This window comes from Dendronephthya gigantea, unplaced genomic scaffold (assembly GCF_004324835.1).
Source record: "Dendronephthya gigantea isolate DGI-Jeju-01 unplaced genomic scaffold, DenGig_1.0 000143F, whole genome shotgun sequence".
In the NCBI taxonomy this organism is placed as follows: Eukaryota; Metazoa; Cnidaria; class Anthozoa; order Malacalcyonacea; family Nephtheidae; genus Dendronephthya; species Dendronephthya gigantea.
The window spans coordinates 264,813-336,901 of NW_021163153.1; the positions used below are offsets into that span (position 1 = coordinate 264,813).

Here is a 72,089-nt window from a genome sequence, read left to right on the forward strand (position 1 = left end):
AGCTTTTGACTCTGTCGATCATGGATTAATCTTGGCAAAACTCAGGCATTTTGGTGTACATTCAAAAATGCTAAATTCAGTGGTTTACTGACTACTTAACTGGTCGGACCCAAAGAGTCGTCGTTGATGGTGTTGCTTCAGGTTGGTCCTCAGTAACATCTGGTGTACCGCAAGGTAGCATACTCGGTCCAATGTTGTTTGTATTAATCATTAATGATTTACCCGACATCATTCCTGAAAAATCAGAATCTGCCCTATACGCTGACGATACAAAAACATTCAGGAAAATTACTTGTGAAGATGATGCTCGCCAATTACAACAAACTTTAACAAACCTAGCCACCTGGAGCAATACCAACAATATGAAGTTCAACGAGTTAAAATGCAAAGTGTTGACTGTGTCGCGAAAGAAACAACCGGTGGATTTCCCATATCAACTGGGCACAACCACTCTTTCTCATGTTGAGAAAGAGAAAGATCTCGGAGTTACAATGACTTGGAATCTTTCATGGGATTCTCATATCTATGAGATTACAGCTAAAGCGAACAAACTGCTCGGTTTATTGAAGAGGACATGCCCTTTCTTAACTTACGTCAGTGTTCGCCGTACTCTGTACCTTTCCTTAGTGAAATCAAATCTAACTTATGCCTGTGAAGTTTGGTCACCATATGTTTGCTCACAGAGGATAAAGATAGAGCGAGTGCAGAGGCGAGCCACTAGATGGATATTGAAAGCTAGGAAGGGTGACACCAGCTACAATGAACGTCTCAACGATCTGAACTTACTACCTTTGTGTTATGATAGAGAGATAAAAGATCTAATCCTCTTCTACAAGGCTCTTTATGGTCTTTCTGATGTCAATGTTCATGAGTATGTCTCGTTTGTTACCCATAACCACTCTCGTCTATGTCGTAATCCCAACCTGTTGCTTAAGATTCCACTGTGCAAAACCACAACATACCAGAACTCGTATTTCAACAGGATCGTGAAATTATGGAATAGCGTTTGTAAAGATGCCCCACCAAATACATTCTCCAGTGTCAAAACATTTAAATACTACCTCTGTAATCATTATTCTATGTTAGTATCGACTGTATTCGACGTAAACTTGTTATGTACCTGGTCCATGTCACGTGTCTGTCCTTGTCATAGGAGTTAATTGTCTCGTTGTGTAAACTTGTTATTATAGGCCGTATTCTGTGACCCCAAAAGTCTCATAGATAACAAGTTTCGCTGCCGTCGGCCAGGCACTAATTTTAATTTGCATAAACTTATAGATTTTTACACGCTGAATAAGAATTCACTTGTTGTCACGCGTACAAACCTGCAGTTCTCTTGTATTTTGCGATCAAACAACAAGCTACACACGTAAAAATCACCATGTTGATGCAAGTTGTTAAAAACAGGATGGAGCAATGTTGTGCTGCACCCTGTGAACAGTATTGTTAACAATGTTGTTGAAGCTTGTTGAACTATCAATGCTGTTGCAACTTGTTACAACAACATTGCATCAACACTGATGATTCAACAAGCCTTCAACAACATTGTTAACAATACTGTTCCCAGGGTGCAGCACAACATTGTTCACTCCTGATGCGACAACCTGACCAATTTTTGGCCGTGTAGATTCTGCACTCCTTCGAAACTTAAATTCCGCCATTTTTGTTTGGGATACTTCATGTAATATGTCATTTAGTACCCAAATTGTTCAATTATATTTAAATTTTACATGAAGTAACAGCGTTGCGATAATACTTGCCAGTGAAGTTCACTGATACTTGCAGACCTTAAAAAGATGTCGGTAAATTGTTTAATTCATTTTGATGGTGAGAACGGCCCTCTTACACACTTCACAGAAGTTTCGTATAATACGTTTCTTGAATGCAGAAAAATTTGGCTTACACTTGACGGAAATCAGAAGGATATTGCTGAAAGAACAACGTACCACAGTTGCCAAAGAAGAATGCCAAAATTTTGTTTATCACAGAGAGTGCTATTCCAAGTTTACAAACAAAACTATTATAAAACGAGCGCAAATTCGGTGCGAAAAAGCGCGGTTACTGTCACTAACTAATACTCTTCCACTTAATATTGATGAAGACGTAACGGAAACTTCAAGAAAAGTACTGAGATCGACAGTCAACACAACAACTAGTTCGGTAAAATCAAAGCACGTTCTTCCTCCTATTTGTATTATTTGCAAAAAAGAAAAGTCGTTTGTCACTGAAACGGTACGTAAAATATTTTTATTTAAATTTTAAACATTTTTATTAAAACATAGCAAAAACCCTCGCAAAAATCAGACAAAATGCTCTTTCAAAATGTGCTTATAAGAAGTCTGAAACACCTTTCCTCGTGTGGATAAAGCACCATGGTAAGAGTTGGTCAAATTGTTTCAGTAACGTGGAGCTCCTGACTAATTTTGAAGGTGATTTTCAGTGGTCCGCTTTTTATAGCTTTTAAAGCTTTTTATATTTCATTGCTATTAGAACACTCGCAAACGAAAGCTTGACAAGTTGGTAAGCGCGGAAACAATAGACGGAGGGAAACTGAGAGCAGCTACAAAAAAATCGGACGAAAGTATTCTTTTACATATTGCAGAAAAGGACTGTGTCGCATTGGAGGTAAAATACCACAAGAGATGCTATGAACGATACACAAACTTTCTAAGACATACAGATAAGACAGACGATGCCGAGGAAACTGGTATCAGTAACAAATGCGCATGCAAATACGAAAGTTCCTTTGACATCTTCTGTGAAGACTTTGTAAAAAAAGAAATCATTAACAATGGGAACATCTACTTCATGAACAAAATTAAAGAAGAATTCGTCAAAACTGTTGCGCAGGTTGAGGATACTGATGCATCCCACTATAGAACATACCTTTTGAAAAAAAGACTGCAAGTAAAGTTTCCTGAACTAGTCTTCTATCTTCCAAAAATGCGCAGAAAAAGTGAGATTGTGTATGCCGAAAGTTTGAGTCAAGGTGCTGTAGCAGAAGCTTACTTAGATGACGAAAATCAAACTTTGGAAACTGAGATGGACATTGAAGACGAAGACTTGCATGACGAAATCAAGAACCAGTGTGATAAGACAGCGACGTTGACAGAGATTTATAACGTTGCCCTTACATTAAGAAACATTCTACGTTGCAGCACACAGAAGTGGTATAAAAACTGGCCTCCACTCGCATCTGACATTACCGTTGAAAGTATCGCGAAATTAGTATCGCCTCTTCTATTTAATTTCATGACATGGCTCCTTGGGTTTTCCGATATTCCAGAAGTGTCAGAATATGTTGAAGTAGACGAAAAGAACGCCGCAAAAGTTTTTACTATTTGCCAAGATCTGATCTACGTTAGCAGCAAGGGAAAAACCCAAACACCCAAATCTCTGGCATTGGCGATGGCTGTTAGGCAAATTTCTGGTTGTTCGAGTCTAATCAACATTTTGAATGGTCTTGGACATTGCGTGTCCCGGTCTTCTACAATGGCCTACGATTCTGCTCTTGCACAATCAACTATGAACACGTCTGACATCATCCCAAAGGAATTTGTTGCAAACAAATACGTAAACCTTGTTTATGATAATATCGATTTTGGCGAAGAAATCACAAAGCAAACACATGTTACAAATGGCATCATCACACAGAAGTTGGCCGTTTAGAGTGAAGATAGGTTACAGCATCAGCATGCAGTCGAGATCAAGAAAACCCAACGAACGGTAAAGATACACACCAGTGAAATAGCACCATACAATCTTGGAGTAAAAGTGACGCCAACGTTCCGTGAAAGCGCTGAAGATATCAACGAACGTTCATATGAGACAGCCCAGAAGCTTGACTTGGCTTATGTTTTAACAAAAATGGTTTGCGCTAATGATGAAACACCAATGCCCGGATGGACTGGTTTCAACACTATGCTTCACGACGAAATACCCGATGTATCAAGAGTGGGTTACCTGCCAGTTATTGACGCAACGCCAACCGAATATTCCACAATTAATGAAATCCTGAAGCGAAGCATGGATATTGCAGAAACGTTACACCTGACATATGCCGTCTTGGTTTTTGATGAAGCAGTGTATTCAAAAGTCCAGCATATTAGATGGAAAGAACCCGCCTACTATGACAAGTTTGTTGTGCGTCTTGGCGAATTTCATACTATCATGTCTTTTCTTTCTGGTGTTTCAAAGATTTTTGAAGATGGAGGACTTAAGGTAATTCGTTTTTATACAGTTCAAAATCATTCCACTTTCTATCATGGTCTATTTTCACAACTAGTATTTCGTTTCCGTTTGCAAAAGGTAACAAGCTCAGTGTAAATTGTACAAAAATTTCAATTGCCTAATGAACGCCTGAATGCTAATAAAAATATTCTTTTCATACAGGATATATTTATCGAGTCTGGAGTTGTTACTGAAGGATCTGTCAAGGGTGTTCTTTCAGGGAAGCATTACAATAGATCCGTGTTTTGCCACAAGATTGTACATGCACAGCAAAAAATCAATTTCTTAATTTAAGAAAAAAAAACTTATATTAAGATTTTTTTTCTTATTTTGAGAAAAAAAATCTTGGGAGAATGGTAAGAAATATTTTCTAATGAAATTTCTTAAGATATTTTTTCTTTAGAATTTTTTTCTTAAATCTAGAAAAATGTTCTTAAGAAATACTTGGGAAGAAATTTTTTCTTTAGATCTCCCAAGAAAATTTTTTTTGAGAAACTTTTTCTTAAAATTTTTTCTCACTTTGAGGAAAAAACAAGAATTTTTTTTTTTTTAAATACTGTCAATTTGAACTTTGTCATGTTGAAAATCCACTCAGGTGATTATTGCGTAATATTTTCAGTAATCACCTTAGTAATTATACCAATTAAAGGTATTTTGGGCGCAGGTGGTTTTTCCTATAATTGAATACATACTTGTTGTCGTCACTTTGCAACAATTCTTAGTAGTTTCTATATCAACATAAAAATACTTAGTTTCACCTGCCTGAGCTGCATATTTCTCAATCAGAAATGTCTTGTAATTTTGAAGCCATGGATACATTTTCCATTTCATTCTTGTTAATTTTCCTGCAAAGTCTTGGAAAAGGTAACGCAAAGGATGCCGTAAATTTTTGCTTTAGAGAAGAGAGGCAAGGTATGTTCTAACGTGGAAACGTGTCCTAGGGGTAATATACATATATTCATGTTAGCATGCAGACCGTAAAAACAATCAATTTCAAAAGGAACTAATAGTAAATTATACTCTCAATGCTCGCTCCACCGAACAATACCTTGGCTGAAAGATGGATTCAGTATGGGGATAAAATAATTTTCTGACACAACCCTAGGCGGCTTTGTTTAAGCAATTATTTTGGTTGCCTATAAAGCGTTCGCGAAATTGATATAGCTACTCCCCTATCCCATACTCAGAAAGAGATACATCGTCATCGATGTGGTGTCGATAAAAGTCAAATATAGATATCATGGGAAAGCTAAGGTTCCCCCAGACCCTTCATCAGACCCCTCATCTTTTAACAGACCACTCATCTTTTATTGAACGCACGTTATTTTACCTTCGTTCGTTATTATAGTTTCTAAACCGAACAGCAACACAAAAATTTCGAATTACAAATTGTTACTAATTCCAGTAAGAATGCCTTAATTAAAATGGTTGAACTGACAACAGAGGAGCGAGTATTTACGGTAACAAATTAAACGTTAACCCAAAGAGTAACCGTGTCCTCCGGCAGGAGACAAACCCTTAATCGATAATTTTAGAACCAACCGCTTACCCCCATAAGCTACACAGAATGTTTCTTTAATTACCTTGAAAAATTTAGTGGTTATTTTTTTGGCGCAACTGAATATTTCGCAGAGGCGCACGTTCGATGCAGGTTTTGTAGCTATTACTTGTTTAATTAAATCTGTCGAAATTGTTATGTGCATGTAGTTTTGCGTATAGGGATTAAAGTTTTGGGCCTTCTCCTACTGATGTCCCACCCTGTTTTCGGCCACCGTAAACCATAATAGCTACTTTAGCAGTGAATCTACGTTTGATATTTTGGCATTTTAAAGCACATGCATTTTTATTCACTCCTAAAATGTCTTAAATCGAGGTATTGTAATTATGACGATGACCCAACTTTGGCAAATTAATATCCTTTATTAAAATTTGAATTTTGCATGTCTTATATAGAATACTTTAATTGTGACTTGTATTCATATATTTAGGCTACCGTCTCAACGTGAGCTTACTGGACCGCCTTCATTCACCGTCTGAACCTGATTGCGTTCATCATTGCCTTAATCACAGATGCTGTCGTTCTGTAAATTATAAAAAATGTACAACCTGCAACAACGACCTGACCAAAAACTGTGAACTGCTACACATCATGAGAACAGAAAATTTCGAGTATCTTGAAAAAAACGAAAGCTACGACCATTATACCATGCTAGAACCAATTCGTGTAAGTCGATTGCCAGTCATTCCAAGGAATCCAATGCCTTTTTTAACTTTATAAGTTCATATCTTGCTAGCACCAAAATGCTCTAACTAAGAATACAATAACCAAACAAACACCTAAGAAACCCATAGCACAGGAACAGCACTGCTCTATAAGCAAATATGTATGGAAATTGGGGACGAAAATCTTAAGAAATGTCTATCAGACCGAGCTAGGGAAGGTTTACTTTAAAAATATTATTTAGAAATGAATTACCTTTGGCGTTGTTACATTCTTTAATACAATATTACTTCAAAAACGGAATCCAGCTGTCCCTCTACTATAAATTTTTTTTCCTCTTTCATGCAGCCAAGAATTTGCGACTGTCTTAATTGTGAAGACGATTTGTGTTTAAAAGAAAACTGTTCCTGTAAAACTGACCATAATGGGGATAGATTTTGTTCCACCGCTGGTAAGCAAATATTCTATCGAAATACATTTAAGTGTTCAGTTGCTTTCTTGGTACACCACGCATATTCATCAAAGCAAAGCTCTTAAGGGGCTTCCATAATTTCCTTGCACATAGCTTTCCTCACACAGAGATGGGATTGGTGAGCAGAAACGAATAACTTTTGAAAAGAAATTGTACGAGTGACTAATGGATTATATATGATAGATAGATAAATGGATCGATAGAAAAAGCATTTTATGCAACAATAACCACCGACGATAGATATCGCCCATAAATGGCGATATATGAGAACAAGACCTGAGCAGCAATACTTATATATCAGCCGATATAAATTAAGACATTATTTCCCCCATATTTTTCCCACCCAGATTTTCTGTATCGGAGAAGAAAAGTTTTTAGTGGCTTTGTTAAGATGTGCCAAATCAGGGCGTTTCTAATACATTGCTGTAGAACATGCATGTGTGATATACTTTAGGATTGAGAAGGGCGAAAGTTTTCAAATTGAACAACAAAATGAACGCGTTTGTAAGAATGTGTAGTAAAATTATATTTTTCAATACTTTAGATAAAAGCTCCAATTTAGCTTTCTTAAACACATGCTGGTTTAACACAATACTTCCTTCCTATCATATTTTATGAGGTAATTTTTTTATCTTTTTTTGTAATTGCTTGCTGAAGACAGCATAAAAATTAATGCCAAAAATTCAAAAGAGATTGTGTTTTTACTTTTCACGCTACCTACATGGACTACATGTACTATATGAATCGACAACATTCATATTTTAGTTTCTATGCTTAGCAATTTTAAATCATTCCTGTATGGCCCCTGTATATGCAGACAAAACGATTTAACTTGTTTTAAAATTGAAAACCCAACCACCCACCCCCCGAAAAAAATATCATCGTTCCTGATTGTGCCAATGACAAATTTTGTTTTGCAACAGCAATTGTTTATTAGGATCTGCTGCCTGTGGGGTGCCTTTCTTGCTCGCTTCAATCTCGCTTGCTGGGACAGCGCCAAAGAATTGCGAAAGCCACTCACTTCCGTTTTTGAGTCCCGAAAACTGCATGATAACATGTATAACGCACGACGTAATGATTTAACGGCTAATAAAACTTTAAATCAACAACCAATAGAGCAGAAAACGCGGAAAATCGTTAAAAATTATACTATAAATGTCTCGCATTTTGTGTTTTGTAATATATCCGGCAATCGTTATAATTTATTACAGGTTGAAACGATTTTAAGTTGTTTTTATAGGTCCATGCACGAACCCCACGCCATTGGGAATGCAAAGCGGTAAAATACCTGATTCAGCAGTCACAGCATCATCGTTTTTTGACAGTCGCTTCAAACCCTACTTTGCAAGATTAAATAAGACGGGTCCTTCTAATTGTTCTTGGACATCAACATATGGAGAAAAAGAGGGCTCGTGGCTTCAAGTTGATCTCAGAGTAATGAGGACTGTCGCTGGATTGACAATTCAGGGGTCGTGCACTGGCCGAAGTTGGACAAAGACCTACTCGGTAACATACAGCAATGATAGTAGAAAATGGACTGATTATGAAGAGTCAGGGATAGCGAAGGTAAGCAAACAGAATATACTGACATTTGATCCCTACCTCGAGAATATCTTTATGGGGATTTGTGCTTGTTTATCACTGGTTACACAGCTAGGGCTTACTCCAAAAATAAAGTATCATGTTCAATTCCCACATAAATAACCCCTAAAGAAATGCAAAAATTTCCTAAGGTTAGGGATTCATCCACGACGGTGGAACAAAGCGGTGGTGCCAAACCATGCGAAAGGCTAGTTGATAGGAAACCGTTGATTCATTTTTTTAGGTTTTTCAAGGAAACAACGATTCAACAACAACTGTTACCCACACATTCCAAACTCATATCAAAGCTCAGTACATCCGTGTAATGCCAAAACATTGGTACAACTATCCTGCGATGAGGCTCGAGTTGTTCGGTTGCTACTGATCATGAAAATAAATAACCTGCATGTAGTGTTTGAATCATTGTTTTGAATTTTCGCCGAGAGGAGTACCTCAAATCTAGAATAATATTAAAAATGCAGTATTATTTAATATGCTTATTTTACTTGAATTATATTGATATTGCCTGCTTTTAAAGTTTACGTAGTCGTATATAATTTGAATTTGAATGAGGGTAATGTAAATTTTAGGCAATAAAACTTTTACATCGTTAAAACATTGCTGAAACTTAAGTGTCCTTAAAACACTCGGAAATATGGTGAGATGGCTGTGCATGCATAGTCCAATGTATCCTTAATCCCTAAGTGCAAGTTGCATCGTCCGCGCTACAAACTGCAGCAAAACTCGGCACAGCACATTGTATTATTATGCATAAGAATGAAATCATTAACATGAAGTTTTAACTTCAATGCAGTGCATGGAATAGGCATGCATTTTGTATGAAATGCATAAATTTAAATTGAACAATTAGGATAACGTGAATATATAAAATTATGTCAACACCATATATAATATTGAAAGATGTTTTTGCAATGAGTCGTTGCTGTTGCCCTCAAACATTAAGCGTGTAACGTCTGCGCCTTCAACTGATGTGTACTTTTGGATTGATGGGAAAATACTGTTCTAAATAACGTTTCAAACGATCGTATATATGCGTGTGGAAGTTGCGCCAAGTTTAACTTATAATCCTAACCTCATTGGACTATTGTTTGTCATATGGCAATAGTTCGTTTGATTTGTATGCACATCTACGCTAATTCCTGTTGTAGCAACTGACTTTGGCAAATTGTAACATTAATAGCGTCGGTGAGAGGATCATAATTTATACTAGTTAAATCTTTGTATTTATATCATGGTGAAATTTTTTATAAGAGCAAGGAAGCAAATAATCCCGAGTATGTTGGGACTGTGCAGCACAATGATGCACGCTATTTGTAAGGCCGTATAATTCTGTAAAACATAGACGTATACACAGGATTTGCAATAAAACAGTTTAGTTTATGCCACATCTATGTGGGTCAACCACTTCTGGGGGGGGTGAATAGGTGTCTGCAAATCCGTTTATCCGCAAAAAAATGTTTGCCAAATCCGCAAATCCGAAAATATTTTGGTTAGAATCCGGATCCACTGAAAAATTTTCGATCCATACACATGACTCAAAGAGGCAATTAAGTAGTTCGACTGTTATGTATTTTTTTGTTTATCATATGATAGGTGAGGTGATATAAGTTTTATCACCCGATGTGATCATTAATTGTCACAAGTGAGCCGACGCAGCGAACGACCGCGCGCCGCAATCTTGAATTTCTGTAACGGGACAGAAAGTGATATCAGTGACAAAAAATCACACAGTATCCCTATCTGACCCATCTAAACAAAATCCATAATCCGTAGAAAATAACGTAAATCCATAATCCGATACCACACGTCTGCTAAATCCGCAATCCGTTATATTTTCAGGATCCGAAAATCCGGCAAAATAGCGCGGTTAATCCAAAATCCGAGCAAGTTATTGGTCTGAATCCGTCGATCCGTAAACCTATTCACCCCCCCCCCCACTTCTCACACAGTGCCCTAAAATAATAATAAATTTTCTGTAAATCTGAATAAAATCGACTGCTTTATTCTAATTATAGTCCAGCGATGCATAAATAAGCTATGTATAATACGTTTTCGTAATTTTAAAGTTTAAACGAAAAAATGGCTAAAAAACCTGTTATTATTAAATAACCAAATTCTACGTTTGAATGATTGAACACAGTTGAATATGAGGGCCGAATCCGCGGCTAACTTCACAGTGGTTTGTGTTTGTGCACAATATTATTTGTGACAGTAAATACAATATTGTCGATATACCAATATCCAGTCGTGCTGCGTAGTAATTGTCGATTCGACGAACCACTATTTCTCCGATTTTTTTGCACATCCTACCCCAAAAATTACTCGAAATTATAACAGAATGATAATATGTAAAATTCAGAAATTTAAAAGACAACACAGAAGAAAAAAAGCCAAAAAAATGCGGAATTTTAAAAGTATAATTATGCTTGCTATGCATGGGTGAGTAATTTCATGAGCGTCGCGCGAGGTCAGCGAGATCAGTTCTGGGTGCCTATGGTAATTTGAGATAACAAAACAACCTATCATTTTGACTCTTGTTTTGACTTATAATACAAAATCAGCTATAACTATCTGCTGGTTTGAATGAGATTAATGTTGAAATGAGTCTAATGAGAAATGAGTTATTAGTCAATGCACTGTTATTTTCAGGGTTTTATTTTAACTCTAAAAGTGGTGTTAAAGAATCGGTTCAAAATAAGAAACTTTTTGGAGTTGAAAGTAACTCCTTTTTAAGAGGTAAAATGTAAAACCAAATACGGAGTTGAATTAACACCGCTTTTGGAGTTAAATCAATAACTCCATTTTTGGAGTTTAACACATTTAACACCGTTTTAGGTGTTAGGCCGGTTTTCTACTATATAGGTAAATTACTTCGATCGAAGGAAATTTTTCGCTTGATTTTCTTTTCAATTGTGATCTTTCAAGTAAATCTGCTTCGGTTTAATTTCACAATTGAAAAGAGAATTCAGCGAAATACTCCGTTCCATCGAAGATTTCCACCTCCACCTATATATAGTGAAAAACCATCTTAATAATACCGAATCAACAAACAATGCAGCACAAATATTTGTTATGAGTCAAAAAATTTTGCTGCATTTTCCTAACCACAGTTTTGTAACTGCGGATAAAGATTTTGCCTCATTTGCATAAAATTTACCTTCGAATTTCTCGGCTACATTTTACATTAAGGCCAACATAACTCTTAGATATATCTCTCTTAGAAGGTTAGATTTATCTATTCCAGGGACCGCGGACCGTTCGTATTGCTGGGGCTCGGAACCGCGCGCCTGCTAGGAGAGTCCGGGAAAATTTTGAATTATAGGTCTCTGAAATCGCCGCAAATGCCTCTCAATTTAAGGATTGATGGAAAATAATAGATAGTATGTAAAGTTTCCAGCATGTTTGGCGCTCATAACAAACATTAAACAATATAACCATGCTTTGGTTATGATGTCAAATATTTTGAAATGGAAAACCACGCTGTTTTAATGGTCAAATGCTTGTCCTATGTAAAGTTTCCAGCATGTTTGGCGTTCATAACAAACATTAAACAATATAACCATGCTTCAGTTATGATGTCAAATATTTTGACATCGATAACCACGCTGTTTTAATGGTCAAATGCTTGTCCTATGCAAAGTTTCCAGCATGTTTGGCGTTCATAACAAACATTAAACAATATAACCATGCTTTGGTTATGATGTCAAATTTTTTGAAATGCATGGATAACCACGCTGTTTTAATGGTCAAATGCTTGTCCTATATGTAAAGTTTCCAGCATGTTTGGCGTTCATAACAAACATTAAACAATATAAACATGCTTTGGTTATGATGTCAAGTTTTTTGAAATGGCCGGATAACCACGCTGTTTTAATTGTCAAATGCTTGCCCTATGTAAAGTTTCCAGCATGTTTGGCGCTCATATACAAACAATAAACAATATAACCATGCTTTGGTTATGATGTCAAATATTTTGAAATGGATAACCACGCTGTTTTAACGGTCAAATGCTTGTCCAATGTAAAGTTTCCAGCATGTTTGGCGCTCATATACAAACATTAAACAATATAACCATGCTTTGGTTATGATGTCAATTATTTTGAAATGGATAACCACGCTGTTTTAATGGTCAAATGCTTGCCCTATGTAAAGTTTCCAGCATTTTGGCGCTTGTTTTGCTTGTAAATTTGAGCGAACTAAAAAATATTCGAAAAAAAGAAAAATTATTGTTGGGGCGAGCCACTCTGCTCCGCGGTCCCTGTATTCGTTTGATAAGTACTATACATCATTCGTGTCCGTGTTGTATCAGAGATAAAAACACTCGCCTTCGGCTTGGGTTTGTATATCTACTGATACAACACGGCCGTTCATGTTATATATGGTACTTATTAAGCAGTTATTTAGGAGGGCATTTATGGCATTATGAAATTCGGGGATCAAAATAGAAATGTGATGCATGGAATAAGCAGGTCTTCACCAACGTTCAATTTATTAACTGATATACAAGTTCGGACGGATTTTAAACACAGCTATCACGTCAGGATTCAAGATCAAAGTTGTAAATATTCATATAAACCAATTTCAAATGTTCACAAAAAGTTCATGGAAACTGTCAAAAAATATCGGAATCAGTCGCTAACGTTCAAAAGCGACTTACTGTGGTGACTGCATTGCCCTACCTTTCTTGTACATATGAACCCTTGAAGTACTATTGTATTATAATACTGGATAATTATTGAAGAATACTTCTAACCAGACCAATGCAAATAAAGTTCATACAGACAATGAAAAGTTCACAAATCTGTAATATATAATAACTCTTATTATAATATAACATTTATAGTACGCGCGTGCTGATTGGTCAAGAAGCGTGTTTCTATAACTGTATAGAAACACGGGAATTTTCCCGCCGAACTTGACAAGCGAAGCGATGTAATGAGAATTTGTAATTGAATCGAATCATAATATTTGTACAAAATCTTTTTATTCAGTTATATTATAAAAGAAATAGAAAACATTTTTTCCTGTGTTTCTATACAGTTATAGAAACACTTGTGGGAGTTTGAAAGAACTCGAAATAACGTCGAAAAACTCGCCCTACGGGCTCGTTTTCCCACTGATTATTTCTCGTTCTCCCAAACTCCCACGCGTGTTTCTATAACTGTATAGAAACACGGAAAATGTTTTCTATTTCTTAAAGGGTGGTTTGCAACACCGTACCAGTAACGTACTAACCAACTGAAAATAACAACGTAAATTCGTGAACCATAAGTTCGAAAAATCCAGCTGACTTGAGCTGACTCGTAACTCATTGACTCACAACTCATAGACTCATTTGACTCACAAAACAGACGTTCTCGGTTTGAATATACTATTTAAATAATCTTTTCAAGCCCAAATACTTGCAGAGATATTTAAGTTTTGCTTCTCCCGAAAATATCTTCCGTACACGAGTCACATGGCGTCAAATGAGAAGGTGTTCATAAAAAATGTTTGGAATGGGTTTTAAACAAGATTAAAATTTCGAACGTTTGAATGATGGAAATGAGTCATATGGTGTTTTGGTATATCGTGTTGAATGTGGTGCGTACTGAACGGTAGTGATTTATTTACAAAGATTTCATAGCAAATCTATCGTTTCTTTACTGTATGAATATTGAAACAGGTATGTTTGTCCTTATATATAATAACGATTTAATAGAAGTATACAGTTGTTTCGCTGTTTAGAACGTCTCGTAGTGTTGATCTTGCCGTTATGTGCTTTCGCCAAAGCGTTTTATAGTGTTAATACAAGTGTTAGTCGCTCAGTCAGAAACGACTTCCGTTGTTGGTGTTTGACTATTTGGTTCCATATCATGGAATTTTAATTTATCAGCAATGATCTAATCTCCATCCCTGCTGTACTAAAGTGTTAGCTATCAGCCATGGCTTCACTTCTTTACTTGTACACTGAATACGTATCGAAAGCCCGTTCAATCAATCGAGGGAATTAGGTAATTCCCTCATGTTTGCTGCATTAATATATTGTCAAATTTTAGCTCTACGCAACTCAAAAGAGAAATTAAAAACACAGAAACTGAGCGTTTGGAACTGCATGAAGTGAAGTGCGTGCAAAATTTATAAGTTACAACCTCGTACAAGGTTGAATAAGTTAAAGTTATTTTACATCATATTTTAAAGTAAATTTGTGTTTGTTGCATCACCTCTGTTAACACAAATGATTAAAAGGTTCCTCAATTTTGTATTTTGAGGATTTATCTAGTTGTGAACTCTGGTTCTGTTCATGCCACAGTTAGGCGCACAATATTAATATTACTTGATATATATATATATATATATATATATATATATATATATATATATATATATATATATATATATATATATGAGTAGAGTGCTCGATATACCAAAGTATAGAGCTAGTATAAAGATAAAATAAAATAAACTTGGTTTACTTCATAAGCTTTTTGACAAACAACTGAGAGAAATTGAAAATATCAATACATATATATATATTATATATATATATAATATTATATAATATATATATATATATATATATATATATATATATATATTTATTCATTTACATAATTCTTAAAAAATTGGCATCGCTACTCTGAGTTTCATGCCACAGAGGCAATCATCAGGCGACTAAATTTCAGTTCGTTACAAGTTTGATGACGTGCGACTTTCTTGTTTGCGCGTGCGTTTGAAATTTCAGTCATTTACGTTTATATCGAACGATGACATTACTATTATCCAGCATGCACGAAAATCTCTGCTGTTTAAGGAAGATATGCCCTGGGTAAAACGGAACGCCGATTCCATGTTCGATGTCACTATGGGAAGTTTCGATGGGGCGGAGATTTGTGAATTAGTCGGCCTGTTCATTCTCAATACGCTAACACAAGAGTTGGGGAGTGATAATGTTGGACTTTACCGCGATGATGGTTTGGCGCTAATTCCAGGCACTAATGGACGAGATGCTGATGTTGCAAGAAAGAATTTATTCGATGTTTTTGACAAAATCGGTCTAAAGATCACAGCGCAGGTTAACCACCAGATCGTCAATTTCTTAGACATCACCCTTAATTTGAACAACGGCAAATTCACACCATACAGAAAACCAAACAATGACCCTCAGTATATTAACAGCCAATCAAACCACCCACCGTCTATCATTAAGCAAATTCCTAAATCCATCAACCAACGTGTATCCTCCTTATCCTCCGATCAGCAATCCTTTGACGCTTGTAAACATGTCTACGAAAGTGCACTTAAAGAAAGCCACTTTAATGCTGAATTAAAATATTCCCCCAGTAATCCCGAAATCACCTCAATCCCTTCACGTAAAAGAACACGGCGGAGAAACGTAATCTGGTTCAATCCTCCGTTTAGTAAATCCGTGAAAACAAATGTTGCCAGAGATTTCCTGCGACTCATTGACAAGCATTTCCCAATTTCTAGCCCTCTGCACAAGCTGTTCAACCGAAACACAGTCAAGGTTAGCTACAGTTGCATGCCAAACGTGAAAAACATCATATCACGACACAACAACAAGATCTTGAACCAAGCTGCTGAGGAGCAACTACCCCGTTATTGTAACTGCAGAAATACCTCACAATGTCCACTTGACCAAAAGTGCCTATCTAAGAACGTGGTTTATTCAGCCGAAATTGAATTAAATAGCGAAGATGAGACCAAGCAATACCTCGGGATGACCGCGAATTCGTTTAAATCAAGATTCAGCAACCATAAAAAGTCCTTTAACCACGCCAGGTACGAGAAGGAAACTGAACTTTCAAAGTATATTTGGAATTTAAAAAGAAATAATAAGAAGTTTACACTTTCCTGGTCCATCGCAAAACGCGCGCCAGCATACTCGCCGGGTGCTAAACGATGCAACCTCTGTATTGCAGAAAAACTGTGTCTTTTGCAGGGTGACGCAAACAAACTCCTGAACAAAAGATCAGAGATCTTCGCCAAGTGCCGCCACCGAGAAAAATTCTGGGCAGGAAATTTCAAACGCACGCGCAAACAAGAAAGTCGCACGTCATCAAACTTGTAACGAACTGAAATTTAGTCGCCTGATGATTGCCTCTGTGGCATGAAACTCAGAGTAGCGATGCCAATTTTTTAAGAATTATGTAAATGAATAAATATATATTGCTCTATTTGCTTGCAGTATTGAGCACTCTTTTATCTCATACGAAGAATTTCTTAATAATTGTTTATATATATATATATATATATATATATATATATATATATATATATATATATATATATATATAATAACGTATTAAGTAACGGATATATATATATATTGATATATATATATATATATATATTATATTATATATAAATATTATATATATATAATATTATATATAATATATATATTATATAATATATTATATATATTATTATATCAATATATATATATATATATTTAAGAATTATGTAAATGAATTAATATATATATTGCTCTATTTGCTTGCAGTATTCAGCACTCTTTTATCTCATACGAAGAATTTCTATATATATATTATATATATATATATATATATATATATATATATATATATATATATATATATATATATATATATATATATATATATATATATATATATATATATATAGCTATATATATATATATATACATATATATATATATATATATGTATAAATATATATATATATATACATATATATATATATATATATATATATACTGTCGTTGTCGAAAAGGTTGTCCTGAGCAAGTATATGTATATATCGATCACGTGACATTATTATGCATCAACACGCGTGGAATTGTACAAGCGTGTTAATTGCGAGTTCGAGTATAGCAAGGTGAACGATTAGAAAATGCCAAGACCATATTCGGATGATTTAAGGTGGAGAATGGTTTATCAACGGCTGTTCTACGAAAGAATCCTCGACGAAATTGCAGCACAGCTATTTGTTTGTTCAAAAACCGTCTATCGTACTCTCAGCACCTTTTGGAACACGGGTGATGTGAAGCCTTGCCGTATGGGTCGCCCAACAGCGAGCGTATCTTTATTCCCACACGAAGAATATATTATCATGGACTGTTTACTGCGAACGCCGCAAATACAGTTGAATGAGATAGCAAGCTATATCATTAATGCTACTGGCTCTGCATTTGGCCCGGAGACACTGTGCCGAGCTATCTATAGGCTTGGAATAACATGCACTCAAAAAGGTACGAACATTATGACATATTTAAGTTGGAATATATACTTAATACCGGACGCTGGAAATCATATAACTATATTAATAAGACGCAAGCCATTCACCTTTTCCAATTTATTACAAGATTCTACTGTAGTTGTTCTTTATCACTCTTCAAGCCACATTTTGGACTTGATGAGTCATGGACTTTCTTGCGAACTGTTTGTTAAAGAATCCCGAAGAAAGATTTGAAACACGCTCATTTAATTATCCATTTTCTGATGAACATTTGATGGGGAAATCCCGCGATCCGTTCTCGTTATGGGTGAGATTTGATTATAATTAATGCAAATTCGCTGTTCTAACATATGTCTCAAGGGACGACTGAATTTGTGATCATGTTTTGATCTATTAATATCAGTTTAAACAAAACTTGTTGATGCACAAAGATGCAACTGCTAAAACTAGTAATATGCATATTTTTAACAGATAACCACCCAACACATCATGTACAAGAATTGTAGAACGAGTGTACGACAGTCCTGATTGAATCCTATTGAAGAGGTTTACATATAGCTTGCTATCTCATTCACTGTATTTGCGGCGTTCTCAGTAAACAGTCCATGATAATATATTCTTCGTGGTGGGAATAAAGATACGCTCGCTGTTGGGCGACCCATACGGCAAGGCTTCACATCACCGTGTTCCAAAAGGTGCTGAGAGTACGATAGACGGTTTTGAACAAACAATAGCTGTGCTGCAATTTCGTCGATGATTCTTCGTGAACAGTCGTTGATAAACCATTCTCCACCTTAAATCATCCGAATATGGTCTTGCTATTTTCTAATCGTTCACCTTGCTATACTCGAGCTCGAAATTAGCACGCTTGTACAATCCCTCGCGTGTTGATGCATAATAAGTCACGTGATCGATATATACATATACTTGCTCAGGACAACCTTTTCGACAACGACAGTAATATATATATATATATATATATATATATAATATTATATATAATATATATATATATATATATATATATAATATATATATATATATATATATATATATATATATATATATATATATATATATCTATATATATATATATCTATATATATATCTATATATTATTTAATATATATGTATATATATATATATATATATATATATATATATATATATATATATATATACATATATATATATATATATATATATATATATATATATATAAATATATATATATTTATATATACAAATGCGAAAAGTTTTTGATGTTTTACTCATTTTTTGAATGGGACGATGCTGGACCCGCGCTGTTGACTTTTGAAAACGTTTGAAAATGACGAATTTGTATATATATATATATATAATTATATATATATATATATATATATATATATATATATATATATATATATATATATATACATATATATATAGCGTTATCATACTATTCATATGAAGCCCATAGCTATCAACTGTCTAACCGCGAGGGTAAAAATTAGGTACAGCCGAGCAATTTCTAGATTGGGGCTGGTGAAATGGCTTGAAACTTGTGGGAGAAAGGAGCCTGTGATATGTTCCCCAGGAAGATCTGAACATCGTCATTTGAACTCAATTATATACTGCTCTATATCAAATGCTAAGGCCATGTTGCGAAAAAAGTTTGTAACATTATTAATTCCATATTAATTTTAAATCTCCATGTAACACAGGAAAAATATTATTAGCGCTTTAAGCTCGAGGTATTCACGATTTGCACTTGTAAAATTGATATTTAAAAAATGATTTCCTTATACTTAACGGCCATAAACTAGCAAATGTATCGCTAGATGGGAGAAGTGGCCATATATATATTTGTTGGTATACCTTTAATTGTAGTGCAATATTCTGCCTTTCTTTTGATTTAGAAATGGAATGTTGAGGTGATGATATACTAAGATATTGGCGATAGGTTTGTAAACATGTCTGTTAAACATCGTGAGAGACTTGAGAAACTAAAGCAAAATTCATTGAATGATTCCAAGAGCAAGGTGAGAATTACTGTCACGGTTGTAATAGTTAAGTTAAAGCTAAATAGATTAATACTAGTTTTTATATTCTAAACTTTTGCGAGACTGGTATTGATGTTTTGGCATCGATATTCATTATTTTTGTGATTGAAATGAAAACAGGGATGTACATTAGAAAGAACCAAATTGATTATCCATATAATTAAAAAACAACAAATGCTCGTAGTAACATTACACGTATAGCTAATAGTCAAGGCCCTGAATATGAGTTGGTATGCATTTCATTTAGAACAGGTAAACTGAACTGTTTTAGGGTGAGTTGACAATGGCGGTCAATATATATATGATAACGCTGCCCGAACCATAATGCAGGCAAAATTGACCACACCCAAAAACCGCACATTCACTATAGTGTTATCTGCATGCCAACCAAAAAAAGCTTTGACTAATTTAAGCTTCTTATATGGTTCGGAGGTGCTTTTAGGGGTGGTCATTGGTAAATACAAAATCACTAGCAAGCTAGCAGTAATACTTAACAAGTAAAGGACCATGCAATACTCATGCACAAGTGTTACATTGTGACTTACAACTTCAAATAAACAGCAGTGGGCTTAAACTGCCTTTTTCCTCAAATCTTCAAAATGCGGTGCTATTGTGTCATGCCGAAGAAGGGGCAATTTTGTTTTAGACCAATCAGCGAGTTTGTTTACATTTTCAGTAACCCAATCAAAATGCATTGATTTTGACTACTTCCGGTAAGAAGGTACATTTACATGCTGAGGTACATTATATTAAAATTTAGGCTTTGCCTGAAAAATGTGAACAAATATACCAATAAGTTTAAAACAAAATTCAACTTTTTTGTCATCCCGTGTCGGTTGTTATAAATTCCGCATAATTATTCTTCAATCAAAGGCCTTTCAACAAACATGACCTTTATAAAGGACTTGAAATTAAAAATATGAAATATGACAAATACAACATTTAACCCCCAGTAAAATTATTGATTATTTAGTAAAAAATCACTTTGCAGCTAAGGCTGAATAGCGTGAATTTTACAACATTGCGGGAACCAATAAAAACATGTGAATTACATTAGGTTAAGAATTTTATATTACGATTTTCCTAGCTAATATGCAAATACACCCTTTATGCATGCTTCATCGGTACATGTCATTTATGTTTTAGTATAATAAAGATATCCGTTACCGTATCTGTAATATATGATTCCTTTTTTCGAAAAATTATACAGGCATGTGCAAGTACGTTTCGGTTGTCAAGGTTTAGGTGAACATTTTCACATGACGAGATGGATCGAAATGCTATTGGCTAGCTTAAGACACGTGCTAAAATGTAATTGCCTAAAAAAAATAAGACAAGAGACTACTGAATTTGTTAAAATTATCTGTGAGGTCATTCCGTGCGTCTGTCCTCTTATAAATCATAGCTATCGACCAATGAAATTGCTTGGATTCTTAACGTTATTATATAAAAATGTATCTCTATCTGATATTACACGATAACCATATTATATGATTCCTTTATTAAACTTTGAACTAAAGCTAAAAATTTATAAAACTACCTTGGATATTTTAAACTCTCACCTCCTTAATGAAGTAAACAATTTAGGATACTGAGTAGTCATGTGTGTTTTTCCCATAGGCTATATCACCAGTCAAGCATTTTTCCAGGGATCAATCATTTTTGCTCGGGAGAGGTTCTGGGGGCACGTTTGTTTATCTTGGTCTTATGGAAGATGGGAGTGAAGTGGCTATTAAAACAATGTTACTACAACCACCCCCAGAAACAGCAGAGAATGAGAAAAACATTCTATCTTTAATTCAGACAAAGAATTCCCGATTTGTTGTAAACTACCGACACTATTTTCGAGACGAGACTTTCGTATATCTGGTTACTGATCTTTGCGAGGAAACGCTGAAAGACCATGTTCTTTCCCGAAGTATAGACGACCTTAAAAAAAAAGGTCGACGTATGATTAAGGAGATCTTAACTGGTCTGCAATTTCTTCACGATCAAGGAATTTTGCACAGAGACCTCAAACCATCAAACGTCTTGGTCGACATTGGGGGTCATATGAGATTGGCAGACTTTGGAATAAGTCGTGTTTTGAAGGCAGACGAAACTACAGTTTATACTAATGCAAAAGGAACTCCAGGATGGATGCCTGCGGAAATAATTGAAGCAATAGGTCAAAAAGTAGAATCTCGTTATAAGAAAAAGTCTGATATTCAAGTTACTGGAATGATTGCATTTTTCATTCTTACAAAAGGTGATCATCCATTTGGTCCCACTCATGATCGCATGGGAAACATTGTGAAAGGAAAACCTGTAAATTTAAAAGTTCTTAATGATAAAAGTGCTCGAAAGTTTGTTAAGAAGTTAATCTGCCATAAAATTAAAAAAAACCGTATGCCTGTGAAGCATTACAGTATTCTTATCTTAACGAAGCAAAAGATGATGACGATGATGAAGATGATGATGACGATGATGATAATGATGATGTTTTCATTTTCGAAATATAAACATGCGTAACTTATCTATTGAAGATTATTTCTTAAATCTTCTGGTGGAAGAACATAATTAGAGCAAGAATATTGACAAGATTATTGACAAGAAAGAGGAAGAGATCTTGATTAGGGAGCTGGCAACTGTGCTTTTCACCAGTTAGTGACAACTGTGCTTATCACAGGAAATTTATATTTATCCTATTAAAATATTGTAGCCAGAATTCAATTAGTTGCACAAGTGCATGGGTAGGTAATGAATGCTCCAGACCAGATTTGATCAGTATAGGTGCGGCATCCGACTAAGAGCGATCACCAAAGAAAGAAGATAGTGGCTGTGACAGCGTTGCTTAGAAGTACATACATACATAATAATATACCGAGTACAGCAATGTAATGTCAATGGGGAGCTATCTAATTATAAAATTATCACCTGTGGAGTTCCCAGGGTTCTAGACTGGGACCACTACTATTCTTACTATTTATTAATGATTTGCCTGAATGTCTAAAATGAACCACTCCAGCTATGTATGCGGATGATACTCAAATCTTTTCATCCTCTTTTGATGCAAATGAACTTATTATAAAATTAAAATCGGATCTTGCCCATGAATGTAGCTGGCTTAAAGAAAACAAGTTGCAGATGCATCCATCCAAAGGAAAAATGATGTTTATTGGTTCCCCATATAACATTCATAATTTGATGTGTGATGTACCCGTTATGGCTAATGCAAAACCCATATCACGAACTACTACACAAATGTGTTTGGGGAATAAATTAGATGAAAATCTTAACTGGGGTAGTCACATTGAAATGATATGTAAAAAGGTGAGTGCAGGGATTGGCGTTATGAGACGCATAAGACCCTTTGTTGCTAGACATACCCTAGAATCTGTTTTTTTAAAAGCAGCCTGACTTCGATTACTGATCCCCTCTGTGGGATACTTGTGGTAAGCTGCTCAGAGACAAGTTGCAAAAATTTCAGTTTCGTGCAGCGAGGGTCTTAACAGATGCAAAATATCATACTTCATCAATCGATCTTCTTAGTAATCTTTCTTGGGACACACTTGAAACTAGATGGTCTTGTGCCAAGTCAGTATTGATGTACGAGATACTTAATGAACACACTGCGCCTGCTCTTCGAGAGTCTTTTGTGAGCAGAGAAATAGATCAAACTAATTATCACCTCCGAAACTCTGCAACAAACCTAAGTCTCCCTAGGCCGAATCGAGAGTCCCTTGAAAAAATTCAAATATAGCGGCGCTATGCTTTAATTGGAATCGGCTCCCAGACGAAGCAAAATCAGCCGAGTCGCTTCGTTTGTTTAAATCAGTTAACGTTGTTGTTGGACACTGAAACGCATCCTACTTATTCATATAATCTATCTATGTGTGAAACTGTCTGTGTGTAATTGTCCTGTTTTGCAGTCTTATTAACTGATTTTAATACTTAAACACGCCCCTCATGGAAACCAGCCTAGAGTTAATGGGACTAGCGTGTCTCTTGGTTTTAAATAAAGTTTTACCTACATGCCTACCTACCTACACAAATATGTCATTAAAATATTTGTGTGCATGAAAGCCAAGCTTCAAATATGTATGGAAATTGAAGGACGCTAACGTCAGGATTAAATTTTATGACATGGAAAATAATTATAATTATAATAATAATTAATTGACTTCAAGTTCATTGTTATTGAGAAGAAATATGGCTTTAAATCATTTTAGTTCAAATTGGTGTTTTACAAACTATAAAATGCCATGCACGAACTATAAAATGCCACGCCATTGGGAATGCAAAGTACCATATTCAGCAGTCACAGCATCATCGCTTTTTGACAGTCGCTTTGAACCCTACTTTGCAAGATAAGAGTAAGACGGGTCCTTCTAATTGACCGTGAAGAAAAAGGTGGCGGCATGTACATTTTACCAGAATGCATTGCGGGCATTGACTGAAAAAAGAGGGCAAGAATAACTCCTAATGACTTGAAGTTTCAACACAGCGAACAAAATAACTTCTGTTTTATGCCTGTCCTTTAAAAGACGTCAGTTCGTTTTTTTAAACGATTTCCGACCGCAATGCATTCTAGGAAAATGTACATTCGCCATCTCTTTTGTTATGGTCAATTGTTCTTGGACAAAAACATCAACAGTTGGGCTTACTCCAAAAATAAAGTATAATGTTCAATTCCCATCTAAATTAACCCCTAAAGAAATGCAAAAGTTTGCTAAGGTTAGGGATTCATCCACGATGGTGGAACAAAGCGGTGGTGGCGCCAAACCATGCGCAAGGCTAGTTGATAGAAAACCGTTGATTTATTTCTTTAGATTTTTCAAGGAAACAATGATCCAACAACAACTGTTACCCACGCATTTCAAACTCATATCAAATTTCAGTACATCTATGATGAGGCTCGAGTTGTTAGCTTGCCACTGATCATGAGAATAAATAACCTGCATGTAGTGTTTGAATCATTGTTTTGAATCTTTGCTGAGTAGAGTACCTGAAATTTAGAATAAAAGCAGTATTACTTAATGTGCTTGTTTTGCTTGAATTATATCGATATTGCGGCCTACTTTAAAAGTTTACGTAGTCGTATATAATTTGAACATGAATGAGGGTAATGTAAATTTCAAGTAATGAAACTTTTACATCGTTGAAACATTACATTGTTGAAACTTAAGTGTCCTTAAAACACTCGGAAATATGATAGGATGGACTGTGCATGCATGCATGTCTGTTGCGTTTTCAGATCTGGTGATTGAAACAGCTCAGCGGCTATTCATTTCACTGATTTTCCTCTGAGCAAAAGGATTAAGGTAGTGGAGCTCTTGAAAGACCGTGTAAGTATGTTTTTATTTTCCACGCACAGGGCGATCTCATCGCTAAAAAAGGGAACCATCAAAATAGGATATTGTCGGAATTTTACTGATTTAACACTGATCCTAACAAAAACATTCGTATCATATTCAAACCTATCTATAGAAGGTGATTTCATTTATTGCGTATATATATGAATCTGCATTGAATTGATAAAATTAATTATATATATATAGGGCCCTTGCAGAATATATATGTATAATTATATAAAAAATTGCTAATGATTGTATGGTTTGGGTTTAATCTTTTAAGATACTATAATATATTTTACAATTGCAGACAGACAGTCGGCATCTACTGTTACTATATACACCCCATACAAGCTCGCTCTCGTGAACAAAGCAAAAGAAGTATAAAAGCAAAATAAAGTATAAAAACAACGAGATGGAATTTGACCTCACTCATGTAATGATACTATACTGCCTGGTCTTGTCCTCGGCAATTAACGCCATGGTTCATCGACCATATTTTCCGCGAAAAGAAAATACAGGTATGCAGTGCATGAAGTAAAAAAAACGTCGTTTTCACTTGTGTCTTAAGAATATAAGCGTAACGAACTATCAAAAGGCAAAATAATGAAACGTGTGCAATGAAACATGAAACACAAGCATCGACATTTAAGCATATAAGCTAACACAAGACTTCCAACCATAATTCAAAACGAGACAAAAGAAACTTCAGATGATTTATATTTCATGCTCGGTCTTTTTTGTCCATCTATATTTTATCTCTAATGCTTTTGTTATATTATAGTTAAAACTAGGCACAACAAACTAGTTATTTAGTGGTTAGCCGATTGAATCAAGTTTTAATTCGTTGGTGCACATTTATGTATAGTGATTATGAATTGCGCGTGTATAAGCTACTTACAATACATAAAGGGTTCTTCAATCGCATTGCATGAATGTGCATTTACAAAGGCGGGGTACAACAATGAAGTTTCTTTTCAAAAACCTACCGATCTTTTTCCAACAGCTGTTGATGCAGTGGTGGGTATCAGTGCATGCCTGACCTGACCAATATAAAATATTATATGTAAATTGTCAATTGTCTGGATATTTTGTTCTTTACTCAGCTTTAGATGCGGTACTTCAAACCTTCTTCAGAATTTTGGGGTTGATTTTGTATATTTTTAAATGTTAGCATGCTATCAAAATAAATGTTAGCATAATATCCTATGTTATGACTGATCCGTCCCTCCCTCCCTAACTGCGTCCCTACCTCCCTCACTCCCTCTCTCCCTCGTAGTTGTCACTTTGAGGGGAATTTCTTTGAATCGTGAAGATCTTGATTGCTGGGAATCTATGTAAAAGTCGTGTATATTTACATATCGCAATTAACGCGTTTCTATACTGTGCGTGCGTACATATGAAATGCTGACGACGGCATATGGTGTGCGCGATGCAAATTACCCGACTGCATACACCCTCATGCAGTCGTTCAAGCATTAAATTATATACAGCGAACGTGAAACACTACGGCAAAGCTGAATTTGCTGCTTCTCTAAATACATCAGAAAATAGCCTATTGCTTTCTTACATTATACTGCTGAACAGCACAAGTTTTATGTAGAACGTTTGTATAATTTAGCGAAATTGCCGCACACCTAAAGATAGTGAAGTTAGAATAGAAACTTTGTTAGCGGTTTGGCGTTTGCCGTAAACGTCAAACTAAAGGTCTCTAATGTCGGGTATTTGATATCAATGATATTAAAAACACTGCCGATTTTTCGAATCTCTACTTTTTTACCTGAATATCAGATCTCATGCTGTGCATCGAGTATTTTCCCCCACTCTAAGAGTCGGAAATGTGGGAAAAAGGATCTTAAATTACTGTTTAGTGGCCCAGCCAGCCTGCTGTTTCCATGTGTCGTGAACATGTGAAGGTAGTTGATGCATGCGAGTCAGAGTCAGAAATGTGAATATATAAAAATAATCATGTGCAGTCAATAATGATCGATTTGAATGCAGAATAAGAGACAAATTTCCATCGGCACTATTTCCCATCAGTGAATAATGAAGAAGCCTTGTTCACGACAATTACGATTAAATGGAAACCAGGCTTTAGTCTCGCCATGTAATTTTAACTACTTATTACCATCGTTAATTTCTTAAAAAATTCCCCGAATTAATTAATTTCTTAATAAATTATCCGAGTGGCTTCGCCACTAGCACAAACATTCTATACAACGGCCGGTTTCGGTGATATAAGTGTACATTGAGAGCAAGTTTGTATCCACGACAAGCTAATAAAATTATACATAATACACTTTGCATATATGTTTTGCAAGTTTGCATATGTTTATTAGCCTCTTTACTACACGATTTGCTGAGCAGATGCTGCCAGATAGCTTTCGTGTCCGGCAGGCTATGAGTCTTATAAATTCATTATAAGTTTGTATTCATGAAATTTAAAGGTAAATCGCCAGTAAAAGTGAAATTGGCATGTCCAGTTAGGCTGGCATTTACAGGTCATGCAGTTGACATTCGCGAAGTTAAGGCTGGCGCACACTAGAGCTATGTCAGGCATCTTATAATTCTTAGCACAATAATTTACGACAGAGTGCACTCACATTCGTTTGTGTTTCTATATTTTTTAGTAAACGCGAGGCAAATCGCTGCACAAAAATGCAATGGTCTTCCTGATCTATGCGAGCTACGTATCGATCAAGTAACATTTGCAGGCTGTCACAATGCTGGATCCGGATTTGATGGGCGTCTCCATTGGTGGAGCGGCGGAGCGGCACCTTCGTGTTTCTTCCGTAACCATGGCAAAAGTTTCTCGGAGCAGTTGGAGTATGGTATACGTTACTTTGACATCGAAACCTGTTTTGGTGAAACAGAAGCTTTAAATTGCCACTGTGGCAAGAACGTCTGTGCCTACGCAGGCTCCATCGAAAAAGGTCTTAAACAAATCGACAGTTGGATGCAATCTCATCCAAGTGAGGTTGCAATAATCCACTTCAACAGCAATGTGCAAAAAGGTTATGAGAAGAATATTTCGCAAAGCATTGAAAGCACACTGATGAAACTGTGGCCGCCAAATAATTCGGGAAAGCTGGCAATGAGTGGCTACTACATGACCCATGGAAACTGGCCAAAACTCAAGGACGCGATACGACCAAACGAAAGAATTTTAATTTTCGTGGCTTATGAACTATACCAATACATGTCTTTACAACATAAATGGCTTGTGTTGAGCTTCGGGCAGATTGTGTCAACCCGGGATACGAATCCAGTGATCTCGAGCTGTTCAGGCATAACCGAACAAGCCAAAGAGAAATGTGGCATCCCTGGCTCGTTTTATACATTCATTGAAGTTTCGGCTTTCGGGAGTTATGGCAAATGTATTTGGGACATGGCGGAGACGTGTTCTTCCTGGTTGGGTGAAGCAGCATTTGAATGCTACAATTTGAGAGAAAGGCGGGATTTGACGGTGAATTTCTTGCTTGTGGATTGGGTTGATTACTTCGCAGGCGGGGAATCTGTCATCAACAAGGCGAAATTCATGAACCAGAAGAACATCCAAATGTACCTGGGCAAAAGCATCTTTTTTCCAGAACTGTCAGGTTGTGCATATCATTCTAGTTCGCATTCAAACTACTGCTGGAAGTATTGTGCCAAGTATGGATGGTGTTGGATAAATGTAAAATGCGGTGAGGATCCCGATGTTTGCAAGAAACAAGACTACCCGTGTTACTCCAGCTGCGGATACTGACTATAAAACATTTACTAATATTTTTGTTTGCATGTGCTCCATTGCATGGTTGATATTATAGGAAGTCGTAGGTCATTTTATTGTTTAAATCTAGTTAGCATTATAGCGTTAGTAAATAAGCTCATTAACCATTTGAAGCGTAATGTAATTAGTCTAGTGATCGTATGTATGTAGCCTGAGAAGATCCTGAAAAATATTTCAGCACCATCTTTTCATATAGGCATTAATAAATGGCATAAAATATGTTCTGTGGAGTGCAGTTAATCAAGGGCGCCAGAACCACAGGGACAGCTCACAGCAGGGGCAGCTGGCGCCAACATTGCCCTTTACTTACAAAAGTAAGCAGGGGCAGCCCTGTGTCAATATTTGCTACTATGTAAGTGATGTAACAGTACCGTACACTCATTGTTTAATTATGAAGCCACTCTTAAAATAAAAAATAACCGGGAATGCAGGTTCGCAGGTATTTGTTAAATTGCGTTTCCTCTTCGTCTGGTTTCAAAGGTAAAATGAATGTGTCTTTTTCTAAGGCCTAAGGGCGTGTTCATGTGCGAAAAAGTTTCGGACTTGTTTTGTCCTGTTCATATGACGAAACTTCATCCCGCATTTCCCCGTATATATACCGGGTAAAGTTTTCAGCTGTGACGTTACTATTCCTGGTTGGCCAAAGTTGGCGACAACTTAGGAATTCGACGAGGATGTTTGACTGTGCCAGTCGTATAAAAGACTAGTTAACTTTTAGTTGTAGTTAAAGACAAAATTAGCCAATCAGAGGACTGTATTCAGTCTGAATTAACTAGGATTTAACAATGCAAAATGTAGTTAATTAAAGAGTTTTATACAACCGACCCCGGACAAAATAAATTGTGCTGTAGTGGGCCTAATCAGCTGTAGTGGCAGTAGTGTTGAATAGTATTCAGATCAATCCGTGAATGAGTCAATTTGGTAGAGAATGACAAAAATGAAGGGTAATTACAACATAATATTATGAAAAATACTATACTTTCTCACTTTTACTATAAAGGCGGAAACACACCAGACGCGATCCGCCAACGCCAAACGATTTTTATGCGTTTTCTGTTTTCAAAACGGCTACCAGCTTTGGCAATGTTACTGTGATATTTTTGGCAATTACTGAATGATAGTACATTTTTACTGGTCTGGTACAATTTTTCTTTCAGAATTGAATTTTATATATAATATTTGCTTCTGAAAATAGAAAAAACGCAACACGTTAGCGTACCTTGATATTGCCTGCCAACAGAATTCAGTATCGAACGTCTTACATGAAGTATCTCGCTTGATATACAATATGGCTGGCGAGGAAGTTCTGCTTATATCAGAACATGTCAGATATAAGAAAAATAATGGGAAACTTATGTTGCTTTCTGATAAAATAATGTGGACAGCGGACGGAGCGGATAAACCACGGCTGTGCTACGTTTATTCCGACATCAAAGGTAGGAAATGCACCAGTCTCTGCCACTATTAACGATGCCGGATGCAGCATTTACCAGGGTGCATTCGGTGTATATCACACGCCGAAGATACGCCAAAGCAATCTTAACATTACGCCAACTTCCCACCCTGGGCCATACTTACGACAATTACCCACTCCAGGACGTTACGCCGATCGCAGACTCCCCGGGCCTTTCGACTCGTGAGTCAAAAAATGCTACACGTTTAGAGGACCATTTTTAAGAAGTTAAATGCCTTTGTTGTCGTTAAAATACTTAAATGCATGCAGTTGAAGTCGGTGTGTATGTGGACCTTTGAATTACAAAGTTTTGTGTTTATCCGGTATTTATGCGCCGACAAGTTAAAAACAGTGTACGCCACTACGCCAAGGAAAGTTGATATTACGCCAGTACGCCAAGGATACCCTAACTCTACGCCGAACGGCCGAAGATATTCCGATTTGTCTACACCGAATGCACCCTAAAGCATTTAACAAATTGCTTTGATGATATTAATACTAGTTTTCAATTGATATTCATCATTATGCCCTTCTTATAAATCTAAGGATCAGTTCAAGGTGCAAATTTGTACAACGTTTTAAATACATGCATTATTTTTAAACACATATTGTGTATTATGAACAAGTGAAGGTTGGTGTGTAATTATAGGAACCCCATTGTATAAGGAATTTAAGGTCTATAGATGGACTATAGTGATCATTTAATACTTAGCTAGTACTAGTGTAGACTCTGAATGGAGAAAGGAGATACCTAGAGAAATACGCATTGTATAAATATCCTGGGCACCAGAACCATGGGAGCAATCATGACAGCTGCCCCCACTGTCCTTTGCTTACAGGAATGAGCAGGGGCAGCCCTGTGTCCTTTGCCACCATGTAATAGTATCATTCATTTGCCATTTTAATAACGATCGATGCCTACTCTTTGCATTAAAACTATATGGTAATACTATTGAAAATGTATTCGCCCCTAGCTGGATTTGCAAGTCAATTTGCATGCATGTTACCTCTTCATGTGGTTGCTAAGGTGATCGATTATAGATGTACCTTTTTCTAAAGCTCTGACTCTGTTATCCTACAGTGCTTTCGGCACCCCAACCCCCCCCCCCCTTCGCACCCATCAATATGTACTTGTTTTCATAGGCTGTGTTAGAGAAATAAATATTTTGTTTATCAGATAAGAATTTACACTCAATTGATAATATAATATAAAGTAAATAACTACTTTTGGGAAGTGTGTGAATCAACTATATGTATTTTAAAGTGAATAGCAAAGTAATTTTACTTCTGGCCACTAAAACCAAGGAAGGCTGCCCAATGATATCTATTACTGGCAACCTGCTTTCAATAACCAGTCCATATAGATTGATAATTTCTTACATTTTTGTTTGAAAATATCTCCTTCAGGCACATTTAGAAATAGTGGGTGGCCCATCAAATCCCCTCACAAGTTCAATTCACTTTGAATGCATTTGCTATTATTGGTTTACATACCATAGCAATATGGTATGTACCTAAACATGTTTGAATCTATTTGCGCCAAGTAATTATTTCAAAAAGATTATGCTTCTTGTATTTTCCATACAAATTTAAACCTAAAGTTGCAGCTAGCTAATTAGATTTATATCTAGCTAGATATAAATCTAATTAACATCTTATTACCGGTACTTGTATATAAATATTTAATCCCACACCAGTGTCAATGTCATGAAATCTCACAAATGTCAATGTTATGCTCGAAATCTTTCCATTGATTTAAAGAAACAACTTTACATTCTTAATTGATAAGTGATAACACAATTTCTTTGCTACATGCATTCAATGATTGTGACTGTGTGAGAGTGAATGAGCTTTTTGAATACAGGCATTAGGAGAAATGCAGGTGAAATCAAAATATGAAAAAACAAAAAATAAAAACAAATTAGAACACTATTACCTTGCTAAAATCTAAAGAGATGCCTGGACACAAGCTTACGAATATCGAATATCGACCAAGGTTTTCTAATTTCGTAACGGGACAGGTAGAATATAGTTTTGTATAACACCTTTCACCATCTAAAACAATGCGGTAGGTTCTGGCGTTTCTTCACTATGTTGCATGAGAGTCCTACAAGCTTAATGTTCCGAATAACAATCGACAGCGCCGCGACAATAAATTTGATTAATCGTAATACTTTCGACCGCATGAAAGACATTTATCATTTATAGACCTGGAGTGAGAGTGGTTTGGCGAAATATTTCCCGAAGTGATGATGTTCCCCTCGGGTGAATCTGCCTAGCGGAGGGACTTGCATAGTACGAAAATTTGTTGTCCGTAAACGTAAACGTGCGCTAAAAGCATCATAATTACTATAAATATCATTAGTTGCGTGGCTTCCACGATTAATATCGTTGGTGGCTTCTAGCGAGTAGCGACGAATATGAAGAAGGCGCTAGAGAAAAGAAAGGCAGAATATAGTATCTACCGGTAAATCCATGATAAATTAAATAAACCAAAATGTGGGATTTTAATCGAAACACAAAAACGGATTTCGTTGCCATAATTTTCCCCATGACCTCCACTTGTGTATGTAGCTACTTATAAATGCTTTGTACGTATTTACGTAGTGCAGAGAATCAGCCCTGAAGGCAGCTCAAAAATGCAGCTTCAAACAGTGCTTCACGATGGTAACTCGTACAGTTTCCATTTTGTCAATAATGCCTATCCTGGCGCTGAACGTCGAGATCGTGATGACGTGAAGGACCTTTTAGCTCAATTAATACCTGCTCATAGGAAAAAAGCGAACAAAGATTTGGAGGAGAAGAATAAGTATGTTTCTGTTGGTGCATCTATATTTGTTGGCGAATGCAACTCTGCCTCTTTGAAGAATCAAATTGCATGTTTTGTTCTCTTTTTAGACTATTGCAAAATAATCCTGATCTCTACCAGCTATATAAAGATCTTGTTGTTGGTGACATTATTACAGCTGCAGAATTTTGGGCAAACAGAGCAAATGAACAGGTAAAGAATTCTTTTATTTATGTAGTTTTATTTTTGTTGTCGTAACGAAAGTGTCATACCATAATATGCACAAATTTATAGCATGATATAGCTAATAGAATAAGTTAGTTGCCATACAGTTAGGATGCCCATGCGCATTCAAAAATATCGGGTTACTGTGTTAAATTTTATTCTCCTTTTTCCCAATTTTCTCCCCCGATTCCAGGGCACACTTCGATGTCCCCATGTATACCCATTTCCCTAATGTAGAAATTAAAATGATCTCCCTGCCCACAAATTCGAGAACCACTTATAACTGTACACCAATTATAACTACCTAATTCTTAGACATCTAGCAATGAAACAGGGTCTGGTGATGTTCAAACTATCGGTCTGTCGTCTGGATTTCTGGTAAGGATTAATTCTTAATTTCTATCTATGTGAAGTGATTGAAGGTGTACATGTAAAGGGATTTTACGTTACCATTTTGGCTCTTTCTCCTCAATTTCACTTTATCAAAACCCTTTATAGTTCAAAATTTGAGGTTAGCTATAATTTTGCCGTGTCAGTGTAGTATACATACACACTTTACCTATGTTTCAATATATTTTTTTTTAGTCAGAGGTAAAACCAGAGAGTAGTGGTTGCAATGAACTGAGATATAACTTGGACGCTGATACTATTGCGGCAATATTTAAAACATACCCGGCAGGTACGATACAAAAATGTATGTCTTATTGTCGGCTACGGAATTTTTATTACGGTCGGTCTAAAAAGGAGTCTAACATTGTCCATTAGTTTAAAATGAAATTCCTCCTTGTTGGTCTGTCAAATTTAGGCACGATTAAGTGAGGACAGTGTTGACAAGTTACCAAGTTAATGAAGGCGTCTGTATATAGTCTCCCAACCTCGTACCCACGATTTTTCTCCAAGTCCCTTCGCCCATAATTTTTATTTCATTGCATTCCATTAGTAAACATGCTCAGTGATCTCTTATTAGTTTTCTACTGCAAAAAAAAAGGGGGGGGGGGAATTCGGTAACACAGTCAGATTTTGACTACTTCGGATAAAAAGGTACATTAGCCAGTTTTACCGCAAAGTACATTATGCGCAAACCGCGGTCTCACGTTAGCGGTTTGACGTCGCCGTTGTTGCAAATTTGACATTTGTCAGCAGTCCTTTACCTATACATTATGTTAGAACGATTAAAAATTGGAATCCAGTAAACAGTTGCCCTGTGAAATTGCTTCTTGCAATTTCTAATACTTCAATTTTTTTAAAATCAAATTTTGTTTACACCTGTAAAAGTTAAAAAGAACTTCCATTTTAATAACCGTCTATCGATCTACGATATCGTAGTACCTAGAGAATTACGAGCAGTCTTTATACGTGAAACGAGACACTATTGCAATGACAAAACGCTGAGGTAAACGAGCTATATGCATGAAAATACACCTCCAGCGGTTAAAAGAAACGGCAAAATTTCAACGTCAAGTCGCGGCTTACGGTTAGCAATTAAAGAAAAAACGTCAAACTAAAACTCTCTATTATTTGCCATTTTACATGAAGTATACGTATTAAAAATTGAGGCATTCTGATTGGCTTTTCCTGAAAAATGTAAATAGATATATCGACTAGTTTAAAACGAAATTCCACCTTCCATGCTACTGTGGAGTGTGGATCCGATCAAAAGAAAAGTTACAAATGTAGCTACAACAAGCTGTGCAACCCCGCTAAGAGGCCAAGTTTGTTTATCTGCCCTAACCGGTGGATATTTTGTTTTAGTTAAGAAGAAACACTTAGAAAACGTTCCTGACCAGGTGATAGTCTTTACATGGTATTTATGTAAATTATTAGTCAGCTGTAGGTATTTGGTATGTGGTTTATTTCCACTAAACCTTCATTGGTATTTTCCTAAATGCTGTGCGAGCTAATCCCTAAAACCAAACTATTTTCCTGTTATTCACATAACTGAAGTGAAAAAAACCTATCATAGCTATACACTAATCGCAATATCATCCGGATCCAAACTGCTTTATAGTGATTCACTATCAATTCTTTGCCTGCAGATGAGCGAGAAGGAATTTTGGACCAAGTTTTTTCAGTCTCATTTCTTTCATCGTGATCGTCAAAAGACTTCGTCGGATCTGTTTTTGGAATGTGCAAATAAGGATGAACAAGGTATGTACAGTAATGTAGGGAATAAAAGGAGCTGCCGCAAACCTTCTGTTACATTTTTGGTTCCTGGGTACGCAAGGGCGAGGAAACCTATCAATATAATCAGCTAGGTAACGTATACGGCGGTAAAGATAAGATTGAACGGTATATTTTCTGTGTTTGGTTATTATAACATACTGTATTTCATTTATTCAATTTTATCAATTAATTCTACTGCAAATTCTACCTATTATAGTGATTAATTAGCCGGGGGGTTTTTTTCAACAAAGTAATTTCAACCAACTAGTTATATATCCTAATTTTTGTCTACTTGTTTAGAATTTCTGGAACAAAAGCTTTCAAATTTCTATGATCGTTTGTTGGATATTTCAGAGTCATCTCCTCTTTCTGACCAGGTTTGTTTTGAAACGAACAACAAATGTTTTTGGCAATCTTTAGGTAAAATACTGTGTTTACGCCTTGACAGCATTGTTGGCACCACGTTGAAAGTTCAAAGAAATTTACGTTTATACGTACCGTATACATCGGGAAAACATTCTCGTTTTCGAGAATTCCTGGATACCACAAAGAGAATGTAACTCTTTATATTTTCGCCAGACATAAACAAAATCTATTCTTTCTAGGTATAAAGAATATACAATACACCACCACTTGACTTAAAGTAGTATCCTTATCGCAAATCTTTCCAACAAATGATGAGTATTTTATATTCTAGGGCTATGGTCATAAACAACAGTCTTCTGACTCTTCCGATCAGAAAAGCAAAAACGACAACCTGTTTCGTCGGTTCAATCATCAGAGCTCTATGGTACTCAAGTCATACGCGGACACTCCGTAAGTAACATACATGATAATTGTCTTGGCAAACATGTTACTGATGCATATCTAGGACCTGTGAAGGAGAACCATTCATAGCACGCATTGTAGAGAGGATAGACAGATTATCTCAACTGTATAAATATATTTATCCCGGTCATGCATGGCGTTAAAACAACCGAATCGTAGGCGAATGTCAGACAAAGACCACACTTAAAATTAGACAGCACGGCATAACTTTAGATTCTGAATTAAGTTATAACTTTCTTCCTTGGACAATTGTTCATATATATAAAATTGAAATTGTGTTATTGTCGCTATTAAAGTGATAGGCTAAATGGAAAGCAAAAATTGTTTTCGTGTCATATTTTACATGAAAATTTCTTAAGCACAGTTTCCAATATTCCAAAACGGGCTTTTAAGTGTTTTTGAGTAATTAATCGCGATACTGTTAAAAGTATTAAAACAAGGTAAATTGTGAGGATTGATAATACATGCCATAGGTATTTTCATGAATTCATGGATTAAACTAGAAGCTGCGCAACTCGATGAATCGTCTCGTTATGCAGTTCATCCTTTACCAATAGCTGGACACTTCATTATACAGAAAATTTTTAAAATGGCATTCATGCCGACATGCTAATCGCACGTTTGCAACCTTTGCCTAGTTACCAGTGTCAACTCGTGTAAACTCACGCACGCGCATAACTTACGAAAACGTCCATCGTCCATGACATTCACATGGCAGCTTTACAAACATTTAATAGTTCCCAGGTTGTGAATGAAAAGTCGACGAACAGCAAGGATGAACCACCGATAAAAGTGGTAATGTGTCCCGCTATTTTATTTTTCATTTCTGTGCCGGGTAGAGATGTATGAATGAAACAATTTAAAACAAGCCCTTCGTATTATTTTTTCAGGTCATGGGGCATGTTTAGACAGTTTTCTAATTAAAAACAAGCTTTTAAGTAAGGGTTAGAGTAATAATATAGATTACTCTTAGGTCTTTCCCTAATTGAAGATATATTAAGAAACCTTATCAGCCCCGTTTACACTTCACTCAAATTATCGGCACGCCAAACCTAAAATGGGTACTCGTGCCCGACCTTTTTAAGCGTACCCATTTTAACCGTACCCTGCCAATAAATGAATGTAGTGTAAACGCGGCATAAGATATTGACCTTATGGCATAGGCATAAGAAAATGGCGTTTTAGTAAAATTCCTCTAAATTGTATTAACGACATATAAGACTAAAATAGATAGTCAAATTTAGACAGCTAGCATTTTATGCGTAATAACCTGCTTGCCAATTAAATTTAAACAGTAGAGGTTCTAGTTCGACCCAAGGTTGTAACATGTAATTGACAATTGAATTATTTTATCAGGCTCGACTTCGAGATATGGTAAGATATGAGGATTTGGAGGAGGAAACTACGAACGAATCAGTAGTTTTGAAAATAAAAGACAAAAATCAGTTTTGTCAGGGAATTGCAGTGGAAACAACCCAGGTACTACGTTATTGTGTGAAATCTCAACTTTTCTCATCTATGCAGACATGCATTTGGCTGACTATTAGTACGATACTTTATTATAACATGTTAAAATTAATACACTAAAAGAGGAGCTATTAAACAAAAATCGGTTTCTGAGTTTAAGTAATCGAGAACTTTCTATTGGACTCAGCTCAATGGTCTCTGGAAGACTCCCAATTGTACTCAGAAAGCACAAAATATAAAACATCGTTAATTGCTGTTCGTTGTTCGTTGTAAATAGTGTTGTAAGGATTTATGATTGAATCGAATTAATAAAAGTTAAGATCTTTTTTTAAGTTATTTATAAAAAAATAGCTTTTGTACTGCAGTGTCATGCAATATTTATACTGTCCGGGAAATGTGTCAACTCATTATCTAGGCACCTCACAAGGTAAATTCGTATACCAATGGTACGGATAATCTCACATCTTATGCCGAAAGATGTTCTATGGACATCAGATCATGGCAACCAGAGCTTGTCAAGGTACAGACGAATATACGGTATTTAATTCTTACAATAAAAGCAGCTTTAGATATTTATCGTGTATATAGTTTTTCTTGTATAATTACGTTCATTACATGCAGAACCAATTTGTTCTGTGTTAGCGGGTAGCATACACGTAAACGATTTTTGTAATAAACAAACGCCTTTCTATCTTTTGATCATTGGGGATAAATATACATTATTTTTAAAATAGTGTTTTCATCGATCAGCTTAGCAATATAGACCTAATTCGTTATACTATGTTATGTAACCTGGTCATGCCTAGTCTATGCTACCTATTTTGCGCTCTTTTGGTATGTAACATGTTAGTAGGTAGGCTATGTATGACAATAATAATAATAATAATGGATGTTATGCCAACGTTTTCTAAACTTAGACTCTCAGCAGCGATTGTGCTTGCGAAGTTCTTACCGAATTCTCACCTGGTGGCCTGTTCATGAGAGATACGATGTCCGAAATTAACGGTATGTTAATTATTAATTGCCAATTCATCGTTTGTTCGTGTTTTTTTTTGGCATTGCGTGCAGTCGTAATATTTTTCATTCAAGTGATTTGATTATATTTGTTCCTCGCTTCATTAACTGATTAAAGAAAACTTGGATTTTTTAAAACATTTGGTCAGGGAGCTTTTCGGAAGGGAATATATTTATGAGATAATATTTCCCGAGATGAAACGAGATGAGATTTATTTAAATCAATCTCTTCTTATTTCTGCTCTTTTCCTGAAGAATTATAAGCTATTTGTATAATGTTTATGTGAAACAACTCAATTTATCATTAAATTGTGCATTTTTGTTTAGGCCATGGTCTTCAAACGTTGCAAAGAGAATTACGGCAACATTATAATGCAATTACCGAGTTACTTCGGCACTTTTGGTCTTGTTTTCCCGTCACTTCAATATTCTTAGAAGAAAAGGTGAATTCATTTTGACATTAGTTTTATAGGTGCTGTTACAAAAAACAATAGAGAGCTTTAGCAGTTACTATACGAGCATAAGACTACGAGTACAAACAAGATTCGTCATCCTTGCGTGTTGTTTGCTTACGGCATCAAGCCGCCACATACGTATTATCAGAAGTGTAACTAGGTATTATTTTTGTGTCCTCAAGTTTTCCCCAAATGTAGCTACAGGTCATGCAGGCACACGGCACAATGCTTGCTGTGCATGGGCTGATTGCTGCATGCCTGTGAATTTTGTACTCTTTCTACCGTTTTCGTAGTAATTTGTTGGCTTTTAACTCATATAAATTAATAAATTTATTTTTAAACAAAACGCCCGGTTCTGGCGTTAACTCCGGCGCACGTGGCAGTCTTTAATATAGAGCTTCTGAACGTAAACAACACAGTTCATATTCGCATTTAGATGCCTTGCGAACCTATAAATGTTCGATCGCGAAATTCAGAAGCACACCGTACTTTAAAAAGTATAGAAGTTCAATTGTTCAAAAATGTAAATAAACCGCATGATACATTCGCTTTGTCTTACACTTTGCCTTTGGAATTCGCGCTTATATAGTTATATTAAATCTTCAATCCTGTGCAAACTACGACGTGTCAACGCGCCCATACACGGCCATCATCTTGTTAAACGAGATAGCAGCGATATTATTAAAAAAGGACCGAGTCTACATGTATTAAATATATTCTTACCCCAATTCAATTTAAACTTAATCGAACGGGATGAAAACAACGGTTTATTTGTTCCTCTTGGAGGAATTGTCGTATCATACGAGCGAAATCGAATCGCGCATCGGAAAATTAGCCAAAGCTGTACACCACAACTCTTGCGAGAAAAGACTGGGACGTAGATAAATACGGTTACATACACTTTTCAAATACTAGAATGTTTCGCACCATTTCAGACTTGCGACGACAAAAAATAAAAATAGGTACGCAATGCGTACACGTGGGTAGCCTCGGAAACATTTGCAAATAATTGGCTGCGATGAAGCTATGGTTTGGCGAAAAAATTCAAGTTTGATTCAATGTCAAATTACAGGCTGCTATAGTGACGAGTCAATATAAACTAATGCTTATAATTTTACTTTCTAATGCCATATGTTAGCCAGTCGAATTCAAGAAATCGATTTTTTTGCAGAATATATTCAAATTTTTTTTTGTATTAATTTAAATACATTTTTAACGACAGAATAATAACATAAATAAAAGCATATTTACAAAAGATAGGAAATGCATGGTTTTTAAAAATAGAATAGGTGGACAGAACAAAAAAGAGAGTAAGGTTCCAAAGTGGTGGTACAAATCGTCTGATAAGATATATATAAAGCTTAGTTTGGAAGGAGAGCAAGGTTTTTAGACGTTTTCAAAGTATTTCTTTATGATGTCCCTTGATTATTTATTAGCTAGCATAGCATTCAATTTGACAGCCTTAAACAGCATTGTGCATCAGCTCATAGCTAGATGTTCCACAGATGACTCGCTAAATCAAATGACACCAGAAAAGCTTATCAATCAATTTTGATAGCAGACATTGATGAACTGGACATTGTTTATGACATTATCCAGAAGAAAATCATTGAACTATCCTAAAAGTTATGTTTATAGGAACACAGTTACATAAAATAAACTGAAACAAAAAAAAGTATAAAGTTCTGTTAAATTATGTTAAAGCTTCCTAGTGACAATTGATGCTTGTTATTTGACAAAATAGTATATATTTCATATAATTTAATTAAAGAATCTTATATGACTTTGAACTTATATATATATATATATATATATATATATATATATATATATATATATATATATATATATATATATATATATATATATTGTTCGCTACACTCTGTGTTTCACGTTTCTTCTGAAACGATCATCAGGCGATTCGCCTGATGATCGTTTCAGAAGAAACGTGAAACACAGAGTGTAGGGAACAATATATTCAAAATTTTGTAATATTTCATTGATTTTATTTTATTTTAATCGCTCTATTAAATTTTGATATCGAGCACTCTTTCTTCTTGGATACTTTACTTAATTGTATATATATATATATATATATATATATATAATATATATATATATTATATATATATATATATATATATATATATATTATTTTATATTATATTATATATTATATATTATATATTATTGAATATGTTATCAGTAGTTTACATACACATATGTTTCTACAATATACACATTGTCTGTGAGTTTAAACTCACTTGAGTAAAATTTTTAAATTAATTATATGTCTAAACGTGGAATTTTGGGAATGGGACTTGTTGCAATGACTATATCGGTCTTTGATTACTATTTCTCTATACAACCTGATTTATCAAGTCCCTTGCATTTTAAATATTCTGCTTCGACATGCTGTTTGTGCAGTTAAGCATAATTCCTTTGCTCAATTTTAGTGTTTACAGGAAGCATAATTTAGCACTTAATGTTTTGATCTTTTTGAAGCAAATGGAATATAAGTATTTCAGTACAAGTCATTAAATTTATACAAATTATTAAATATGCAGGGTGTATCAATATCCGCTCTGTTTTACAATACAAAAGCCATTTTAAATTTCCACAGGCCTAAAATCTATTATGGTTTAACCCAAACGTTTTTAAATTTAATTATTTGAAATTAATCAACAAATGAAATGGGCGATATAAGCAAGTTTTAATACTTATTCTGTGTTACCTTTGGAAATCATATACAATTATATATGGATAATAAATAGCATGCCAAAAATACTTACGAACAATAAATATGCTCCCCCATGCCAAAAGTACTTCGAAATCAATAAATATGTTCCCCAATTCCAGAAGTCGTGCAATTGCAACTGTTAGTGGCACTGGTTAGTGGTGTGCATCCATGTTAGTTCGTTTCGGTCATCCGACAATCACCGAAGATGTCGACAAACAGTGATAGTTCATAATCGTGATCTGTTCACTTTTCGAAGATGTGGACATTTAGACGGACGCGGACACTTTTCAGCTATAACATAGTGGTTAGCCGCGCATGCGCAGCGGCTACCCACAAAAACAAAACAAAAAAAGACAAAAACCGGTCGCTGGCGCCGGAGTAATGAATTTTTATCTCTATAGCTAAATACTAAAACAGTGAAATAGGTGACACGGCAGACAGCGTAATCACGCAACATTACGCAATAAACACTTGCCGAGATGGTAGATGCAAGATGCCTGCCTTGGGACATTTTTATTTCTGAGATGGACATCTGTCCATCTTCGATCTATGCCCCTACGATCCACTACGTAGAATTTTCGTCAGATGGCGTAGGCAAAAGCAAATGACGAATCTTATACTCGTAGACAAACTCACTGCTATATAAAGGTGCCTAATGATAGCGAGTTGCGTAGGAAGCACGATAATTGGGGGGGGGGGGGCACATATTCATATATTCATGTTAACAGACTTGTAAAGATAATCGATTTAAAAAAAATGATCGTGCACAACATGAATAAAAGAATATGTGCCCCAATAATCATGCTTCCTACGCCACTGATATAATGCCAACCATAACAGAGTGCACGATGTTAACTAAGCACCCTGTTAGTGTATGATGCTAATATTACGTTTGCTATATAAATAATCATGCGTGACTTCATTATTAAGTGTAGGGGGAGAGCGCGAATTTACGCGATGATAATTTTCCTTTGCTTCTAATAACGATTTTAGACTTTTGTATTGAGATTTTGTATTGAGATGTGATTTTGTATTTGTATTTATTTTTAATTGTATTTGTAAACACGTAGCCTATTAGTAAACATTGATTTTTATAGGGGCGTGTATTATTTTTACCATTTAAGATAGTGGCTGCTTTTCATAGAATTAGTATTTTTGGTTTTGACATTTCCGGTCATTTGTCATTACTTTTTGATTTTTAATTGACATTTTCCGACTTATTTAAACCACCGAATGTTCCTGGGCAATTATCATTTATAACAATATTATTTATAACATTATTCCGCGAAATTTTGTTGCCTTTCATCTCTAGTGTTTTCCAACTATCGTTAGTTAATATTTTTTTTACTTTTCTTCTAGCTAGAACGTATGACCAAATGCTTAGAGAAATATCGAGACATAAAACTTCGTAATTTTATTTCAACTCTGGAAAACCCAACGGTATGATATATTTATATTTGTTTTTTTAACTTGTATTCAGATTAACAGATTTCTCGGACATAGTAGACATCTCGGTTCAGTAGGCTTATGTCGTAGTACGAAACACGGCTTTTGTTATTCGAGGTAAGCCCTCGGGGCCTAAACCGAAAAAAAAGATTAAAAACCAAAAATAAAATGAAAAACCATTTTTACAAGAACGACTCGAGGAACTGGGGCCGGTTGTGCGAAAGCTGGATAGCGTTGTAAACATACCTGTAAATTGGAGCTTAGAGATGTTAAAAAAAAACCTCAATGTAAGAATACGATGGCTTAATACCAGGTTATATGCTGAACTACGATCAAATTTCGAATGTCGGTTGATAGTGCTATCCAGCTTTCGTACAAACGGACCCTACTCATTACAGCGAAAAATAGAGCGGATCGACACAAGGCCAGCTAGTTAAAATGCAAGAGCAAGCATGAGCATTTGACTTGTTTTCCAGTTCGATTCTCTTTCCATATTCACCCAAATCATTTTATGCATGGTCAATCATTATAATTTGTCATTTCCAAAAGGAATAATTCTTACGCTCCAAAATCTCATTTTGCAGTATGGAGAACATCTCATGAAAATGATTGATATTGCCGTCACAAAATATCAGACTTTGCAAGAAAAGAAAACAAAAGTGAAATTAAAATGACCTTACTGATGTACACGAAGAGAATATTCAATTTTGATCCGTGGATCAAACCCGTGGATAGAAGAGTGATGCATTGCCATTTAAAGTTTTCGCCTTCGTGGTGATATAGTTAACACATGGTTTAACTACGTGGTAGTACAGTTTAACGTGGTGATAGGTTTAACGTTGTGATACAGTTAACACACGTGGTACACTATGTAGCTAACATCAAGAACCTGTTCATTAATTTTTGTAGTGGTGAATGTATGAATTTTTGCATTAAAATATAAAAATGATACTCATAATTCTTGTTGTTCAATAAATCTATTCGAGAAATAGAACTGAAGTAAGGATTGTGGACGCTTTCCTTAAAGCAATTGCAACCAGTGGTACCATATATTTAACCAAACCTGCTGAAATCTTGTTAGACTGCAAGGAGTATTTCGTTAAGAATATAGCGTTGAAACTGCCCTAGGCCGATGCAATCTTGATATACTTGAATGCAGAGTTCTCTGAACACTCTAGAATACCAGTAATCTGTCTGTGCTGAAATACCACTGGGCCGGTCTGGTCTGTCCGTTTTTACATTATGGAGGATAGCACGCTGTGTATAAAACAGGGTGTATAACTAGGGATCCAAGGATGGTGCAAAGTTTTCGTGCCCTCCAGATACCTAGGCAACCATATTTCGCCAATTCGCACACCTGACAAAACGCCGGCCGTCCATCGCGTCCATAACAGAATACCCGGGTGTAGTTTTTCAATCTTCGGGCAATGTTAGCACCTTCGCCGAACCTTCGTCCGGCTCGGTTATTATTACGGTGTTATTGTTTTTGTTCAACTGAGTTATTTAGTCGGTTTTTGATATTTTAACTATTATATTAATTTTTCAAAAATAATAAAGGTTATTGGTGGTCGGGGAATTAATCGGTCATTTTGAGTGCACAATACACATCGTATTTTAAAGGCAAACGGATAATTAAAGGGATACGGCCATAAAAATTATGTCTTCTTTAAAAGAACGTCATGATTATTTACAAAATTCGTTTACGCGGATATTTGTTAACTTTATTACTTCTCACGATATTTTCGAATGAAATAATCTTCCATCCGCCATTTTGCATGGTTATGCAAATTCTTGCTCTGATACGCGTTGCGTGATAAGCTGGGTGAAAATTCTTTTTGTAGCTTCAAATTAATGATCCGGCGAAGTGATAGTTCTATTGTAATAGAATCGCACGTATCTCAAGTTATAACGTTTGAAATCTAAGAGTTCCAAATTAAACCATGAACATGCAAAAAGTGATGCAATTGTTTTATTTTAAGCCTCAACTCTGCTTTTGCGTCATGCACGTAATTGGATCTGATTATAAAACAAAATGGTGGATATATCTCGATAGCCGATGATTTTGATCACCAATATCTTGCAAAGTAAGGAAGATAAACAAATTCTGTAAAAAGGCTCTATAAGAAGTACAACTTTTCGTTTTAACACAACCGAAATAACGCCAACCCAAGCAGATAGAAAAGAGCACATAGAAATATTGCGAGACAGAAATTTTCAAAAATGTTTAATATTTGCTGTACGTTGGAACGACACCGCAGAAATCGCTAAGGCGTGTAAGGACAAAGCTTAGTGTGTACGCTGGATTTGACCCAATAGATATTATTCCAACCTGGCATATTATTTTTGTATATCCCATGTCATTTGGGCTGAACAAATATATATGGCATATGCGTATAATTATATGAAAATATGTTTCCATTTAAGAAACAGAAAACATTTTCCGTGTTTCTATACAGTTATAGAGACACGCGTGGGAGTTTGGATGATTCAATTACAAATTCTCATTACATCGCTTCGCTTGTCAAGTTCGCCGGGAAAATTCCCGTGTCTCTATACATGTTATAGAAACACGCTTCTCGACCAATCAGCAATATGTTATAGAAACACGCTTCTCGACCAATCAGCACGCGCGTACTATAAATGTTATATTATAAATAACGATATCAATATTATTATGAAGGCTGTTTTTGAAAGGCTTCTAAATTTTTATTATTTAATTAATAGGTCTGTGCATATACTAAAATATGTGGAAACTAAGTTCTTTATTCTCTTAATTACACGGTGCAATTTTTCTTGCAACTTGCAATGCAATTCTACCTCTAAGACTCTCTATAAATAATAAAAATTCTCTTAATTACACGGTGCAATTTTTCTTGCAACTTGCAATGCAATTGTACCTCTAAGAGTCTTGCAGAAGAAACGTGCATGAAAAGTAGAAAAGCATCTCTCAAAAGTAGAATTGGATTGCAAGTTGCAAAGAAAATTGCACCGTGCAACACGGCCTTTAGTTCTAAGGCCTGTTTCAGACGTCCAACTTTTCGTGGGCGGAATCGAATGCAAATGAATTTAAACAAAGCTTCAAATCATTAACATTATAGGCTCGGCACATGAAAAGTTTGACGTCTGAAACAGGCCTAAGATTTATTCATTAAGCCTTTTCAAATAATATGACCTATAACAAGGATTTAGACTTTTACGCGCGTGTATGTATTGGATAATACACCGTTGCGAGTAAATTATGCCAAAAACAGTATCTCACAAATCGTGTCAAAAACTTAAAACAGTATCTCATTTTTCAGATATTCTTTTTGCACTGGAATTACGTAAAATCCATATTTTCGAGCGAGCCGTGTAATGTCTGTTTATTATATGGACTAAAATCTTAGTGACAACAATACACACAAAGACGACAAAAAAGACGCCGCGAAAGACCGTTGTAAAAGCGAACATTAAATTAGAATAAATTTTACTTATCTAAAGATGTCTTTTAAGTGTTTTAATTTGTATTCCCAACGTTATCTTCGTGTTATACATTTGCATTTTCACAACAGCAACGATGAAAATGGCGGGAAAATTTTTTAAACTTGCGTTATGTCACCCCCAAATGAGACATTCGGAATTGTTATATAGGTGTTGTGTATTTTAAATGTGATTGGTTCATTCGTAGTCACATGACTTTAAATGAATGTTTCCCGCCAGGGAAACAAGTGAAAAATTGTTGCCCGCATATTGTCATAACAAAGTTTTTTGAAAAGAAATTGTCGTGTAACATGTATGTTTTTGTTTTCCCTCGAGTCTCAATGTTTCCCTCGACGAACATTCAGACTCTTGGGAAAACAAAACTTACTATTTCCCTCGGGAGCATACATTAAGTGAATAATATCCGCACCGCACCCCGAATGTAGTGGCGTATAACATTGACCTTGGTCTGAATGATATGATATCATGCTCAGCCTCATCCAATAATTATTGTATTCTTCATCACGGCCGGAACAAACTCTGTCAATATGTGGATTATTTTATAGAAAACGTAGTGATTTTTATTTCCAGTAGTATTTCTATTGTTGTGACCTTTCAATATTTCTAACGTTAAGGTAGCTATCAATTTTAAACCGGTGTGACGGTAAAGCATTTTTGAGGAATATATATAATGAAGGAAATTGAAGTAACTACGGCCCTGTCTGCTTTACCCTGGATCTTTCGCACCAGACGAATTTTGCAAAACATGCATGCCGTGACTGTTTGGATGTATAATAGCTAAATATATAGCTATAAGGGATATTTAAGATATGCACTAGCAGAAACCTGAGTGCTCACATATAATTAACAAATAAACGCAAACGACACTTCTCCGAATGCGCAATGAAGAATGGACAAAAAGTTGTAATTGCAGGCGGAAGGATTATTTAGTGCAGTTGATGACTTGGTCCGCGGAAAACATGCATTATATAAGGACGATAAATAGCTCATTCGTTGTACTGCATGGTTGTAAAATTTAAGCTATATGTTTCTCATACGACCCCGATTATGCCGACGATATAACATTCATGTGCGTATATAACGACATAAAAGGGATCGTGTAACACTGATAATGATGATGTTATAAGAGCGAAGTTACTGTCTCGGGCAAGGGATCTTGCAGGTGTAAGTCGAGTCAGCCGCGCAACTTCCGTATTTTTTGCAACGAAGGTACAATTAAAATAATAAAATTTATAGACATTGAATATTAACAATCAACTTCCTTCTGGCTTGTAATAAGAAATTAAAATCATAGTTCCGTATATACCGTTACTAAAATGATTGAACTTTCCTCAACAATCTTCAGCTTGCAGGGCTAAGATACAGAATATTTAGTGAAGTGATTCTTCATCTTCAGTCGCAAATAATTATGTGATGCTATAAACGCGTTCGTCTGCAGCTGGTTAAAGCATTAAGGTATACGTAGCAACGGGTATTTACAAGTTTCATTCAAAAATATGAATTGATGAATATTTTCAAAAATAGTATAAATGATGTCTTGATCTCTGTGATTATTTTTCATCACAAAAATTATAAATAAGCAAACGACATCTTCATGTATTGAAATTAACAGAGCCGAAGATTCGAGCCTTCTTATTTTTTTCGGCCGTGATGGGAAAATTATCGTCTCATGTTTACAGTTCTTTAAATACTAACGACTAAATTAGTGCTGTGCTTGTTTTGTTCATGTTTGTATTCGTCAAGTCACGAAAGAACTACTTCCTACATAACTGATTGAATTCAAAATTAAACTGCCAGTAGGGGAGCATGCAATGCGAATGATTTGAGCAAAAATTATCCAATTCATAAATTAGTAGGAATTATCGACTTCTTCATCATGAGTCGCCGAACTGATGAATTTTCTAGATTCGTCATAATGACGCCATGAAAATAAAGAAATTTTAAACAATTTTTAATGGTTTCCGGCTTGGATGGTGTGATTCAAAGAAAGGCCTATAGCTTCACCAATCTGAATCCTACGTGATACATGCATGTTATTTTACAGCAAAATTGGCATTTAGCTGAAGCATTAATAATTACAATTTCAGTTGACGGTTAATTTGATCATGAGCTATAGGGTTTTCGATTTTGGTTTTGGCTGTTTTCGCTGTTTACTTTCGTGTTTGCAGCAAATAATACATATGTCATTAACTTAAACAAGAAAAAGAAGTGAAAGCGAACGATCAAAAAGACATTGTCCTTTTTACTTTTGTAAATCCAATTATGGAAATTTAGAATTAATGTAAAGCTTCTCAAATTTCTTGAATGGCGAATAATTTTTTGTTTATCAATTCACAATCTGGAAACTCTTGAGCGTTTACGATTTAAACAAGAACGGAATTCGGTCATGAAGTTCCTGGTCCACTGAATAGTACGATCATATTAATATTTACAATCTTTTAAATATTCAAGTCGCTGTGTCCTTCAGATCACGTTTGAGAAAAAGCTTAAGATCATAACAAATTAACTCAGTGACAAAAGCACCTGCTATGTAATTAAAGCACTAATATATAAATGCCTGGCGCAATCGAAGCCAGTACATGCAGTTGACTCATTGGAACACATTCAGGCGTAACACGTCGCATTTATATTTCTGCTGCAAAATGTTAATTTTAAATGCGTTGTTTGTGGTAATTTTGCAAACGGTGAACGCACAACCTGCGATAGATGGCAAACCTTGTGCATTGAGGAATTTTAAGCGCATAAGTGAAGGTAGGAAGTGAAATATTTTGTAATTTGCCTAAATATTTTGCTTTAAATATTATACCTTTTTCATGATACTTTTCGTTGACTTTTTATTGTCAAATTTTATTTGAGCTAAAGAATTCTGGACTTTGATAAAGAACAACTTATATAGCTAAGCGTTATTTCATTAACGGCATCTTGTTCAAGAATTCCAGGGATGATTTGCAGTATAATGTTCTATAGCAGTTCTGCAGCATAAAGTATTTTAGATATGTTATTGCCTGAAATCACGCATTTGTTAGAGACATATAATTAAAAATTTTAATATTGACACACATAAAAACTATATAATTTTTTAAAATGGAAGATAGCTCGTGTGCCGAAATTCAAACGGGAAAGTAAAACGGACCAGGTTCGATTTTTCACTTTTGGCTTTAGAAGGAATTAAGTTACAAGCGATTCTTATGCTGCAAATATAGCTGTAAACGCAATCGATTAGAAAGAAATATTCACTAACTAATAATTTTGTAAACGAATTTATGAATTTATGTTATCTACATTTTTTACTAACTTGGCTCGGCATTTATCCTCTCTTATGGTCCCTCGACTCGTCGAGACGTAAACGTTGAACGGAAAATTGGATTATAATGTGTAGACAAAATGAGATTGCATGAAACTAAATGTATGGCCGAGAGAGACTAAGCAGCGTCAGATTACGTGACGCTTGAAGTTGCGCCATGAGTCCATTCACGTGCGCGCAAAGCTAAAATCTTTGTTGATAATTTAAGAGATACAAGAATTTTCTGTAGTATACAGTATCATGAAAATGTTATTGCCTGTCAGTATTACGCATTCGTTAGAGACATAATTATAGCTAATAATTTTAGTATTGACACACATAAAAGCTATATAATTTTGAAAATGGGAGACAGCACGTCAGTGGGCAAAAAAAATCCAACGGCAAAGGAAATCTTCTTTCCTGACATACATATGTATAAAGATGACTGGCCTAGCCTATACACTTTCAACGCATGGAGTTAAGTGGGAAAGTTGGTAATCGATGTTAATAGAGAGTACATATTAGAGAAGAATATTTTATTGAGGTGATTCTCGATTTTTGGTGCAAACAATGATGTCTTGATCTCTGCAGTAATTATTTTTCCGACGGTAAAAAGTGATGTTCATCTGAAAGTGATCTTAGCCTAGTCATTCACTCCCGTTTAGGATAAATTATCGTCGAATGTTTACAGTTATTTAAATATATATTAACGTCACAATTTATGCTGTGCTAGTTTTGTTTGTATTCGCCAAGTCACGGAAGGAACACTTGCCTGCGCAAAGCTATGAATACAAAATTAAACCCCAGGATTTGAGCGGATGAAAGATTTGAGCAAAGATTATCCCAATAATTAGTATCAATTGCTGATATATCATTGATTTCAGTAATGTCAATTTCGTCAAAAATTTGTCACGATTAGATTTGGCAGGATGACGGCATGAGGCGCCGAGAAAAAACTGATTCATCACGCGGCTGCTGCAGTCATTTATCCTCGTTCTTCCAACTATAATAGATTAAAGGGTGAAAAATTGTATCCTAGTTCAGATTTGAGTTAGCAATGATTCCGCGTAAAAGAAATTCTTAAACAATTTTTAAACTGTTTCGACCTATCAGAATACGCGTGATATACATGTAATTTTATAACAAAATTTTCTCGTTTTGTAATAATATAACAATAAAGTTAGTCCGAGCGTAGTGAGTTGTAAAATGTGTTCTGAGGAGGGCAAAAAAAAACCATTTATGCCCAGGAACATCAACCGTATTTCTATTGTAAATTATTACCTTTTGAAAACAAAATTTTTGTATAGAAAATATGCAATAGGTAAACAGTATTATTAACATTATTTATACGTCGCTTGTTCAGTCGAGTTTTTGAACCAAGAAATCCTGGACATTGATAAAGAACCGCTCATAAGCGTTATTGAAAGGCATCTTGGTCAAGATGGCCATGGATTGATTGTTTAAATTAGCATGTTATTAGTGAGCATACATGCCCTCCGAATGACAATGACTTACTGTTTGTATAGCCTCATTAAGAAAGAAGCCTGCGCTAGGAACATCGTTTCCTATTGCTTGAGACTACCAAACTCGTTCGTTACCGTAAAATGTCGAGCTTTGTTTGGTTTAACCTTTAGGGTTTAGTGCATGTAATATTATATCCTTAAACGTAATTACTAAATTGTGGTAGTTCTGTTTTGCATACATAGCAACCAGTGCCGAATTAAACATTCGCGGGGCTCTTGGCATTTTTTCAGCGCGGGGCCATCGTAAGCTCATGTGAATTTGCACTAGTGTAGCGCGATAATGAATGACCAGAACATTGAGATGTGTAAGAAAAGTAAATTTTGGGGGCTAAAGCAGTGTTAAGGGGGTTTGAAGGCATCCTCCTCTAAGAAAATTTTGAAGTTTTAGACTGCAGCAAATTTCCTGCGTTTTGGAACTGAGATTTTTGCAACATCGAAAATAATTATATTGCATTTTTTAAACTATAAATAACCTAAAAAGTTTTCTGAAAAAGGAATATATATTTCCAACTACAGTTTTACTCTAGTAAGTTTTTGCAGGCCCTTGCAACCCTGGGCCAGGGGCAAATTTCCCCCTATGACCCCCCTTATCTGGGCACCCTGCTTTTACTCCAAGTCTTCAATACCTAAATTTTCTCATTCCCCTCAAGTTTTCTTAGAAGAATCTGGCTGCAGGGGTGCCTTATTAGGCTCGCGTTTGGATTTCTAAGACCTCGCGTTATTTATATTGCTCCAATAGCTTAATGGCCTCGCTTTTTGGAGTGACGTTATTTTATTTTGTGGCAATGCGGCTTTGCGACCCTTTTTCTGTCCCCGAACGCGCTGAAAAAAATTAGAATTGAGTAAAGCGCGAGGCCCCCAATCCGTCCCCAAGCAGCAACTACCACGCAATCGTGTGTAATATGCTAGCTTTAATTTTGGCTTGGAAATTTGCTTTCAAACATTTTCATAGTATTTACATGTGTGTTTGTTTATTAATAATCATAATAAATTACATCGCAGCCGTAAAATGACTGAATTACGTAATTTACAGAAATTGGTTCTATACAAAAGATTATATTAAATGTTACAGATTTCGTTCTATTAAATATCTATACTATATGTATTAAATATATCTATACTTTAAACACTTTTTGTGCAAGAATTCGGTGATCAATAAGATCAAATGCTTTTCGGTAATCAAGTAAAACTACTCGAACTGCATCCCCTGTACCGTCCGTAGCCTTATTCCATTCATGAACCATGTTGATAAGTGCTAGAGTGGCTGAGGACCGAAGGACCCCTCCGAATTGCTGTGGATCAACAATGCTCAAGATAGCTGGGGCAGACAAATAAACAGGGGAAACAATACGTCCGGCTAAATTAGTTGATTCACATGATGCAAGATTTTCATTGTTAATTGTACTGTTAGCCAATTTTGTATTCAAATTTCGATTTCCTAATTAAAAGAGTTTATCCGGGAGGGATAGTTTGCGTTCTATTTCCCGTCTTTTCTCCCTTTCTTCAGAAAGCTCCTCATTAAGATGTATAATTTCGGATAACAAAACATCTTCAGAATTGGAAATATTTTGCGTATTAGCTAACGACTGCAAAGCATCGACGCGTGATTGCAAAATTTCCAAACTCAATTTAACATCTTGCAGGCCGGCCGAATCCCGTTCACACGAGCTCGAACAAACACAATTTCTAACCCCACTCCTCAACAGGCTACTATTTACTAAGTTCTCTTGCGAACGTCCCGGGAGATCAGCACTTAATATCATTAACCAGCGATTGTTCTGAGCACCGTCAACCAAACAGACTTTGTCGTTTGTCAAGGAAGCCCTTTGGCAAACTTGAATAAGAATATTTCTCCAGGTTTTGCCAAATAAAGCTTAAGTCAGAATTATAACTTTTAAAACGCTGAGAAGCGCCGTTAGGGGACGTCCATTTGCGAGATGCATTAAAGTTTTTTTTAACAAATTCTTTCAAAAATTCCAAGCTCCCGGTCCATTTAACTCGCTTGCCGTCATATGACAGATAAAGATGTTTATTATCAGCCAGAATATTACGTACTTTTGAAGAATTTAGTGTGTCATTTGAAAAATTTAAAGCGGAGGCACAAACATTCTCTCCCACAGCCAAAATATTACCAAACATTCGTTTATTATTATACTGTATACATACATACATACATACATAAACAATTTATTCAATGACGCATTTCTCATCACCATTAAATTGATGTTCTTCCTGAGAAGCGTCACAGAGATAAAAACATATTTACCAAAAAATAAAACTTTATATCGAAGATTTCTTAGAAGGTCTTTGATAATAGTTATTGATCAAACTAGGCTTCAAAATACCTTTTAAAAGCACTTAAAGTAGTTGATAGCTTTGCATATGTATAGAGAGCGAATTCCATGTTACACCCCCACTATACTTAAAGTTTTTTTTTAAGATATTAAGATATTCGCTCTTAGCTTTAAGGATAATCAAATCAGTCTCCCTATTTCGTAATTCATAGTTATTCTGAATATCATTCATTCTAATAAAGGACGCCCTTAGGTTGGGAGCAGTTCGGTTACTTACACAGCCAAAAATTGATCAGGTTGTTCGGTGTTGTTTATCGAACAATGCCTGAACAACACTGTTATCAATGTTGAACAACGTTGTTCAACCGACAATCGTTATCAACATTGTTCTAACAACTTGTTCACGCTTGATCAACGAACAATGGTTCAACAACATGATGGAACAAACTGCAACAGGGTTGATGAAACATGCTTGACAAATGCTGTCAGAACAATGTTGTTCAGCGCTGTTTATTCATCAAGCGTCAACAATAATGTTCGAACAAGCGGGAACAACATTGACGAAACAACAAGTTGTTCTCAACTGTTCGAACAACCTTTATAAGCATTGTTGTCAATGTTGAATATTTATTGACTTCCGCCTTGACCTTGTGTAATGTGTCAGGCATTTGGCGGGCGTTAGCGACCCGCGACGATGACTGTACTGATTCGATCATATTTGACAGTTTGTTTTGAATCACTTCAACGCGCCTTTGTATGGCAGATTTAGTTTTATTTTAAACTAAGAGTACTTGGGAACTATTTACGTTCGCATTCTAAAACATCCAACAGAATGTATTCATATCAGTCGCTTGGTCATTGACTTTAGATCATGTGAATCATGTCATCGTTGGAAACTCTTGAAAAGGTCCTCGTGGTTTGAAATTAGAATCCTCGTCAAACAAGTATACCACTATGCCAGTCTGAAATTCAAAGCCTTTACAAGGAGATATTGATGACGGCGGTAGCGATCAAGACTTATTACCACTTTATAATTCTATCACATCCGATTTATAATATTCTCAAAGACTCAAAGTGGATTGTAAATTATCCTTTTCTGACGACCAAATGGCGCACTGTCATTGATGGCCGCAAGTGATTGTTAAAATATGGTAATGAAAAATGTTCTTCTTCTAAGCAGCAACCGAAAAATTTATTGACAACTATTGATTGCTACTATTATTATTAATAATGTTTCTAAATAACTGATATTTTTCAAAATTCAAATCAACGTCATTTTTTAAATTTTTTAAATTGTTTTTATCCTCTTCATTCTTCATGTAGGATTTCCTCCCACTCGGATGCAGAAGGCCCTCTTGCACCATATCTTCTTTCCTTCCATGTTTGGAAATTAATCCAAAACTTATCATCCTTCACGCAATCATCCCTTCCGGTTTCAGCCACATATACTTTCTGGAAAAAAGGAAGGATAATGGTGAGTTAACGTTGAGAAAACTGTTCTTTTGCTGTTGTTTTTTGAGTACATTTAATCTAATCTAATCTACATACATCAAGCCTAGTTTCTAAAGTCAAATTCAAAAAACCTTGCTCCACTGCATGGTATGGTAAATTTTGCCAAAAAGGTTACCATTACATGCTAATTTTACAAACCTATTTCCCCAATTACATAATCCTATAGCACTGGTAGTTAGATACTAGTAAATAGATAACTAATAGGTTTTTTTTATTGGATCAGGCCATCCAAACATGGAAACCATAAAGTAATTGTTTAATCATATATAATCTTTTTATATAGAATGGAATTAATTTGATCTTGCAACAAGCAAGAAGTACAAATTATGTGTGATAATCTTACCACAAGAGCAGTGTGATGATGCACTGTACTCTCTAGAGTAGCATTGAACTTCACACCTAGCAGCCCACAAATCTTTGAAGAGAGCTCCTTGATTGAAGCTTTTTCCATGGCTGACCAGTTCCCAATTCCAAGTATCTGAGGTGGAGAGACATTTAATTTACTAAATTTATTATTTAAACACTTATTTAATCAAGAAGCATTTTGGATTGATGAAATTTTACCCTTCTCCTCTCTTCACTTCTCCAATATGTGAACTTTTTCCCCTCAAATTTGTCAACCTTGCTCATTAGCTCTTCAATTTTTAGCCCGTATGGTGAGTTCTCGAACTCAATCCGTAGTTGTTCCTTAATTCAAAATCATATCATAATATTGCATAAAACAAAATGTAGTGTATTTCTGAAAATATTTAGTGTTGTTATGCATATGTATGTATGTGTGTATGTACACACTTACAGTCTTGCTTTCATTGGTCTTGGGAAACCGTCCAAGTTGAATGTATGCCTTTGCCAATATTTTCGTTACATTTGTCTGTTATAATAGTTTTAGTAAGTAGATTATAAAAAAAGAATAAAGTCTTATGTGCCAAATATAACGCAAAAAATGCATGGTTGTTTATAAATAAATACTGACTGCATGGCTTGATTTGGCCAAGTCAAATTCTTGCTTGTCAAACTTGGAGCCCAGATTCTTTATTGCCTTCTCCATTGTTGCCTGCCGTTTCTGCACGTCTTTGACCATTTCTTTCAGCTCTCTCAATTCCTTTAGATCATCGTCTCCGTGTCCGGCTCTCTCAGTAAATTCGGGTCTTGCGTTTCGGAATCATCTGGCAAAAAAATGTCAAAGTTTATTCAGTACTATTATGTCTATGTACAGACAATTTCAGAACAATACTAAATATTAAAATGTAATATTGTTTACCGTCAAATATATTAGCAGGAAAGTTCCCACGGCCATACGGTCCTCTCCTCTGACTTTGTGCGTTTCTCGTGCTGCCGTTGAGGGCAATGTCAACATCGTTCAGCAAATTGTTTCGCCTACAGTGTTTCGGAAATTATAAGACCAGATATTCGAAATAATGATGAAACGCGTCAATTTTATTATATTTACCTGCGTGAAGCTCCCAATGCTCTTAATTCATTGGTTGTCATTTTTCAAATTAAATATGGCGCGAAATTTGGCCTTAAAAAACTCTGCTTTAAAATATGTTTTAGCAAAAGCATCCATGCGTTGTTGTCCTTTACTGGCTCGACCAATCAGGTACAAGTACCTACGTAAATCAACCAATCAAAATCGCTAAATGCGAAGCGGGAAAATTTTTTGCCAGGCAAGCACGTCGCGGGGAATTTAACAAAACAAAGGGATATTTAATTTGGTAAATAAAAATTCTTGATTTAATTTGAACGCAAAAATGAAAAAAAGAACATGTCGATATCATTGTGACATCTGTGCAGTTAATTTTGAGTCGTGGGATAGGTATTCTGTCCATTTAACCTCAAGAGGACATCGTATGAAACAGCTCGCGACAAGGACGACGACACAAAATATCCAGCTGGTTTCTGACACATTTGAACCCACCGACGTATATGCCACAAGTCAACAGGAATTTTTATTCATGCAAGAACCAATGTGCGAAGATATTAGCTTTGAGAATAACTCTGACAGTGGAAGCGACGATACTTTCAGTGACGTCGCCCTGAGCGACTCTGAGCCGGAGCAAAGCGATAGCGAGGAAGAAAGCGACAGAGAAAATATGCTACGACCATCTGAGCAAGGCAACGGCTTATACTTTCCGTTTCCGTCTGAGATATTTTTTCTGCTTTACAGCTACGTCCATAACGTTTCCCGACCGAAGGTAATTTTTCATTTATCATCAAAGAATTGAATTGAATAAAGCGATTTGACGATTTTTGCCCTGATGTAGTGTATGACGAAGTGTTTCTAGTTTTCAAAGCCGGGTTAACTTTACCATAACTCTGATCGCAGGTACTTCTGAATTCGCTCCACCGCGGATGGAGGACTAAAAAAAGCCACCAGCACCGCGAAAGGTTTCCTAAATAGCCGCGTAACAACACCAATAACAAGGCGTGAAACACATGTAAAAATAATGTGTTTTACGCCTTGTTATTGGTGTTGGGCGCACACATAGATAAAAGCCTCTATATAAGCGCCCTGGTCCTGGCGTATTATGCGTCTTTAGTAGTTGAAAACGGCCATTAATTATTTCAGTCTGGAGTAAAACATCAATTCTTGTCGTACAACCAGTCAAACACACACCGAACTACAGCAGCGAGTTTCATCTACAGATAAGTTGCAAGGTTTCCCTCTCCAAGATTATTTGTTTCATGCTAAAACAGTGTGCATGCATTGCACATGAACCTATTTCATAGCTTCTAGGGGCGGCAGAACAGGGGCTAAGAAGTACATTTGTAACAATTTTCAAATAAATTTTTAGAATATCGATACTATATTCGTATTTCTGGTTGGCATGGTTAAATTTTTTATCATTTTTTTATCATCAGTTACTGCTCTCCATTTTCATAACCAAATAGTTCGCAAAAGAAAACAATAATGCAATAGCTATTTATACCATCAATTGTAATCATTATAATCTAGTCAATTCTGCTATTTAAATTGCTACTTTCAGTCTCGTGCAGACCTAGATTTTCTGTGGATGATATTCAAGAAACTTCACGTAGATGTTCCTTCCCTTAATTCAGTGATTAATTTCAAAATTAAGGGAGTAGAGGAGTTACTACAGCCACAAAAGGTAAATATTACACGATGCGGTTGGGTTTCCATGTCTTCCTGTATTATATACAGATTAAAGCCCGACTAAGATCGTTAAAAAAAGGCCAATGTACAAAGTGCAATTAAGGCCATTTATTAACACAGGTAAACATTTCAATTTCTAGGATTATTACAACGGCTATCCATATTACTGGTTACGGCCTTCGGATATCGTTCAACTTCAACTCGCAATACCAACCAGAGCCAGTGCGCTTATGAGATTTCCAGAAGAGACGGACACGTATATTAACGAGATGCCACAGGTTAGATTTATAGGTACAACCATAGGCGTACGGGCAGATTTTCATACGTACGGGGGCTGGACTAAATTTGTCCGAAGACATGACGTCATAGATTTCGTGACGTCATCATAAAATTATATGATCTGAGAAGACCACAGGTGACAGACTTTCCTTTGAAAGGCTATCATTTACAGTCTGTGGATATGCGTAAGAATCGAAACCAAATCCAATCTACGCTATTTGTAGTAAACCTGTAAAAATTGAACTTGTTGAAATACCTCTAAATAGACCGTTGTAACGTCGTTGCCTGAATGACAAGACACGTTTTGCCCGAAAAGGAGGAGGGGGAGCCCAGCTTCACTTTCCCGTACGCCTATGGGTACAACTTTGTCCAAATGTTTTATACCATGCACACGAAGCAAGATAACGCGTACACTGAACTGCAGAATGAACAGTACATGTATTCCCTTTGATACAGGGACGCAAGTGGTTGGAAAACGAAGACTTTCAAAGCTCATCGATCTCTGTGAACGGAACGACGTATTATCTGAAAGATATCGTGAAATTTTTATCTGACGGGGATATATATATAGGAAAACTAACCAAATTCTTCGCTAAGGTAAGTGTGCAGTGCTTTAAAAACAGATTCCATTAAGATTGTCCGGCTTCCAGTCCTCTCCGAACACGGAACGGATGATGGGTTGTCGATTTTTTAGACCCATATATTAGGTTGGCTTTCCACGTTTACCTAGGAACTTTAGAGAATAAGGGGCTACGATTTTGGAAAGATAATCATACTCGAATCAGCTGAACTATATTTGTAACCGGCTTGCGACTTCTATAGTGTCAGTTTAATTTTAGGTCATTCGCAACCAAACGGAAATTTTGACAAAAATCGAATATATTCAAGATGAAGGGGATGGACGTTATTGCATTTGTCCAGATGTGATAGTGACCATCCATACTTCCAGTATCCAATGTAAAGTTGATCTACATCCTCGTCAAATAAAGCAGAAATATGTAAACGAACAAGCGTCTGAAGTATCAGAACAGGTTTGCGCAACTAATAAACTCCTAAACAGTAGCATATATTTATGTAAATCCATACGCGGTTTCTTGTTCTTTGTATAATAACGTTTTATTATTAAAACCTTTTTATCACAGGAAGCCAAAGACATTCTTGCACCACACGTCGACAGGATACAATCCGGTGGAAAAAATCCGACTTCCACAGTTCCGTTGCTCGTCTTTAGCGACGAAACAAGCGGAAACACAACGAAGAAATGGAATCGGTTGGAGAGTTTCTCGATGAGTTTGGCGGGCCTTCCACGAAACGAATTTCGAAAAATCGAAAACATTCACTTTATTAGCACATCTAACGTAGTTCCGTCTGTTGCACTTGGGAAATCCATTGCCTGTGACCTACAAGGTAGAGTCAAAATTTCAAATTATGGTTTAAAACGACAAAAAATAGTGCTACATGCTCAGTCTTTTTGTCTCATTTCGTTGCAGAACTCGAAGAAGGTAAATTAATGTACGACGCGCATTTTAATGAGAACATTTTGGTAAAGTCACCTGTATTATGCGTGTTAGCGGACAATCCACGGGCATCAGAATTCGAACATCACTTGGGAAGCTGTGCAAACAAATTTTGTAGAAAGTGTAAAGTACGTTAATTTCTATATACTTGATAAAAAGCAACTTCCAAATTCGTGACTCGAAATTCGCGGTTTCGGAAATCTAGAGGCAATAAATGGGGGAGAGGCTCTGCCCTTTTGCGTTTTAATACACGATTTACATGTTATACATGCATGTGTGCGCGAGGTTAAAACATTTAATTACACCATAGGCAACATCTGATAATGGAACAGAAATTCAAGAAATACGAAGTGATGAATACGTTCAAGAGAAGATCCATGAAATACAAGATTGTCCGTATGTTAATAAAAACCCGTTTATTTTAAAATTTTGACTTACCATAGAAATTTGAAACCGTATTTACCCACAGTAAAATTCTTGTTGCCAACACTAGAACTGAAAACCAGAAAAAAATTAAAAGAAGTGAATGCGGAGTAACAGAACAAGGCGGAGCGTTCGACAAGCTGAAGTGCTTTCGTGGAAATAAGTATGTATGCAGATACGGTTCGAAATGTGTGGCGACCCAAATGTGCGATTACTGGCATTTTCACCTTGCAAAACTTGTAGACAGTACATTACTACTGTCTACTACTACTACTGTCTACAATACTACAGTTGAAGGTGTTCTTTAGGTGGTAATAATACCCTTTTGTAAATTTGTGGATATAAGCAGCAACTTCTATAGCACCTGTTCTATTGTACTTTAATTACATTTTGCTTTTATTAGCAAAACTCCTATTGAAATACTGCATACAATTCTACTTGGGCCTGTTAAGTATATGCTATCCAACACAATTCAATCCCTACCTCAGCAATTGAAAAACCAGCTCCATGCAAAGATTCAAGCACTTGACATGAGTGCATTTTCAGCCACAATCAGGGGAAACATCACAAGAAACTATGGCTCATATGTTGGAAGAGATTACAAATTGTGGATGCAAGTTGCTGTCTTTGTTCTGCAAGATATCATTCCATTTGAACAACTCTTGGTCTGGGAATTGTTGAGCGAGGTATAACACCAGATACATAATACATGTGCTGAAAGGAATATAGGAAACATAACATATTAACAATTAACATATGCTTTTGGAATTAATTGTTAGACCTTGGTGACTGTCAATGCACTTTTGAGCAGCAGATAACTCTTCATAATCCTGTGAAAATGGAATCCAAAAATTCTCTATCTCAAGATCTTTATACCTATTCTATGTTCAATATTCATTGTAGATATTCATCTTAGCATATTCAAGTGAATTTGACAAGAGGAACTCAGAAGCAGCAAAGCAGCTAGTCCAAAAATTTACAAATGCAGTGGCAAGAACCTACCCTGAATTTCAAAAGAAGGCTAAAGTACATCTCCTGCTACATCTTGTTGATGACATTGAAAGCCTGGGGCCAGCAAATGGTTTCTGCACTGAAAGGTAAAACCACACATTAACGACAAGATTGAAAAAACAGTATACCTATATAATTATATAAACATGTTTACAAACTTTTAATACACCAAATAAATCGATATTTTAGATTTGAGGCCTTCAATCATTTCATCAGAGGATTAAATATAAACAGCAACAGGCATGCATCAAGCTTAGATATATGTACAAAATTTGCTAAGATGGAAAGGCTTCGCTTTGTCCTAAGAGGAGGAACATGGGGAAAAGACCACAGGTGACTATACTTGTAACAAACAAGTTTGCTATAGGCAATATATAGTTGATATCAGATGTGTTTGCAAGAATTGCTTCAGCTTGTCCATGTGCCTTGCATAATATTAATTCCATGTACTCTATATATAACATATTAGCTTACAAGCATCAGAATGCATCAAAAACTTGGCAAAAGAACCAAAGCTGCAACAATTTTTGGACAACATCCCAAAGAAGGAGAGCATGGAAGATAAAGCAATTTATCACCCTGGATGCTTAAGAAAAGTAAACAATTTGTAGTTTATTTCATATGTAGTTTAGTTCATATATAAATTATAATTTTGTAACAGAAATGAAGTTAAAACTTTAAAACATCAATAATTGACTGCCTCTTTGTTTTAGGGAAACTATGACAAAGGGAAACTGCAGACAAAGCCTCTGAGTGAGTGCCTAGAACAAGTCGCAATTGAAGCAGCTGGTCTCCCTTATGATACAGAAGTCACATCCTTTAAAGCTGTTCTTAGTGAGAGGCAAACTCTTATTAATTCAGGTTCAGCCATTGTATATGTGGATGACCAGCATCAGGTACATATAAGATTAATACAACATGAGTATATGAAACAAATGTTAGAGGCCTCAAATTCATTGTTACAAGGTTAACACATTAGTAACACCTGCAGTTATTATATAGTACCACAATAAGGCTTTACTGATGCATTCAAGATAATTGAACATATATTATAGGAATAACCAAATGTATTTACGTTCTCAAACTCTACAATTGACTTAATTCTTTGTAATTACATTCCGATCACCTTATATATACTTTTAATTTTATTATAACCATTGTTTTCCTGTTCAGTATAAGCATTGATATCTCATGCGTGGATGTCTCACAACAATCATATTTATATAATCTTAATTAAGTAACAATGAACTCACCAAAAATGTGCGCAAAAAATATTAATCAATCACTGCTTATTTCAGCATCATCTTGGTATTTTCAAAAAAGGAATCAAGATCAAAAATCCTGACCAAGAAGTTGTGGCAGTTGAGGAAGTGAGATTCGCCAAAGATGAATTGGAAAACCAAATATTCGGAGCATTTCAGTGTCCCAAGGTTGAACTAACTGGGCAAGTGAAATTGTTGTCACCTCAGTGTGTTATTGAACAAGTATGCCTCATCCATGATTGCTCTGCAGGAAGATGTTGTTATAAAGAGAGTCAAACAACTGTGACAGTTGAAAGGGAGGCTGTGAGTAAAGCAACATATAAGTTTGTTCACAACACAATCATTGTTACTACTTGGTGAACAAGTTTTATCTTGGGGAATCCCTTAAATATTTCAATATTTCATGAATCTATGTATGAACATATATGTAATCATAATATAGAATTATTACTACAGGGTGTGGTTTCAAATAATGTATTGCAGTAATTAGTAATTTGACAGTTAAGCCTAATGCATCCTCAAATTAATATTTTTTCTCTCTCAATTCAGACTCATATGAGTATAAGACCTTTGTTTTTATGGAGCTGTTTAATACTTTATTAAAGCAGTTAAAAACTGTTTTATATAAACTACTTTGAAGTTTGAATCGCAGGAGCTTTTATACACGGGAAGAAATATTTATTTGTCAAGCAGTTAGAGACTTAGAGTTAATTTACTTTGCTTATCTAAAAAGTTTAATATAAAGTCGTACCTTTGTATTTATTAAATTAAAATGAATACATTATTCCATTGGTGAAACGGATACTTTTCATTTTCGATCCGTCACAGGCATGGCGGCGCAGTGAACTGTAGCGGCGGCGGCGAACACCCCCCGGCCAAAGATTGAAAAAACAATGTTGTTGGAACAACATATTTTGAGCTGTTAAAACATCATTCAACATGCTTGTCATCATGCTGTTTTACGCAATGTTGAATCATCATTGTTTACGATTGTTGACATCGTAAATCACGCATGATATCAGATTGATTTGGGCTGTTGCAACAACTTGTTCAGGTCTTGTTCATCCATCAACCGTGAACAACATCGTTTTAACACGCACGAACAATATTGTTAACAAGCTTGTTGACAGGGTGCAGCACAACATTGTTCAATCCTGTCGAGAACAACCGCGAACAAGTTGATATCAACGTGCATCAACGCGTGCGTTTTTAGGCGTGTAGTACTTTAAACATTAAAACTGCGGCATAGACCTGATTTTGTTATGTCTTTCTTCAATATTTTCCAAGACAGAGTCTGGAGGATATCAGAGGAACGAGTTCCATAAGATGCCCCTGAAATAAGTCTTGCATCTATGTTTTGAAGCTTTTGGAGTTTGTGCATTATATATATTGCAGTTTGTGCTTGTTTGTAAAATTGTTTGCAAACTATTAAAGCCACGATAAGTCAAAACCCCTTCGGCTTCGACTTCGAATGCGGCAGATTCATATGCAAGCATTTTTAACGATGACGTATGGAAATAATTATCTTTTCTTTTTTTTGCGACCCATTTTATGCGATAGGATATTTTCAGCAACATAGAAAATTGTAAAAACCTGTTCCGAAAATTGAAAAGAGAACATCTTTTCAAAATAGCAATATGATGTGGTAACTCACATGGCTTATTATAACAGAGCAATGAAACTTCTTTTCTATCCGGACCTCAATAAGTATCTACCTAATATGAACCAGTTTTGTGATTGGCTTTTTGTAAAAATAGTGAACAGTGTTTAGTATTCGTTCCAGATCTTTTAGAAATCAATTTCTATAGTTCTTTGTGTTTTATTGTTATCATCAAACAAGAGCAAAGCTTGTTCATATAGATATGTAGCGACCTGTGCATATAACAGTAAATAAAATGCCTATGTTACTGCGCGCATTGATGCAAAAACTAGAGTGAAGAAAAACAAGGACAAATTCTGATCCGCGAGTAAAATTCAGCCAAGTGGAAAACAGGATTAAGTGGTAAGCAGCTACATAAGTTTTACAAACGTGGGCGTATTGATTTTAGTCAAGATGAATGCCCATGCGGTGTGTGTTGGAAGCCGCGATAATTTTTGAAATTTAATCTTTCGGAAATTCTAGGAACGAGAATTCTAGGCACCGATCGCAAAAGCACATCGTTTGGTTCTTACAATTTATGGAAATATAATATTCTTCTAATTCAAGAGAAATTAGAAAGTTTGTCCCCAAGATCTAGCTTTGGACTCTCTAGAATTGTGTTTCCTTGATAGGATTCTTGTAATAATGTGATAATTGTTGAATTTCGTTCTCTTAATTGAAAGATAACATTTCGTGCTTTTGTTATTTTCTTTGTTTCGAGCTCTTTTAGTACGTAGGCTGTGCTGTTGCTGTCGTAGCCAATATATAAACTTTACTTTCGCTGATCTGGAATCGAGCTTTCCTATGTTCACTTTTCTTTTCTTTACATAGACTGTGCAGCCAAATACTCTAAGGTGATTTCTTCCAGCAGCTGTTTTCCCTGTGAATAACTCGAAAAGACTTTTTCCTTCGTTGCTGTTTGCAGTCACAGATAGGTTTCGGATGTGTGTAGCAGTATCCAACGCTCCTACCAATTATTTCTTAAGTGGTTTTGTTTGTATGAGTAAGCACCGTCCTATTTCTACTATGGTACGATTGAAGCGCTCTGCGACTCCATTTTGCGGTGGTGTATCGGGAGCTGTAAATAAGTAAATTCTTGTTTGTCTTTGAGTTTCTGCAGAACCTCTTGAATTTAATTGAAGTGTACTCAGCTCCATTATCTGTTGCGTAATGTCCTCGGCGTTCCGTTTTCTGCAACATATTCAATGAATTGTCAAGAACTGATGACTTAATTGTGACTCATATACCTAACGATTACGTACTTCGTGTATTTGTCAATGAATGTAACTGCGTATTTTGATCCACTTAAACTATCTACTTCGAAAGGACCGAGGATGTCTGAGTAGATGCGTTCGAGAGCTTTCTTCGCTTTGTGTTCAACTTTCTTTGGAACGGGTTGGCTCGCTTGTTTTCCCATCGCACACGTTTCACATGGGTCCATAATCTCCCCTTGACAACTAACAGTACGCTTTACATCTGTTTTGTTCAGATGTCCAAGACGTTTGTGCCATAAATTGATATCTCTTTTGATGCTCTTTTTGGTTTCGTTACCAGCCTCGTTCCCAGGCTCTTGGAAGTTTTTGCGGATGCAGCACTGAGCGCGCGGGCGTGCTTGGGGAGGTTGGGAAGTCGCAGCCGGAGACGCGAAGTGCCTGGCAGAAAATGAATTTAATGATTCTGCTACCAAAATTGACTGTTTTGTTAACTGATAGTAGGTTGATTTTATAATTTGGCACGTACAGCACATTTCGTTGGATTATTTCTGCCGTTTTTCCACCCTTTAACTCGACTGTTATTGGAACATCGCCAATTCCTTCAATTGCTGTGAGGCTTCCTTTGGGATCTCGAACACTATTCTCATTTACTGTGCGTAGATTTATGAAAGCGTCTTTTTGCGAAATATTTCAGCAAACATATCTCCCGGACTCCAGCAATCCCAACTTAGATAAAAATTTCCTCAAATTTGATTCGTCATGATTACGTCATGAGATGCTCAGAGAAAATTAATTTATCACGCGGCTCTTTATCCACGTCGTATACCCTCGCCTAAACGTTTACCCTCGTTCTTTAAAAGGCAAAAAATTAAACCCTGATTCACATTTGAGTTAGAAATAAAGGTGTTTCCGCATAAAAAAATATTTAAAAATTTTTTAATTTTTTTTGTTTGGATAGCCTGGTGCAAACACGGCTTCGATGAATCAGAACACGCGTGCATGATATATTGATGTAATTTTGTATGGTTTAAGTTGTATAAATTCATATTTTAGTCAATATTTGTTCAACCATGTGTCGAACTGGAAGCAATTATTTGCCGCTTGTAAATAAACGTGTAGGGTTAATTTCTACAAGACGGAATTTTGCATGCAGAGGGAAATATTAATTTCTGATTTTTTTTTTACAAATCAGCAGCGGGCGGAATCTTAGCCTTTCCTGTAATCTGATTATATCTGATCACGGTCGGAAATCCTATATCAATTTAAAAAAATTGATCGAGCGAAATCGTATTTGTTTTCTTTTGTTTTCTAGATATTTCCTTACTAACTTTTGACTTATTTATTTTAAAATAAATGGACCAAATGATTATCCCGCTAAATTAAAGTGAAGATTAGTACTAAACAGGGGTGGATCCAGCACTAGTGCACTAATTTGCATTACAAAACAAAGTGGTTATTTTTAGCAGTTCTCTTGTGTCATGTAAATTAGTGAACTAGTACTGGATCCACCCCTGGTACTAAACGAATAAGGTTTTGATTGTTTATGTTTTTGCCGCACTGATTGCCGAGTCTGCACATTACTACACAATTATAAAACCGAGAGCTGCTTTTTTTTTAATTAAGGTGAATTTTAGTGCTAAACGAATAAAGTTTTGATTGTTTATGTTTTTGCAGCACTGATTGCCGAGTCTGCACATTACTACACAATTATAAAACCGAGAGCTGCTTTTTTTTTAATTAAGGTGAATTTTAGTGCTAAACGAATAAAGTTTTGATTGTTTATGTTTTTGCCGCACTGATTGCCGAGTCTGCACATCAATACACAATCATAAAACCGAAATCCGCTTTTTTTAAAAAATTAAATAAGTTATTTACCGTTTTGGTGAGGCTGGACACAAAAGTATTTCTCATCGTGCTCAGGGTAACACCTCGGGAAAATATTTTTCTATCCGGACTTCGCAGCCGGTAAATACCATATATTACTGCGCTCTTTCATGCAGAACTAGAGAGAGGAAAATAAAGGAAAATTCTGATCTGCGCGCAAAATTACGCCAAGTGGAAAACGGGCTAAAGTGGAAAGAAACTAGTTAAATTTTACAAACGTGGGCGTACTGATTTCAATGAGTATGAATTCCCGACCGACGAGTGTTCGCAGCTCCATTCAATTTCGAAATTAATTTTAATCCTTCGGAAATTCCAGGACGCTGTTTATTACAGTATTAATTGCTCAATTAGGTGAACCGATCGTGAAAGCACATCGTTTAGTTCTGAACGATTTAATGAAATTTAATATCCCCCTGATTCAGGGCTAATCTCTGCATGCCCACTAATTATTACTACAATTTTGATTTTATTGGTGATTGATTTTATTTTTTATGATTGATTTTATACAGAAAACGAGGTTCGTTCGATTTTTTCACGACTTAAGCAAATATTTAGACTTTTAAGCATTAATTTACGACATGTATGTGGGTATTTTAAGCGCGCTATTGGAAAGCAGACAATTTTCACTTGGGCATACACCTTTTGATTTTTAGGACGCAATGCCGGGCCTGATATTATATAATCTGATATGTGAAAATGCTTGCCGCAAAAAACTAGGATCGCTTCTTTTTTTATCAATTCAGGAGACAAATTAGCATAGTGGAACACGGTCGTTGACTGATATAATAAAGATGAATAATTAATATTATATGGAAATTTATTAACTTCAGTGGTGTATACTTTTCTTGCAGGAAACCAAGCACTCCGTCCATCCGATCTTATATCAAATCATACCATTCATCGTTTGGGAGAGTGCCACATTCTCTGTATTAGTCAAGACAATTGCTATGGTTACAACTACAGAGTGAGACCAAGCAACCTTTATACAGCAAACTGTCAGTTGAGCAACAGCACGGTGAAAATGAACGAAACAAAAATGAAGAATGGGCCATGGATTTTTTACGAAGATGTTTTGGTGAGAACCGAAAAATGCACTGCATTGTTTTAAAGTGTTAGGCCACAAAGAAAAACACAAAGGGCATACCTAGACTTTTTAAATTTCAAGTTGTAGTGAGCGAAAACTTAATTATTCACTTAGAGCGTAGAATGCAGAAAATATATGATGCGCGCGACCACAATTCCATGAAAATTCGATAATTTTGTAGATTGCATATATATCATAAAGCGCCAAAGGCACCATGACAAAACAATCTTATTTGCCAGGAATGAGTTTTCCGCGCCCCTTCTCGGATTGGATAATGGACACAAAATGCAATTTCTAGATTAAAATAACGGGGAAGTAAAGTATTTCCGTAGAAAGTGCACTCAAAAATATTCAGTAAAGAAGTCGGTTTTAATGACATTCTGCATGGTTTCCTATTTCCTGTATACAAATTAGCTGGATACAGTGGCGTAGCCAGTCCGACAATTTAGTCATGCTATGCTAATATTTTGGTGTTCATTGTTTGGGAAAACTACTGCGTTCCAAATAAATGAATAAAAATAATAACATAAAATTTGCGTATAGAATGACTAAAAAGTCACGCCTGCTACGCCACTGGCTGCATATTAAATGCGTATAAATAATTATAATTCAGCCGTCTAATATATTCATAATAAAATATTCATAAAATAATAATAATAATTATATTTAATGAATAATAATAATGTTATTGACATTTCTGCCGGCTAAGAATGATTACAACACCCATAGCTCTCAAAAGTTTAGAGAAAGTGTGTGTCTGCATGTTCTCATTCTCACTGATTCTGAACCCTAACCATAACTCATTTGACATGTACTGCAACAAAGGTTGAAGTCATAATTATGTGAATTTACCATGATCTTTTTTCTTTTTCATATAGATAAAAGAAGGTAAGCAAAAAATAAATACGCGTTAGTAATTTTGGTTCGCAGGTAGTCCCGGCCATGATAAATACCACTGTAGCCTGGAGATGGTGTGCTAGCCCCCTTTTAGAGCATATAACAGTTATTCCGATTTATGTCTTATCTAATTATCCAACAAATATAAGGTTTGAAATATTTTTATTCACTACATTCTAAGCACATCACCAAGCACATAACCAAGCAAAGATGTCGTTTTTTCAATTATTTTTAATTAATTAATTTTAATTTAATTTTAACTTGAGTTACATAGTGTTAACACAACTATGCAAATTAAAAAAAAAACTATAGTTATTTTAATTTTAAAAAGTGCAAACGCTAATAAAGCAGTCTAGATACGCCACTTAAAACATGTGATAATTAACCCTCGGTAAATTAATCTGGATTGCAAAACAAAAGCATGTTCGATAAATTGTTCCACGAAAAAGCCCGTTTTCCCTTAGCGGCGAAAGCAATTCTCAGGTATCCGAAAAATGTATAGGTGCCCTTCTTGTCAGAAAAACTGTAACTAACTTTATTATTAACCAAGTCATTGATATTATTTATAAGCAAGACAGTTAATTTTCATTCTTTTCCATGTGCTCGGTCTGTTTAATTGTTGCTTGGGCGTTGATTTTCGCTTTTTTCTTCGAAGGGTAAGTAAATTTCTATTTCTTTTTTTATATATTATGCTCAATATGACTACATATATTTATCAAAGAATCAGAAAGCTTTGGATCAAGTTTTTTTTCCAGTAGAAATCATACGATGAAATGTCCGAAACTCGGCGCTGCACTGTTTTCGACATTTCCTAGCTGTAATCAGAGCAATATTTTTCTCGATCAGTTTGTGTTTAGAGCAAATTTAGTATCGCTTTGCATCAGTGATGTAGATACCTTGTCAACATGTTCTACTTTGTCAAGGAATGTAAATGAGATGTACATTATTGATTATGTAAATTCGCCAAGTTGTAGCGTTGGAAAACATTACTTTGCCAACGTGCCTACAGCAGGTGTTCGCACAGAGATCTACACAAATCCCAGTTATTTGGCTGGGTCTCATATGAGCACAATGACCATGTCTATAGAGGGTGGTCACAGAAATATATATGCACAACCCAGTTATTCGGCTGGGTTACGTTTGGATACAATATCTGGCAGTTGTGTCAGAGAAGAATATAATATTTCATCCTTGAAAGGATATGCTTGTGCTAAATTCGGCTTGTGTGGCGGTATGCCTTCGGCAAATAATATTTGTACTGATGACTGGGATTTGTTGTGGATCAACTTAGAAGAAAAGTTGGCTCTACTAGGTAGAGTGCCTCATGATTGCAGAGGTCCATCTGGTGATTGTTTTTTTGCATCTATGGGTCATGCTCTGTATAATGATACAGACTGTCATTTTCAAATTCGTACTGCTGGAATAAATCATTTGATTAACAATCCAAGCCTTTATATTGAAAATATTGTGCACATGTCATGGGATAGATATATCCAGGAAATGTCCAAAGCTGGAACTTGGTGTGATAACATAATCATGCAAGCAGTGGCAAATGCACTCTGCTGTACTATTCATATTACTGATTCAAGTGCAAATCCAAATGCAACCATTATAACACCTGTTTTCTCAGAGTGAAAAAACTGCTTTTCTAGGCTATATGAATAATAAACATTATGTTTCTACTTTTCTAAGTAGAGATGAAAAAAGTAATAATAAAAATCATAAAAGAAAAAAATTGCTTCCCAAAGAAAAAGTTATAATTAGCAAAAAACCACCAACTAACGAAATTTGTTTAGCAAATACGACTTTTGCTCATGACTGGGATTTGTTGTGGATCAACTTAGAAAAAAAGTTAGCTTTACTAGGTCGAGTTCCCCATGATTGTGAAGGTCCACTTGGTGATTGTTTTTTTGCATCCATGGGCCATGCTTTGTATAAAAAATCAGATTATCATTTTCAAATTCGTAATGCTGGAATAAACCATTTAATTAACAATCCAAGCCTGTATATTAAAAATATTGTGCACATGTCATGGGATAGATATATCCAGGAAATGTCTAAAGCTGGAACTTGGTGTGATAACATAATCATGCAAGCAGTGGCAAATGCACTCTGCTGTACTATTCATATTACTGATTCAAGTGCAAATCCAAATGCAACCATTATAACACCTGTTAAATTGCCTCAAAGGCAAAA

The 72,089-nt window shown here is 35.7% G+C and overlaps 4 protein-coding genes, 2 long non-coding RNA genes and 1 pseudogene across 6 annotated transcripts; all 7 read left to right on the plus strand.

Moving 5' to 3' along the window:
• The first annotated feature begins 14,115 nt into the window (after window positions 1-14,115).
• LOC114536718 (probable serine/threonine-protein kinase irlC) lies at window positions 14,116-22,355 on the plus strand. The gene is made up of 4 exons (XM_028558070.1): window positions 14,116-14,190; window positions 19,649-19,771; window positions 21,413-22,178; window positions 22,318-22,355. Exons 2-4 carry the CDS (start codon window positions 19,703-19,705, stop codon window positions 22,353-22,355), a joined length of 873 nt encoding a protein of 290 aa, XP_028413871.1. The 5' UTR covers window positions 14,116-14,190; window positions 19,649-19,702.
• Window positions 22,356-22,801: 446 nt separating this feature from the next.
• On the plus strand, window positions 22,802-25,377 carry LOC114536719 (annotated as a pseudogene).
• LOC114536707 lies at window positions 25,029-29,363 on the plus strand. The gene is made up of 3 exons (XM_028558062.1): window positions 25,029-25,119; window positions 25,436-25,646; window positions 27,756-29,363. The coding sequence occupies exons 2-3, from the start codon at window positions 25,541-25,543 to the stop codon at window positions 28,871-28,873; spliced, it is 1,224 nt and encodes a 407-aa protein (XP_028413863.1). The 5' UTR covers window positions 25,029-25,119; window positions 25,436-25,540; the 3' UTR covers window positions 28,874-29,363.
• An 822-nt stretch (window positions 29,364-30,185) lies between these two features.
• Window positions 30,186-44,210, plus strand: LOC114536702 (general transcription factor IIH subunit 1-like). Its single transcript, XM_028558056.1, has 16 exons — window positions 30,186-30,333; window positions 32,958-33,159; window positions 33,249-33,351; window positions 33,679-33,741; window positions 33,949-34,042; window positions 35,116-35,150; window positions 35,400-35,511; window positions 35,827-35,903; window positions 36,224-36,342; window positions 37,092-37,149; window positions 37,711-37,833; window positions 38,237-38,341; window positions 38,739-38,826; window positions 39,163-39,278; window positions 43,390-43,470; window positions 44,061-44,210. The coding sequence occupies exons 1-16, from the start codon at window positions 30,186-30,188 to the stop codon at window positions 44,148-44,150; spliced, it is 1,614 nt and encodes a 537-aa protein (XP_028413857.1). The 3' UTR covers window positions 44,151-44,210.
• A 10,906-nt stretch (window positions 44,211-55,116) lies between these two features.
• On the plus strand, window positions 55,117-56,652 carry LOC114536708. Its single transcript, XR_003688474.1, has 3 exons — window positions 55,117-55,207; window positions 55,380-55,530; window positions 55,852-56,652. It is a non-coding gene; the product is annotated as an uncharacterized LOC114536708 (long non-coding RNA).
• Window positions 56,653-60,269: 3,617 nt separating this feature from the next.
• On the plus strand, window positions 60,270-61,376 carry LOC114536731. Its single transcript, XR_003688475.1, has 5 exons — window positions 60,270-60,369; window positions 60,453-60,607; window positions 60,790-60,875; window positions 60,973-61,065; window positions 61,306-61,376. It is a non-coding gene; the product is annotated as an uncharacterized LOC114536731 (long non-coding RNA).
• A 534-nt stretch (window positions 61,377-61,910) lies between these two features.
• LOC114536720 lies at window positions 61,911-63,535 on the plus strand. Its single transcript, XM_028558071.1, has 5 exons — window positions 61,911-61,999; window positions 62,103-62,246; window positions 62,383-62,509; window positions 62,627-62,809; window positions 63,212-63,535. The coding sequence occupies exons 2-5, from the start codon at window positions 62,194-62,196 to the stop codon at window positions 63,533-63,535; spliced, it is 687 nt and encodes a 228-aa protein (XP_028413872.1). The 5' UTR covers window positions 61,911-61,999; window positions 62,103-62,193.
• The last annotated feature ends 8,554 nt before the right edge of the window (window positions 63,536-72,089 follow it).

Bases quoted from the DNA above. Each gene is read 5' to 3' on its own strand.
- LOC114536718 (XM_028558070.1), top strand. From the start codon at position 19,703: ATGTCTGTTAAACATCGTGAGAGACTTGAGAAACTAAAGCAAAATTCA. The intron at 19,772-21,412 runs GTGAGAATTACT...TTTTTCCCATAG, and splicing joins TGAATGATTCCAAGAGCAAG to GCTATATCACCAGTCAAGCA. The intron at 22,179-22,317 runs GTATGCCTGTGA...TATCTATTGAAG, and splicing joins CCATAAAATTAAAAAAAACC to ATTATTTCTTAAATCTTCTG.
- LOC114536707 (XM_028558062.1), top strand. From the start codon at position 25,541: ATGGAATTTGACCTCACTCATGTAATGATACTATACTGCCTGGTCTTG. The intron at 25,647-27,755 runs GTATGCAGTGCA...TATATTTTTTAG, and splicing joins TCCGCGAAAAGAAAATACAG to TAAACGCGAGGCAAATCGCT.
- LOC114536702 (XM_028558056.1), top strand. From the start codon at position 30,186: ATGGCTGGCGAGGAAGTTCTGCTTATATCAGAACATGTCAGATATAAG. The intron at 35,512-35,826 runs GTATGTACAGTA...CTACTTGTTTAG, and splicing joins TGCAAATAAGGATGAACAAG to AATTTCTGGAACAAAAGCTT. The intron at 36,343-37,091 runs GTAAGTAACATA...AACATTTAATAG, and splicing joins AAGTCATACGCGGACACTCC to TTCCCAGGTTGTGAATGAAA.
- LOC114536720 (XM_028558071.1), top strand. From the start codon at position 62,194: ATGGAAAGGCTTCGCTTTGTCCTAAGAGGAGGAACATGGGGAAAAGAC. The intron at 62,247-62,382 runs GTGACTATACTT...ATAACATATTAG, and splicing joins ACATGGGGAAAAGACCACAG to CTTACAAGCATCAGAATGCA. The intron at 62,810-63,211 runs GTACATATAAGA...TGCTTATTTCAG, and splicing joins ATGTGGATGACCAGCATCAG to CATCATCTTGGTATTTTCAA.